This window comes from Corylus avellana, chromosome ca9 (genome assembly GCF_901000735.1).
Source record: "Corylus avellana chromosome ca9, CavTom2PMs-1.0".
In the NCBI taxonomy this organism is placed as follows: Eukaryota; Viridiplantae; Streptophyta; class Magnoliopsida; order Fagales; family Betulaceae; genus Corylus; species Corylus avellana.
The window spans coordinates 10,014,477-10,075,938 of record NC_081549.1 but is presented as its reverse complement, the minus strand read 5'-3'; the positions used below and the strand labels follow the sequence as shown (position 1 = coordinate 10,075,938).

Here is a 61,462-nt window from a genome sequence, read left to right as displayed (position 1 = left end):
AATAGAAAGATAGGACAAAAAACATCATCAGCAAGCTAGAGCGGTAGGTAGAGACTAGCGGAGACGGAGGATGACATGCCATCCGAGGAGTGAAAACCAAACGCTGGCGCATGAAGACCATGCGCTGCCGTAGGCTAACCAAAACTGGACTCTCGCAATGTCGGCAGGGAGTGACGAGATTGGTGGGGGTGATGGAGAGGAGCGACGGAGAGTAGCAGTGGTGGTGGAGGATGGTGTCCGACATGAGTGTGCAAATCATGCGTCGACGCGTGGTGGCTTGATGAGGATGTGGAGAGCGATGGCACTGGGACGAAATGCCGATGGAGACAATGGAGAGGCGTGTTTGTTGGCCGGAGTTGCTATGAGAAGCAGATATAGTTTTTTGAGAACTAGATCTGAAAAACCCATTAGGTCCGCGGTAGAGGGAGGCGGAGAATGGAGAGGAGATGAAAATGAGACTAAGAACAACGTGGAAAAGGTGGAGGGAAAGATTATCATAAATAAATGATAACCTCTATTTTCACAATTAATTTTGAATTTTTTCTTTCAAAAAAACAAAAAAAAAATAGACTTTGAAAATTGAATGTGGCATGATCCATGAACCAATAACTATGATGAAAAAAACTATGATGGGAATTGGAAAGAAATTGCACCGGGAAAGCTGCTATATAATAGTGGAGGTTTCTCCTTTTTTTAAATAAAAAATTAAATAAATAAATAAAAAGAAGGTAAAAGGTAAAAGGTAAACAAGACAGGAAAACAATGATGGAAAAAACCAAATTCAACCCCACAATTAGTGAGTCTTTCCCACGGTCAAGAGGAAGAATCTGGAATCCGGATTCCAACTCTTTTCACTCACGATAATCCTCAAACTCAAACCCAAACTACTTCAATCGAAAGCCAAACGTAGACTACATCCAATTGAAAGCTAAACCCAGACTATCGATGGGAATCTAACAACGCTAAATCGACCCACTCCACCCACGATAATTCTCAAACTCAAACTCAAACTAATCGAAAGCCAAACCCAGATTGCTTCCAATCGAAAGTGAAATCGAAATCGAAATCGAAATAGAAATCAATCCAACAACCTTAAATTGAAATCGCAAAAAACTTAGAGGAAAATCGGTTAGTCTAAACCGTAGGGGGAAAAATGTCAAATAATTGGTGATTTTTTCGTTTAATGGGATTATGACGTGGATTTACAGTGTAGTTTAGTTTGATTATTATTTTTTTTTTTTAAAAAAAAAAAAGTGGACACGTGTCGCGATATAAAGTGCTTATGTGGCGATGACGTGGACTACCGTTAATGGGGAGTTGACGGAAACTAATGGAGGTGGCTATTCGGTTTATTTGAAAATCTGATGTACTAGTTTAGTCATGTTTTAAAATTTAGGGGGAAAATTAAAAAACCTCAAAACCCAAATACTAAAAAAGTTATTAACCCTAATTTTAATTCCGCATTAATTTTTATTAAACACCTATTCACCCCTAGATGTATTTTTGAATCTTGTTTATATTTTCAGTATCAAAGCTAAGTTCATGTGTTTGAGTTGTGGGAGTATCATGTTGAGGGAAAGATTGTTGAGGTGCAACAATGCGGCTCTACTCACTTGGACAGCTCTTAGAACATGCATTGCGAGTGGGATTTTGAATGCTATAGAAAGGTTTTGGCTTCCCCAACTGAACACCAATTGATTTTCAGATAAGATGACCAAGCCCCAATATAATATGTTTGTGTGATAATGCTCTTTGAGTTTGGTTTTTTGTAACATCTCACCCCAATGACACACAATATTGTCCGCTTTTGGCTCCCCTCGAACCAGACTTCCACGGAGGTCATCTATCCTGGTACTACTCCAGCAGTAGCACGCTTAAATACGGAGTTCTGATGAGATCATGACCATCACGGCTTTAAAATGTGTTGTTATCATTAAGGGTGTAGTATACATTTAAGCACATTCTCATCTCTATACACAGGCGGTGTGGAACGTCACAATCACCCCCTCTTAAGACCTAGCGTCCTCTCTGGCGACCCTAATGGGATTAGCCCATTTTTGGCATCCGCCCCAGCGAGCGCTCGCTAGTGACCTTCATGGGCTTGTGCACGCTCCCCCCATCTCAAGCTGGGCAATGGCTCTGATACCAATTGTAACATCCCATCCTAATGACACACAATATTGTCCGCTTTTGGCTCCCCTCGAACCAGACTTTCCAGGAGGTCACCCATCCTGGTACTACTCCAGCAGAAGCACGCTTAACTGTGGAGTTCTGATGGGATTATGACCATCACGACTTTAAAACGCGTTGTTGTCATTAAGGGTGTAGTATACATTTAAGCACATCTTCATCCCCATACCCAGGCGATGTGGGACGTCACATTTTTTGCTTTTTACCTAAAGAAAAATAATAAAAATCATTTTTCATCTCATCTTTCACCAATCTCCATATAGTGAATGAGTGAATCTACAATTAAATTTTTGTAAAACCCACATGAGTCTACAAATCCAATGGTGGATTAATTAAATTTGTAAAAGGAAATGATTTAGAGAATAATATGTAACATGTCTCTTTGCTAAAAAATAAAAACATTAACAATACTTAAAATTACTTATACATTTATGTCACATTAGCACATTTTTTTCAACTAAAATGCAAAAAGTAGTACTCTAAAAACGTTATCAAACGAACCAAAACAAAACTCTTCTATTTTGTATGTATTTCTATTATGTTTTAATTCATTTTAAATTTATTGTTGGGGAACTAACCATTTCTTTGGTTTTAAGGCCGTCCACCCATAACTTTTTCCTTATTCAATATGGTTAAAATAAAAAAATAAAAATAAAAACTATGTTCATAACCTAAACAGTATTAAGACCTTGAAAGAAAATTATCATACATGAACATGATTGAAATAATAATAATAATAATAAATTGTTAGCTAATGAAAAGATCTTCCTGTAATAATAACATTTTGTACTGATTAATATTTGTTCTTCATCATCATGAACATGAAGAACACGAAATATTGAAGAGATTTTACTTATTCAAAGATAGCCCCGTGGCCGTTGTCATTTTTTTCAATGTCCTGTACGGAATGCGGTCGCTTTCCAATGGTTACGTTATGGCATCCGTCATCGGTTACTTGTTACTTGTTATGCAACTATTCTTTCTTTCTTTCTTATTTTCTATCCGACGACCAAAAGTACTGTCCATATTTCACGGAGGCCTGTTTCTGTAATTTGCGGCACAAAAATACCATCATTTTCAGGGATCGTCATCAGAGAGAGTCATTTCTTGACTCAAAATCCAGATTTTTTTTTTCTTTTTTTTTTTTTTTCAATCTTGTTTTGCAAAAAGCAATTTTCCATTTCAGGCCATTTTTCCCATCATTTATTTATATGTTCAACTCTATAGTATGAAAAAAATAATAATAATAATAATAAATAAATTTAAGAATTAGATAGTTAATTATTTCATTCCAAATTCTGTTTTAGGTACCAAATGTACTCTTTGCTTGTGAACATCTCAAACACATCCCATCTCACATTAAAACGGGCATTACTTCTTCCTTAAGAAAAAACAAGAAGAGATTAAGGTTTTTTCTTTGTGCATGAATAGTTACTCTTTAAAAAGTGATTTAACTCACATAATTTAAATCGGTAGTGCGGTAGTGGCTTCTAAAAGAAGACTATATTTGACACTTATCCACCGATAATTATAAGGGTTAAATACTTAATTTTCCTATAGAGTTTTAACACTTTATTTTTTGCATCGTAGGATTATATTTGAATCACAAGAAATACTTGTAGTTTTGATAAAGGCAAAGATGGTACCCCGTTAAAATTTTGTCCAAAACTTAACTGAAATCCACGTCAGCACCAATCAAATGTCGCAACGTGTCATGTAATTAATTTTTTTAAATTTTTTTTAACAAAATTAAAAAATATATATTTTTTCAAAAAAAAAGAACTGGGGGTAGTTTCAGCTACCTCATTGGCACCTTCTTTGGTAACATATGTATGTCTATACACAAAAGTTATCTAGATGATGCTATGATATCCTTTAAGTTGACATATGATTTTATATATCTCTTACCGATTTAAGGTCAATATATAAAAGAAAAATATTATTATTTTTTTTATCTTTTGCTCATCTCCATACAAAATATATAGACAAGAAATAGATGTGTAAGATCTTTCAAGATAAAATACCTCTTGCTCAAGAGAAAAAAAAATACACAGAAAAGTAAAAATTATAGATTGCGTACTCATTTATCTTTTCTTTTACAACTTAAACACAATCATACATTCTGGGGCATTGAACCTAGCCTTACCGTTCTTCTAGAACAAAAGGTACATTATGGTCCAAATACTATTAGTTAACTGCATACTTGTCATTAAATAATTTTTTTAAAAAAAGAATTTAATTCTTTAATTACACTTGCAATAATATTTGACCAATTAAGAAAGATTTTGTAATCTAACTAGTTGAAGTAAAAATTAAATGATTTAATATTTTAAAAAATAGAATTGACCCATTCAGGAACAACTTTAAGAATTGAGCAAACTATACTCTAGAATGGAGACCCAAGTCAGCCTATTCTTTCACCTAACCCATTACAAGACTATTGACTTGGGTATACCTTTAACTTAATATCAATTAGTTTAAGATAGATTTTTAAGGTTTTTAATTAAATATCAAACAATGTATGTCACCAGATCATCCTACAATTAATGTATATTAGTCATTAAAAGATAATATTAATTTACTTGGTGATTATGTTGCACTATGATCTAACTACTTTGCCCAAGAGAATTTTTTTTCATCTTTCATTATTTTTTATTTTAAAAATTTACCATTTGATATAGGTGTTGCAGATTCGACGAGAAATAATAGTATTTCTTTCTTTTTTTTTTCACATATTTGTACCGCTTTTATGCAAATCAACCATATAAATAGTCACTCTCTTTTCCCTTTTTTTACCCGCTCTCTTTTCCCTTCTTGAAATTTTTTTAATATTGTTTTTGATGTTAGATTAAGCGTGTCCTCCTTTCAAAGTTGGAATACTTTGAAAGTGTCTCGTAATGTAAATTTTCGTGCGCATACTCTTGCTAAGTAGGCCGCTTTCCATCTCGTTTTTTGAAGTATTCTCAATGGAAAATTTCCACAAACATTTTTTGAACGCATTAAAGATAATTTTTATTTTTATTTTTATTGTTTTACATTTTTTTGGACATATTTGTACCGCTTTTATGCAAATCAAAAATCAACCATACTTGATGATTGATTTGCATGCACCGTAGATGTGCAAAGATGTACATTAGCACATCTCTTATAGCTAAATGGTTTATTAATCTCTACAATGACTTGCACTTGCTGGTTGGTTTAGTGAACAAGTCAAGCCAGAAAGATCTAGTGGAGTTTGCCATTGCCATTGCCATTTGGAGTACCCAAATACTTCATTTTATCTTCTTAAATAAACCTCTTCCACAAAAACACAAATGGATTATTTTTTTTCTTCCCCAAGAAAAAACATGTTCATCTGGGATTCCAAGATTCAACCCACCTGCGTTAATGTCAGACATCATACATGAGACATGAGACAATAATTATTCCTATGGAATTTGAAATAAAAATTAAAAGATGGGCACATTATAGACTGCAGAAATAGGAGATGCATAAATATTATATAATGAACAATAATAAGAACACATACCATATCACCACTACTGCACTTCTACACCTCTAATGAGACGAAAAATAAACTATCCAACAAAATTATAAACAGATCCAACCCCCTCCAATACTAAGCTACCAGTACTGGGTCCCAAAATATTAAAAAAAAAAGAAAAAAAACAAAGATATATCCTCCTGCAAGTATCACATGACCTTCCACGACTCTAAAGTGGGAAAGCTGGAAAAAGTGTCAAAATCGAAGCCACCGCCATCGGCTAAGCCCATGCTGGGCCCAAACGAGAGAGGGCCCGGCCCAGAAACCCCAGTAACACCTCCAGCCGCCGAGTTGGGTCCCACCAACTGCTGCTGGTGATGATCCAGCAGAAAAGCCGACGTGTCCAGGGTCGGCAAGCATCCAGCCCCCTGCAACCGGGTTCCGGGTCTCTGCGGCTCCGGCTTCAGGATCGGCACCACCGGCACCGGCGAGTTCCCGAATCTCACGCCCGTCACCTGCTGCACCATCTGCCGGAAGTTGGACGGGTCCGCCGTGATGAAGGTCGTCTGGGACCGCTTCGAAGCGCGCGACTTCCTCTTCGAAACCTTCCCTCCGGCCGCCGGGATCCCGCTCCGCTGGCGCTTGGGCGCCGTGTCGGGGTCTGACCCGCACGAGAGACCCGAAGCGGTTGGGGTGGTGGGCGCCGTGTCGGAGTTGACGAAGTTGAACAAGGGAGAGATGGCGTCGGCTCCGAGAGCGTCAGGGTTGAGCGACTTCTGGAGAGCCTTCGTCAGCGTGTCGGTATCCCGGGCAAAAGCTTCGGAGATCCACGAGTCGGCAAAGGCTTGACGGAAAGTCCAGGGCTCGATACTGGCCAAGTTCTCCGGTGACGCCATATATTAAGGCAAATCTTTTTTTTCTCTTTAATATATAAAAAACAATTAATTTTCTCAGGCCTAGAGCTGCAGTTTTCTCTATAAAAGATGAAAAATCAAAGCATTTTCCAGATACTTCTCAGAGCGTGAAGAGTGAAGGGTATGTTAACAAGCAGAATTAGAAGGCAAAGAGAATGAGGAAGAAATGGGAGGGAAGAAGGGGTGAGGGGGTCTAGGGGAATAAATAGGGCGGTGGGGTTGGGGGGGGTGAAGAAACCGCGTTGTGTTTTTTTTGGGGGAGGAAGGGGACACGCGTCAGCATATCCGTACGGGTGGTAGGCTAAGCTGAAGTTGAGGGTGAGGTGTAAGTAGTAACCATGGTTAATTAGTTCTACGGTGTTTGACTGTTTGAGTCATCGTGACACGTGTGCGTGCGTACGTGTGGGTTTTGCTTTGCTTTGCTCGCTCTAGTGGCTTGAGAGTTTTGACGGTCAAGCCGTGTCCCTCGGCGTTCTCTTTTACGCGTTAGCTCGCTTCCCAATCTCCTTCCATACAATAATTATTATTATTATTTATTTATCTTTTTTTAAAATCCCCCGCTTTTTTCATTTTAAATTTGGTCCGTTACCCTCACCACCACCTACTATTCAAATGTACCTACCAGTGGATGGGTATATGAATTGACATATACAATAATACTAATACATGAGTCATCAGTTTTTTTTTTTTTTTTTTTTATTTTGAATATTCTAATTTAGGATTAAACGCTACGTGGTTTAATTTTTTATTTTATATTAGTTTTTAATTCTTATCATAGATGATACTTTGTTTATAACTAAAAAGGAGAAAAAAAAAAAAAAAGGTTTTAGACAGAAATATTATTTTGGCTTTTAGCCATAAATAAAATACCGTTTATGATACGAATTAAAACAAATAATCACAGATAATAAAAAAGTGTTTAACCTTCTAATTTAAGAGAGATTTAAAAGAAGAGAAATGCCGGGAAGAATTTTACAATACAAATTCAAACCAATAATCACATGTACGAAAAAAGTGTTTAGCCTTCTAATTTAAGAGGAATTTAAATGAAGAGAAATGTTACGGTTGTTTCTTGTGTTCTTTTTTTTAGAAAATAATATTCACATAAGATTATGAGAATATCAGGAGAATCTGTAGTATTCTTCTTAAAAGAATTTGAAGATTTTTTTTAATTTTTTTTTTTTTTTTGGGGGTAGAATCGATCTTAGGAGTTATTTGTACTTAATTTGGTACTTGTAATTAAACAACAAATGATAAACTCTTGCAAATATATAATGATATTACCAATCATTAAAAAGTGAGGGGCTTAATCCAACGGTTGGCAACTTTTGCACGTGTGACCCCTGAGCTCTTGTCTATTATATATATTACATATATGATTATGATTGCAATATTATTTTTTGAAATGGATTGCAATATTATTATTGTGGCCTAGTTGGGCATTATTTTATTATATAATCTCATCCCATGCAGTGTTTTTCATAAAAAAAAGAAAGAAAGAAAGAACTGCTGCCGATCACATGGTAAGTAAGCGCGTGGGCCCATTCCATTTTCTAGAAAAAATAAATAGAGAATATTATTATTATTATTATTTCCCTCTACTTGTGGTGTCTCCTGCAGCAATGATGAAAAGTTTCCACCGTAGTAATAAGTCGACCCTTGAAGATCATTTTATAGCATGCAAAGAGTTTTAAATTTAAAATTACGTTACAATTTGCTTAGGGTCACTTTACTTTATCCAATTATTATGTAGATATTATTAACAACAACAAAAAGCCAAAAACACACCCTTATCATTAAAAAAAGAAAAAGAAATTGGAGTCTCATTTTTACATCATCCAATAGTTTTTCCACCTAAATTACTCACATGTTTCTACCACACAACCACATAATAAAATAGACACATGCATCTATGTTTTGATTCCAATAAAATTACAATTATTGCCTTTAAAAAAATACAAAAAAAAAAAAGAAAAGAAATGTTTTTATTTATTTATTTTTTTTTTTTTTTATGTTTTGGACACAATTTATATTAACGAGAAATTATGGTGCAACTATAGGTGATTTGGCGATTTGTTGATGTGACAAAAATGTTATCAATAATTTGGACATAATTGTAATACCCCGACAAAACACTAGTTTTAAAAGACTAATAATTTACTACAAGCAACAAAGCATTTTTTAAATCAAGGCTTTATAAACCTAGACCTAAACCCCTTATGAGTGGCGTATGCTAGAGGGACTACCCAAGCGTTCACCCCAAACCTAAGTGTGAGTGTTTGCTTGAGGGACCATCACAAGCGTTCGTTGACTAGTCTTTGAGTCATTGGGTAATACCCAAATGTATGCCTGAACCCTTTGATCAATTGTGTAATAGTACACGAACGTTCGCTGACAACTCTGAAAATTAATTTTAACCCATTCTCCACATTTTTAGAGGAGGGCATGCCCTAAGCCCCTATATAAGCCCCTCCCTTCGACCTTCAACCTCTCCTCACACCAGAAAACCCTAACCCTAGAGTGATGAGTGATTTTGGAGGAGAGGGTGGAAGCCTTGGTAAAGTTTTGCCATCATCAAGGTAATTTCTTGTACATTCCCTTTGCCTTCATGTTGTTATTACTGCTTTCTTAGTATTACAAGTTTTCAAGGTGCCTTGACAAGTTCTTATACCCATTTTCTTAAAAAGACCAAGAATATTTTTTAGAGCTTTAAACCCGTCTTTTGATTTCTTTAAGTTTGCATGTTGGCATGTTTTGTACTTTGCTTATGACCATTAGGAGTCTAGGATGAGACTACCACACTCTAGAAGCACAAAACCATGTTTAGGGATTTTGGCTGAGAGTTTCCACTCTCTGGCTGAACGTACGCCCACGGGCTCGAGCGTTTGCCCAAAGAGCAGGACGTACACCCAGTAACCCAAATATGCAAGCTTAAGGCTTCGACTGCCCCCTTTTGTTAGGTGGAATTTATTATGTCACTCAAAGAATTCTCTAGTACTGCATATAACGATGTGTCGTATTTCGTTATAATAGGAATTTGTGATGTCGGAGGACTCGAGCGAGCGCATGAAATAAGTAAACACTTACGATTGCTTTCCTTAAAAATGTGCGATATGTCAACTGACTAAACACGCGTATGATATAAACATGCCAATATCAGTGTATAACTTGGTAACTGTCTTAAAAATCAGTTGATAAGATGCATCGTATAACATGGTACACCGGTATGTGCGGTATAATGGCCATGGGCTTACTATATAGACTTGATTCTATGGTCAAACATGTGTATGAATGTAATATAAGGGCATTGGATCCAATGGTTATTTCGTGACTAGCGCATCCTTAATTGGCAAGTCACTATAAAACGTACATCATTAATAGCGTGGGCCATCCGATGTCAGACTCAGTCGGGCTACTAGTGTTATGGACAGTAGTGTACAATGGCCGGGGCACTAGTATTGTATTACAGGTCCCTTGAGATAGCGCCAACCCTGCTGAGAATAGATAATATCTTGTGTAGACCATATATAATAGTTATAGCGTAATAAAGCATTAGCTTTTTGCATTAAAACTCTTAGCGATTGCCGCTGGAAATTTAGTCATTTTCTTCAACAAAACGATATTTTTATGGTGTATTAAAAGAGACAACACCTGTTTCAAACCTTTGTCAAATTGCACGTTTATTTCTACTTAATAAAAACTGGCTCATGTCGTACCCAACTGTAAGATTTACTTACTAAGTCTTTAGACTTATTCGGTTATTACATCTTATAGGAAACATTTTCTTAAGGAGAAAGGAGTGGCGAGGTTGCCACTACGGAATTGTTTTAAGATAGATATCTTCATATTGTTACCAGGTTGGATCAGCTTATTGTTTCTATTAGTTGCTCTGTATCTGAATTTCAAGGATAATATATGCTTCCTTTATGGTTATTAGAATACTCATATTTATTTCACCTTCCTATACATTAACTCTGATGATGCTTAAAGGGGCGGTTTCCTAGTTAGCTATATTGGGGTAATTACTAGTAATCCTACCAGACTGGTCAATGCCAGATTTGGGGGCGTTACAATAATAGACTACCTGAAGATACTGAAGATTAGAACACATTACTTGAAAACCAGAGTCAACAAACCAAGCAAGATCATGTCAACCAACCAAGAATCATTCAAATATAAAACATAATTCTAGATAGAATATACCTGTTATTGTAATATTTTAGCTGTACATTTGAATTCCTTATCTTGTAATTACTATACAACAATAAAACTTATAAATAGAACCAGTGCCATACTTTAAAGGTCGGCAGGAAATATACCAAAATATTTGTGTATTTGTTCATGGTAGCAAAGCTACAAATCGACTTACGTCATCCAGCTAAAATGTCTTCTTCATCAACCCAAAACACTTTCGTATCAACATCCATTCTTTTGCACTCCAACATGGCCTTCCATTTCAATGCTAAGCTTCAAAGAGAAAATTACCTTTATTGGACACTTCAAATTGTCTCATATCTTCAACCCCATGACCTATACGGTCACGTTGATGGATCCATCCCCCGCCCTCCAAAACTTATTGCTAATTCTGCTGGTGTCATGAATGCCAACTTGACACATTCAAATTGGTATCATAAAGACAAAATGTTACTTTCAGTTATCGTCTCCTCACTTAGTGAATAAGTCCTTGTGCGCGCTGTTGGTCTAGAAACCTCCCATAAAAGTTTCTTTTTGTCTCATGTAGAAGTTGAGCCCACTTGTTTTACCAATATTGTCAAGTATGGCGAATGGAGAAAGGCCGTGAATAAAGAATTTGATGCACTTCTTAAAAATGGTACTTGGACACTTGTTCCATTTACATCTTCAATGAATGTTGTTTGCTCAAAATGGGTATCTCGTATAAAGAGAAAGGCTGATGGATCCGTCAAAAGATATAAAGCTCAGTTGGTTGCTAAAGGTTTTCATCAGCAACCTGGAATTGACTATGTTAAAACTTACAGTCTTGTTGTAAAACCAGCAACTATACACATAGTGCTAGCTCTTTGTCGTGTCTACTGGTTGGAATATACATCAAATTTATGTAAGTAATGCTTTTCTACATGAAGTACTTCATGAAAAAGTATATATGACTTAGCCATCTGGATTTGAACATCCACAATTTTCTAAAGTACTATGCAAGCTAAGGAATGCTATATATAGTCTCAAGCAAGCCCCATGTGCTTGGTTTTCTCAGTTATCTACTAAGTTGATAGAAATGGGTTTTCATGGATCAAAGGTTTATTCTTCCTTGTTTATTTTTAAAGGAAATGGTATAGTCATCTTTGTGCTCATTTACGTTGATGACATAATAATCACAAACTCTAGTGTAGGTGCAATCTCACGACTGATTAAGGACTTAAATTCAGTTTTTCCTCTCAAAGATCTTGGCCCATTGCATTATTTCCTAGGTGTTGAAGTAACATGGGAAAACAGACATCTACGGCTCACTCGATAGAGATCTATAAGTGATTTGCTTCAAAAGACTAATATGTCTCAAGCCAAGCCAATCAGTTCCCCAATGTCCTCTTCCCCTCCTCTTAGCAAGCTCATGGGTACATGTCTCTCAAATGCTTCGATTTACCCTAGTACAGTTGGCTCTCTTCAGTACTTATCTTTAATTCAACCTGACATTGAATTTGCTGTCAACAAAGTTTCCCAATACATGCAAGATCTATGTGATACTCATTGGTCAGCCATAAAACGAATCTTGCGTTATTTAAAAAGCACTTATGATCAAGGTCTCTACTTTCACAAGTCCTACATACTACAACTCCTTGCATTTTCATATTCGGACTAGGTTGGCTGTCCCGATGATTGGCGCTCTACCTTGGTTTATTGTATTTATCTTTGTAAAAATCTAATAGTTTGGAGCTCCAAAACACAAGCTACTGTTTCTCGATCAATTACTGAGTCCGAATATAAAACCTTGGCAAATGCAACAGCTGAACTGATTTGATTACAATCCCTATTAGGTGAGCTTAGTGTTGCTATTCTAAGTCCGCCTATTCTCCATTGTGACAATATAGGTGCTACATATCTATCTGCAAATCCTATCTACCATGCACGTGCCAAACACATTGAGATAGATTATTATTTTATAAGAGATCGTGTTGCACGTAAACAATTAGAGGTTCGTTTCCTATCTAGCAATGACCAGATTGCTGATACCCTCACCAAATTCTTGTTTCACAACAATATACATTGCTTAAAAACAAACTCGACTTCATCAAACAACGTTGGGTTTGAGGGGGCCTGATAGACTACTTGAAGATATTGAAGATCAAAACACATTATTTGAAAATCAATGTCAACAAACAGAGCAAAGATCATGTTAACAACCAACCAAGAATCATTCAAATACAAAACAAAATTCTAGATAGAAGATATCTGTTATTGTAATATTTCAGTTGTACATTTGAATTTCTTATCTTCTAATTACTATACAACAATAAAGCTCATAAATAGAACCACTCCCATACATTAAATGTAGGGAGGAAATATGCCAAAATATTTGTATATTTGTTTAGGACAGAAAAGCTTATGGAAGTAGTAATTTTTAAATTGATGAAAATTTATGGAGAAATTTTTCTCTTTTGGATGCCTAGGGGCTAATTTTTTAATGCATCAAAACCCAAGAAAGACCTATTTTTAAGTATCCTAAAACCAACCCATTCTCCCTTCTTCTTTTGTCTTCTTAGTGAAATTAACAAAATATCATTTTTGAATACTAAAATATATCCTTGTACTTTTTTTTTTTAAAAAAAAAAAAATTGCATTTTCGTCTGTATTTTCATAGTACTTGAGTGTACAAAAATTATAAATCTAAGAGCCCTAGCCATCTTTTCTCAAATAAATAACAAAAATGAGGTGAAAAGACTATTATATACCTATCTCATTAAAAAAAATTAAAAAAAATCATAAGGGTGGCTCACGGCTACACCCCAACAGTTGCATCTACCCTAACTTCTTTTTTTTTACTTTTTTTCTTTTTAGTTATAAGGGTATAATAGTCTTTTTATCTAATTTTTGTTGTTTATTTGTGAGAAAAATGATTGGAGGTCTCATTTTTAAATCTTTGTAAACTTAATTATTAAATTGAACAGATTAAAAACTTAAGTCTAAAATGAAAAATTCGAAAAAATAAATAAATAAAACACAAGGAGATTCTAGAATATTTTCTTATCCATTAGTAAAATTTAGAAAGATACTAGTAAGAGTAAGATCTGTCAATTTTGGTCGAGAATTGGGATTTTCTAGGGTGGTTCTCAACGGTGATGCTCTCCAAGTAGTTCAGGTGTTGAACAAAATGGGAGAAAATTCGAGCTGGTATGAGCATATAATTGAAGAATCTAGAGGAGTTTTGAATTCTTTACCTAAATAGAAGGTTAAGCATGTCAAGTGAGCTCTAAATAGTGCTGCCCATGGACTTGCAAAGAAAGTGTTTGCCATTAATGAGGATTATGTTCTTCTAGAGGATTTTTCACAATTTATTTTCTAATATTATCTCAGCTGAGCGTTGTATTTGAGTGGTTTTCATATATATAATTCCACTCAACTTCTTTCAAAAAATAAAATAAAAGAGTCAAATCCTCAAAACATATAAAAAATTGAAGATGAAGATATTATTGTAAAGGATACACATAATCAACAAGAGGTTTTATCGCACTAAGGCAAGATTTATTACTGTATGATCCAATGAGTCCATTGCATGAACTATTCACTTCTATCAAGAGTTGTGATCACTTTTTATGAATAGTTTTTAATGCTTTAGTGAATTCTAAATTTGTGATTCTATGGTCTTATTGTCTCCAAATAAATGGATAAAAGAATGGAGTCCGTTTATGCAGAATTTGGCATAGTTTGATTGAACAAGCATGGTGTTGGTGGGGTAGTTTTTGATGGTTAAGTGAGACAATTTTTATGAAATAACCTCAATAGAATTTTGGAGGCTTTTTTTTGTATCATACCTTCCTTGAAATTTTTTTACCTTTCTTATACATAATTTTGGAGGTGTATTCTTAATGGTATTTCTTAACAGTTGTCTAATAGTCAAGAATCTTGAGATTTTATGGCCATTTAATAGAGTTGACCCATCACTTATTTTCTTATTAATTGCACTTGATTACCGAATCTGAGACGCCTTATGTTAGTCTAACCGTAGATCTTTCATGAAAAGTATGAGCCTTAATGACAGATTTCATTTTTATGTCAAAATAGTATCTAAGCATCCATATTTTAGTAATTTAAAACACTTTCTTATTAGCAATGAATTTTATTATGAGAATAAAAGCTAGTAGTGTCTTTAATATTTTTAAAATCAATGTATGCGGCTAGGATCCCCAAGAGGTAGTTCAATCGGCTGGGACCACGCTTTATGAAGTGGAGGTCACTAGTTCGAATCCCCCTCCCCCCTCTTGTGCAGACATGTCAAAAAAAAAAAAAAAAAAAAGGATTGATGGGATCGTTTGTGCTTGGTAGATTATGCATATCAGGGCTTTTGAGATTATAAGGGGTCTTGTTTCTACATAAGATTAGGATTTTATAGAGGATTTTTAGTATTAATACAAATGACAAAGCATTGACTAATCTATCATTGTAGATCGATCAAGCAATATAGACATGGGACATATGATTAGGGTTTTTGATGCATGATTAGTGTTTTAACGCATTATTAGGGTTTCACGTGTAAGATTAGGGTTTTTGATATGGAATATGCCTAATATTATAGTATGATTTGCGATGATGTGAAGTTAATATTTTAAGATGTTCAGAATTGAGAAAGAGCGATCGAGGTAAGTAACAGTTTTTATCATGCAATATGTTTATTAAACTGAGCATTCTTTAAATGCATGATTCTTATTAAATAATAGTCTCATGTTTCCAACAAACGTTTATAATTTCATTGAGATGGATATTTTATCTATTAAATAAATTATGATAACTAAACATATGCTGTGTGCATTGTCATGTATGGATGGCTAGTACATGGGTATAACAACTTAACTCTATGGTCCATAGTTTACTTTTATGTTGTTTGGCCTTGAATCAAATGATTTTATAGGTAACCATCATTTTATAGGTACGAGTGGTGGTCATATAGATGGCATTATTAGTGGTGTGGATCACATGGAGTTTAAATCCAGTCGGGATACTAGCGATGACAGTATGCGTGCTTCACTAGGACACCAGTGTCGTACTTTAGGTGCCATGGGACAACACTAACTCTATCGAGAAAGGGTTAAGGGCTCAAATCAACTATATAGAAAAAAAAATTATGGATGATGAGTAATTATGAATAAAGTTTTAAATATCTTATTAGCTTAATTTTTACATTAAAATATTATGAGAATTCTCCCTAAAATTATGCAAATCCCAATTCCAAAACAAAACCATTTTTTATTCCAGCATATTAATAGAGCAACACTTATAAAATTTGCGAAACCCATGACATTTTCAATTACCGAAGTCCAATAATTATATTTTGTAAACCAAAGCTCATTGCATAACAAGTTTCGTGATATTTTACTTACTAAGTCTTTGACTTACGTATTTACTTTTTCATCTGTGAAAGACCTCAGTATTTTGCAAATTAGCAGGTTTGTGGACAATCGAGTTAGAACATTTCATTGGGTTGAATATTTGGTTTGAGATACACAAACCACCATTTTATTTGATTTTTTTATAATATAAAATGGGTATTTTGAGAATTTTGTCAAGATTTAGCACATTAAAAAAAAAAAAAAATTGAAAGTTTGATACCCTAAATTGAGAGTTTTTTAACATTGGGGGTATTGTCAAAATGCATAGAAAGGTTTTGTGAAGTTTTCCCTATTTCAAATCTTGGGGTTCGGTTTAGGTAGAATTTGAGATTGCTTGAGGATTTAAGAAATCAAGGATTGAGATTATGGTTCTAAAACGATTCTAAAACCTTGTTTTGATATCTTTAAAACTCAATGCAGTAGTGTGTTCCTTAATAGTGTTTGTGTGCATGTTGGTATTTTTAAAAATAATATAAAACTTGGTTTTATTTGTCTTGAAAATCTTGAACATGCATGCATAAATAAGGCATGATTGAATGTGTTAACCTTGAGTATGATTTGATGAGATTTGTTGCATGATTTGATGAATGGTTTACAAAATATCTTAGCTTGGATATTTTTGAAACTCTTAAGAGTTAATGCATTGAAAAAGCATGTTATGTGATCTTTGCATGTAGTTTTCGAATATTCATAAACATGTTCTTTTACTATTTTGAGGTTCAATTGCATGTGTGTTTGCAATCCATTAACATGTTCATACATAGAGCATATTATCCATGGCATCTTTTTCATTCTCTTTTTGGGGAAAATTGAGTATTGGTGAGTAATTTCTCATGCTTAGGTAAATGTTTATCTAAGATTGATAGATTTACACACACAAACCCGTTTTGGTGGTGGATTGCCTATTTTAGGTGGTTCATTTGTGTGTTTGGTTTGTGATTTCTTTTAGCCGGTCATGTATACCTTGAAGAAAATAAGACCTCTTGAGGCTAGGACAACCTTGGGAGATGTTTCGATGCTCACTGAAAATGGCATAGTGAACCTTAGATTATGGTGTTCGGGTTTGGAACAAATATTTTTGTTAAGGTGTTATGACTCACTATCATTTACTCAGGTAGCTCATATAAATTTCTCAAAATTGAATTATTAACTGAGGAGCTTGATAAGTAGTAAAGAGCTTGCTAGTGAAAGGTCTCAAAGCTCTCCGAAATGGCACAGCCAAATTGGAGAGGAAAAAGGGGAGCAGAAGGATTTGATTGCATTCATTTATTTATGGATTTGATTGCATTATAGTTCAACTCCTTGTTTGATAGATGATCGCAACTATTATTAGATGTGCCTATTAGATAGTGCATTTATTCACAATCAATTCATCCAAGTATGTTTGAACATACTTGGATGAATTGATTTGTCTTTATTATTTGTCTTTAATGTTCAAATGTTTTGCCATGAGTTGTTCTAGGAGAAGCCGAAACCCTTGTTTGCTGAAATGTTTGAACATTGTAGCGGACATGTGCTCTCAGGTTGAGAGATGTTTGGAAATGCAAGATGGTTAGGGTTACGAAACACTAGTTATGTCTGAATAATTTAAAGACATGTCCGAACGTCTCCACGATAGAACAACCTATTGCTTCTTAAAGACTGCTTTGTCTAAGACTTTGGTACTTCTCTTTGACACACAAATTTTGGAGGCGTCAATGTTAGACTAATGATGATTAACATTGTTCCTAGATACAAAACCAAATATTGATGTAGATTTTGGTATTGTTAGATTGAAAAGGGGTACCTACAAAAAAAAAAAAAAAAAAAAAATGAAAGATCACTAGAGATGCCCAAGTGGTACTAGTGGGGAAGTTTTTCATGGTTAAGTGACAATTTTTCTAAAATGAATTCCATAGGATTTTGGAGTTTTATTGCCATACCTTCATTGGAGTGTTTTTTTTTTTACCCTTCCTATGCAAGATTTTGAAAGTGTATTGTTGGATGGCATTTCTTGATTTTTCAACCTCGTAATTTGTACATACATAGTTGTATAAGAGTTGTCTACTCAAGATTTTACGGTCATTTAATTGAATTGACCGTTGGTCATTTATTTCCATATAAGATTCATAATTTAATAAGCATTTATAAGATTCATAGAAAAAGAGCAACATAGTAGATAAGAATATATTCTCTCTAGATCTGTCTTTAGTAGTGATCTATAAGGTGAAGTGAAAAACTTTAAATAGATAAATATCATAATTTATGCGGAATTAATGGATATTGTGGGTAAATAGAATATATTCTCTCACCCTGCATTTCTGGACTCACACAAACGACTACAGCAGCGTACGTAGTGCCCTGCCCATGTGAAAGAGAGAAGTAAAGGAAACACTCCCTCTCTGCACGTCGTATAACAACCCCCTCGATCTTTGATTCCCTTTTACTTTTCATTAATTCCCCTTTTGCCCATATTCTTCTTCTTTGTGTATCAAATTCTTGGCCGTACATGTGTGTAATCGCCTCTCTCTCTGCATCACCCATCAGGCCCCATCCCCACAACTCATAAACCAAAGAGTGATCAAAGAGATGGGTAAATATCTTAGTTTATGTGGAATCACCAAAATATGAACAATCACACACAAGGATTTTGGTGACGAAGATGAAACCTTTTAGAAAACGATCTAAAAGTAAAACCTCTAAGGGGCAGCCTAACCTAGGAAATCACTATCAAAAAATGTTCAGAGATTACAGATACTAGGAACACTTACAACCCGATGCAAGACCTTGACTTTGTAGGATCAAAAAGTCTCCAACTCATTTGCTTGCTCACAATCTTCTTCAACGTGATTCTCCTTTACCGAACCCTTTTGATAGACTTCGATTAAGCATAATGAAACTAACACAAAATCCTTTACGAGGAATAATAATAATAAGGCTCACAACAATTGATCACTCAAGCACAGCCTCTCACGAACTCTAGGGTTCTAACATTTGTACCTCTCTCTTTCTATAGAGGTGTATTTATAATAACCCCACAATCCTAGACCTAGGACACAGTTTGAAATCATTTAAAATTGTTATAGGTACCGGGTGTCCGAACAGGGTTAGTGCCTGTCCGAACAAGGCCTTGCGAGCAAGCAAAAACATGCTTGCTGGAATTGGTGTCCAGACACGCTGCTAGGCTGTTCGGACACCTACTGCAGAGGAGGAAAATAGCATTCTGGAAATGTTAACCGGCCTTGATCAACAGCTCCGATCAATGAGCGTTTATGGTCCGATTGAGCTAAAACATTGTAGGGATGTTTATAACATGTGAATCCTCATTGTAACGTTGGAGATTGGATTCTGAGCATTCTATATTAGTATTTGAGCCTGTGGACAGTAGCCTCTACATTTTGGAACCAAATTAAACCAACAAAAATACTAACATAAAGTTTTATTCGTTTTCTTAGGCTTTGTTTTCACAAATCCTTATGAATAATGGAATTGGTTTTCGATCAGTCTTTTGTTTTCTTATGGTTCATTTTCTGAGAGCAAACCACATACTAATGACAAAAGAGTTATTAAGAATTGGCATTATGGTAAAGGTAGTGAAGGAGATTGCGATTAATAAAGCACTAGTATCGGAGATTAAAAAAAGCCAGGGAATCAAGGACCTACCTGGCAGCGGATAGAGACGTGATTCGTCGAAATTTCCTGTAGATCTGAAACTGATTGAGACGGTGACTTTTTACAGATAGTCTTATAATAGCCCGAGAGGCTATTGTGTATGTCATAGATAATGTTTGAGTTGTGAAGATTCCAAATTATATCTTTGACATTGTACGGAGGATTTTGCCCTATTTGATTATTATATCAATTAAGAGATAATTCGTTAAAAAAATAAATAAATAAGCATTTATATTTTAAAAATAAATTCAAAATATTTATGCATAAAATTTTGAAAGAAAATTTGCAGTTAAAATTATCATTCTTTCTGCTTTGAAAAAAGATATAGCTCTTTCTTTCTTCTTTATTTTTTATTTTTTTTGAGAAAATGATATATCATTGCTTATGAAGAGCCTTGCTCAGTGTTTACAAGGTCCCAACTACATAAAGGGAGATTGTCAGTCCGTAAGGTCTCCTGTTGAACATGAAGTGCCAATTTGGCCAGACAATGAGCCACACCATTTCCTTTGCGTTGAACATGATTGACTCTCCACTCCATACATTGACGTAGCATGTGTTTTGCCTCTTGTAGGATATGCCCATACAGCTCCAGCCATAAATCTTCATTCCTAAGGACATTAACAACCTCCGAAGCGTCCCCCTCAAGCACTATTTTTCGCAAACCCAATCGTTGAAGAAGCTCCACCGCCTGCCTTGCTGTTAACACCTCCGCAGTTGCCGAATCAGAGATGAAATCCTTGGTTGCACAAAAAGCAGCCAGCAACGTTCCTCCATGATCCCTTATTGCTATCCTTATACCCATCCGCTTTTGTGGCACGTCCAAAGAGGCATCCCAATTAATTTTAAGAAAGCCCTCTGGTGGTTTCTGCCACGTAGCAGAGATATAGTGAGTCCCCAAATTGCTCATCACAAAGCTTCTACCAACTTGTGCCCTTTCATATGCTTCAAGTTGATCATGTGCCTGGCATACAACTACTAAAGGTGCTGTCAAAAGTCCCCCAAAGACAGGCATTTCTCCTAAGCCATAGTTGATGTTCAATAACTGCAAACAGTTGGATCTCTTTGGGGTCCAGCTTTCCAGCCATTTCTCCAAAACTATCATTAAACTCCATGGCAGCATTGGTACTCTTATGCAACTTCTTCGTGCTCTCCAACCAAACATCCTTCGCTGAACCACAACTTCAGAGTATATGCCCCACATTTTCTGTTTCCAGTCCACAAATACAACAGCATGAGTCAAGAATGATCTTTCGATGGTGAAGATTTTCTCTTATGGCTAAAGCATTTTTATCGGCTTTCCAGAGAAACAATTTGACCACTGGGGGCCCTCGAACATTCCAAACAGTTTTCCAGAATCCTGTCATTTTGCCTTCATTTGAGCCCAAACCTCTGCCTCGCATCTCCAACGATCTCACCAAGTGATAGGCACTCCGAATTGTAAATAAGCCATTCTTGGTATCCTTCTAGACAATCTAGTATGGCTGTCTACCTGGGCTAGTAACCAAGCTACAAATTCTCAAGGCTTCATCTGCAGTAAACAAATCATTGATTCTGCCATAGCTCCACCACGAGGTTTGCGGATCAATTAGGGCACTACCTTAGCATCACGAGGGAGCCCCCTGAATGGAGACTGAATAGAATAAGTATGTGGGTAAGGGATCCAACGGTCCACCCAGATTTTAATCGATTCACCATCTCCCACCTGCCAAATTAGACCCTCCTTTAGCAACTTCATCGAATTCTAGATGTTGAGCCAAGCAAATGATGGCTTTAAGCCCAACACCGAATCCAGAAAGGATACCCCTGGAAAATATTTCTCCTGAAAAATCTGTGCTACCAGTGATTGAGGGTGCTGAAGAAATCTCCATCCCTGCTTTGCAAGAAGAGCTGTATTAAAGACCTCCAAATCCCTATACCCCAAACCTCCTTCTTTAGACAGGCTCATTTCCTCCCAACTTAGCTAAGCTATTTTAGATAGATTCTCCTTATGTCCCCACCAGAACCTTGCCATCATAGAATTTATTTTTTTGCACAAAACCTTTGGGAGCTGAAATATACTCATCGTGTAGGTAGGGATTGCCTGAATCACAGCATTCAACATCATCTCCTTCCCTGCCTAAGATAAAAATCTCTTCTTCCACCCATTTAGCCTATTTCAAATACGTTCTAGGAGACTTTAGAATGATCGGGTTTGAGACTGTCCCACAAGAGCAGGGAGACCCAAGTATTTTTCATAGCAAGAAGTAGAGCTGACACCCGAGACTACAAGGAGATGTTCACGTGTGCCTAACTTCGTGTTTGTACTCAAAAAAATTGAGGTCTTGTCCTGATTGATCTTTCACCCGAGGCTTTCTCCTACACCGCCAATATCTTTAGGACCTTAATCCATTCGAAAATATTAGCCATGCAAAACAACAAACTGTTAGCTACAAAAAAGAGATGACTAACTTTAGTGCCTCCCCGAGTAATTGGCAGCCCCAATAAAGGGTCCCTTTGTCTTATACCACGAGTTGGAACCATATGCCCACGAGGCTGTCCATTAATCAAAATAGAATATAAGACAGTGTTATAATCAAATTAATCCAACGCTCCGCAAACCCTAACCTCCTCAAAACATAATAGATATAGCTCTTTCTTTTAAGAAGTTGCCCCTATATAAAAATATGAAAGTTTTTAAAAATAAATGTTTTTATTCACTTGAATTTGATACTATCTTTAAATTTAAGTTCACATATATTTTTTTTCAAAATTTGCAACTACCTTAATTCATCTAAGATCATTTTAAAATATATTATAGGGTTAAATACACTTTACACCCCTTAAGTTTTAAGGGTATTTTAATTCGAATCTCAATATTTAAAAATTGGCAATGTACCTCCTTAATGTTTCGAAAAATTTCAATTCATACCTTTCGTTATTAATTTCCGTCAAATTAGATGAAAATCTATGAAATTACTTAATTACCCTCAATGCTTTTTTTTTTTTTTTTTAATTTCTGTCCAATTAGATGAAAATTAGTAATGGAGGGTCTAAATTGAAAATTTTTGAAACATTAGTGGGAAACCTTGCCAATTTTTAAACATTGTGGTTCAAATTGAAAAACTCTTGAAACTTAAGGGAAATAAAGTGAATTTAATCCTATATAATAATTATATTTAAAAATGAATCGTTTATGATTTCTTATTTGCTTTAATATAAAAGAGTATAAATGAAAATTTTAAAAAATACTTAAAATACTTCCATTTTTGGCACAAAATAAGAATCATAAATTAATAATGATATCCCCACAATTGCTTTAAGCAAACATAAATAAATAAGGAGCCGCCTTGTACAGTGGGTGGCGAATAAGGGGATGCCAAATGGGGGAGTTAGGTAACATTGGAGTTGACATGTCTCCTCCCTCCGTTCCTCGTAAATGCCCCAGCTGCCTCATTCCCAAATGGTCGGTTGGTGGCATTTTCTTTTCTTTTTTTTCACTCACTCTAATTATTTTCTTTACCTTCATAATAATAATATAATAGGTTAACGGAAGTTTTAGGTGATGTTGTATTCATATAGTTTCGGCTATAATTTGTATTTTTAGAACTTTGTACTCTTGTGATGTAATGCTCGTGATTAACTTTATGCTCGTGATTATTATCAATGAAATTGGAATGTATTTTTTTTCAAAAAAAAAATATATATATACATATTTGTTCTTAATGTGTAATTTAATCAGCTGTGAATTACATCTAATGAAATGAAGGTCATTAGTTCGAACTCTCTCTCTCCATTCCCTTATGTGGACATATCAAAATAAATAAATAAATAATATACATACTTCTAAATTATGATGAAAATTGCACTTCAATTCCAAAATATTATATCAGGTAAATTATATGGTATTAGTGATATGTAGTTCTTATTTATTTTTATATATCTCATCTCATGCGTTATATAATTCATTCAAATTGACAAGTTAAATTTTTAGATTATTTGTTCAGAATTTGTTATATTATTGTGGATATTTGAATTATTTAATTAATTTCTACACTGCAGATTCCAGAACCAGATTTTTTTCTTTTTTCTTTTTTTTTTTTTGTTGGGTCAAAATTACAACATAAAATGTTTATAGGTAAACAACATAATTCATATATTACAATTTTATTAGAAAACAACTATAGTGTTTTGTTTTGTTTTGAGATGGGTTCTTGTGATAATTTCTAGAATGAGATAACTTCCCAATGGCAAGTTGACCTTTCTATAGTCTCATTTGCCTTGAACTTAAATCTTATAAACCCATCGACATCTAATTGCCTTTTTATGTGGCTCAGTGAAAACAAATAAGCAATATCTTCTCAATTATATAACAATCATATATAACAACAGTTTGCTACAATCACAAAGCATCAATATAAGAGTATTTTTTTTTATTAAAAAAAAAAACTATAGATGATGAGAAAGTGCAGGATTATGCGAACTTCTTTTGTTTATGAAAAGTGCTTAACTTGATGACAACATTTGGTGAGTTGGATCGCATTGTGTTGACTCATGACTTGACCAAGTCATTCATCTCATATATATATATATATATATATATATATATATATATATATATAGTTCATTGATTCGAAGTTGGTCAAGCTGCATTGACTCATCCAATTCATGGACTACATGGTAAAGGGAAGTACAATAATCTGGAAGAAGAATATTTGAGTTATAAGAATTACCATGAAAATTCAAAAAAAAAAAAAAAAAGACTGAGTAAAGTAGTTCATAATTTTCAGAATAATTATTGATAAACGAACATTAATTTCTAAACAAAACAATAAAAGTATATATATATATATATATATAAAGATATTAAAATTGCTAATATATATTTATTTTCTTCAATTTTGCCCCGAGTGGAAGGGCAAGAGCTTACTATAAAGAGAAAAAGTAAATGTAGCCAATCAAAATGGTGGAACAAAACCGGAGGCGATGGCGGAGGATAGGATTAGATTGGCTTAGCGTGTAGAGGGGGTGAGATTCTAGAAGATAAAAACAACCGGAACATGAATAAAATAAATCGAAAAAGAGTAATATGACGCCAGCGATGACGCAATGGGATAACGTGGCAATGACGAAATGCTGACGCGGAGTGATACCTTTCTAAAATATTACAGATAGCCTGGACTTGACACCTGATGCTTACACCTAAGCTCTGTCGCTGATGGGTTGAGCTGCGCTGATTCCTTTCCTTCATCGGCTCCACTCGATCGGCTCAGCTTCATGTCTAGCCCTTCCTCAGCTTTTTTTAATATTTTTAATTTCATATATTATCAAGCAACAATGGCTGAAAAAAAATAAAATAAAAGAAAAAGTGTAAGGCAAATCTGTGGATACTTTATTCTTAATATTTTCAATTTCAAATCTTGAACTTCTCACACTTCAAATATAATAAATAAGAAAAAGGAAGCCAATGAGAATCATAATCTCAATTTACATAGCTTCTATTCTAATTTTATGTTTATTTTCTCCATTGAACTCTTTATTTTTGGCTTTTCTTTTAAATTTTAACAAAACTCACAAAAAAAATTTATTTAATTTGGGAAAAACTTCACTTCCTATCTATGACCTTTCATCAACTTTGCAATCATACCCTTAAACTTTATAAAGTTTTAAATTTATGGTTCATCATCTTTCATAAGTTTACAATGTTAATCATCTCGTCAAAATTTAGTGTTAAATCCAAACGGATAAAGTTACAACTATAATATAAAAAAACTTCACTATATAATCTAGCTCAAACCTTCCATGAGAATTTCGCTCCCACGTTTTGCCATGTCACCTCTTGGCAACATTAAAATTGTTTTGAACGAGGTCTCAGCTTGGTCGACCGAGCTCATGCAATCAGCTTGACCTTTCCGTCTTCTCGGTCTGTTTTTGAACCCTTATAGAACTCTGATCAATCTCATTTTTCTAGAGCATAAACAAACATTTTGGTAATTTACTTAATGCATTTTTGATGATATTTTTCTCTTTTTTTTTTTTTTTTTTTTTTTTTCATTTGAGCGAATTTATCCGACGTTCCATCCCTTCATCTTTATAATAATGCCGTCATCAAAAGCATATATGATAAGACTTAAAAGTCACATAAAACATGTAGACAGCTAAAGCATTTGAAGTAAATGAATCACTCCATACAATCACCGAAAATAGGAAATGGCAAGCATCAATCAAATAGGGGAAGAAGAGTCCAAGATTATAATTTATAAAATGACACAAATGATATCAAAAGGATCTTTTGTGGGTCAAGCATTGACTTGTTAGAAACAATTAAATAAATGAATTAAAAAAAGAAGAAGAAGTAAACCTATGAAAACAAACAGGGCATTAGAAAAGCTTATTAATTTTTATGTTGGGACTCCCCACATCCTACGGCGTCCTCATGATACACGCATTAGGGCCACGACTTCTTTGAGGGTTGTCTTCATCAAATATCAATTGCTTTGGACGCTTTGGATCATCATGTCAACTCATCGGATTTCATTTTCATTTTCATTTTAATTTAATCTACCAATCAATCAATTTCTCCACCATAATTACTCTACTTGCCATAAAAATTTGGTTTAACCCCCCAATTAATCAAATGTTGAAAAAGTTGTTCTAATCCTTTTTTTTTTTTTTTTTGTGGAAAACCCTAATAATCGTAGCATAAGTATTATATGGTTCGTTCGACAGAATTTCTAAGAAAGCATTAAAATCATAAAATTAGTTTTTTTTTCCTCAAACCCTAATAATCGTAGCATAAGTATTATATGGTTCGTCCGACAGAATTTTTTAGAAAGCGTTTTTATTTTTAAATCATAAAATTAGTTTTAAATTGTCGGTTAATGTTTAGTAAAAAAGAAAACAAAAAACAAAATAGGGAGTTACCAATCAAACGCAACCCACATAATATATTTATACATTTGTTTTGATTTCATTGTCAGTTGATTGCTGTGATTGTTTTGTTTTTGTGATAGAATGCCACGACATTGGCCAACATTTAAATTAGTGAGAATGACATGAGATGAAGTCAATTGGGTTTTGGTCTCCCCCTAACCCACCCCGCCCATTTCCTCATACTTACTGGGTGAGAAAGCTAAGGCTCTGATTGTTTGCTTGGAAAATTAAAATCCAGGAAGGAAGTCAAAGTCAGAAATTCCTAAAACATCATTATCTTCTATCCTTCCCTCATTATGTACCTCATACATTGTACTGTAAGCAGCTCCAATTACAGCAATGGACATCGGTGCCATGTCAGCCACAAAATATTTCTTTACAAAAGTTTAAAAAAATAAAAATCGAAAGATGTCTAATTTTTTGTTGTCTTGTTCAAAGCCAACAGCATACAGAATTGGATTCTTAAGGTAACGAATGATTTGAAAAAAAAAAAAAAAAAACTTTCAAAAATGGGTTTCTTTATTATCACAGGTCACTTCATATACCCATCTCTATTGGACAAATTTTGGATCTATCCAAACTGCTATTTCGCATAGATTGGATAAGACTCCAGTTTCGCTAGTTTTACACCCATGAGAATTTAAACCTTAAACCTGATGAAAATTCCGATGTTACCAATACTCTTACCATTTTGAGACCATCCTTTTGAGGTTTGAAAAATATGTCCTTGTTACACTAAGGGGAGAAAGGTTTGAATGGTATGATAGAGAAGAGATTCGGAATTTTAAAAAGATTGGGTATGAGAAAGGCAGGAAGGTTCTTTGCATGGATACAATTGGTTCCTGGATTTTCATTTTAATATCCAAAAAAAGGATAGGAAATAATGAAAAGAAATCAATTAAAGCATCATAAAGTACTCTGGATTAAAAGTTGGTGTACTGAAAGAAAGAAAGAGAGAGAGAGCATTGGATTTGGGCACCGATTGCATGCGTTTAGTAGAAGAAAAGTATATTACACTAGAAAATAAATAAATAAATAAAAAGAGGGCAAAAAGAAAAAGAAGAATTCTTTGGCACTCATCCCATGCCCTTTCTTTTTAGAATTATATCTGGAAATGGGGGGTCCCGGGTGTCTTCACTTTTAGGTGCAAAGTTTAATAATAATTCCTTCAGAATATGTTAAAGAAATTAATACGTGTTTTAAAGTGAATTTCTTGGGGAAAAAGAAAAGAAAATTCACTGTTTCAGTCATTAAAGCATATTCTCTACAAATTAATACGAGAGGTCCACTGGAATTTGCAAAATAATAATAAAAATAAAAATAAAAAGAGAGGTATTTTAGAATACCTCATGTTGTCATATCTCTCTCTCTTCTTTCTCTCCCACCAGGTCTCGAACTCATGACTTGATACTTGAAACAAGATATTCAAGCCACAAAGCTACAAGAGACCCGGTAGTAAACTTAGCTGTTACAATTTATTTAAACTATTAGCATTGAAATTGAACATTTCCTTTTACACCCGATAAATTGTATAATGTTTGCTCCCAAATCTTTATTCTTTTATTTGATAGTAAAAATCACCATTAATGTGAAATATAAATATTAACCCATCCAAAATTTAATATTAATTTTAACTGTCACATTAAGAAGTACACTTAAAATTATATATAGCATCTCTTTGTCATTTACTTTGCTAATTTGAGACCTATTGTTGAATCATAGAAGCTTATAATTTTTTTCTTCTTTTTAAAATTATATATAGCATTTCTCATATCATTTATTATGCTAATTTGGTACCTATTGTTGAATCATTGAGGCTTATAATTTTTCTTCTTCTTCTTTTTAGATTTACTATGCTGCATTTAAGGGTGTAAACAAGCCAAGCCTAAGCGAATTTTTTTTGTCTGGGCCCGACTCGTTTAAATTTTACATGAACTCGAGCTCAAGGCTGAGCAAAAAAATCGAGCCCGAACTCGAGCCCATAATAAGTTGAGCCGAACCGAACCAACTCGCGAACTGGCTCTTATATTTAATTTAATTTAATTATAAATTTAAACTTCAAGTAGTCTTAAACTGCTCAAGAAACCAACTTGTATATGAACATTTGCTTAGCCTAACTTACCGAGGGAGTTAATACAGCAAGGCACTTGATTTGGAAGATAGAAGATATGCATCCTTTTATTATAAAATGATGCTATTATGAAAAAAATAAAAATCATCAATTTTTAATATTAATATGATAAACTATGCAAACAACTACCAATTCGAGCCTTATACGAGCTATTCACGAGCCTAACTGAGTCAAGCCGAATTTACTTCATTTAATATTCGAGTAAGTATGTGTATTCGCGAAATGCCTCATTTAATAATCGAGTCGAGCACGAACTCGCTCACTTAACATCCCTATCTGTATTAATTAAATACGTTGAAGCCCCCAAGGGGCAGTTCAATCGGCAAAGTACCGCACTTCATGAAGCGAAAGCCACTAGTTCAAATCCTTCCTCAAACTCCGATGTCATAATTGATTTTACAATTCAAAAATCATTTAAGCAGCCTTTCAAATTTTAACACTGGGAGTTAATCTTCTACTCCATAAAGACTAACAAAACTCCCAAAGTCCTATCAAGAAGAGAAACTAGAAAACTCATACTAATTGCTCATAGGGTTTTACTTTTTCCTTTGTCCTTTATGTTTCAAAGTCACGCCAAAACAATCTTCATATAGTTAGGTAAATACTAGGACATGAGTTCAATTTCCACAATGGGAATCCTCATGCTTGATTAGAGTAAATCACATTGGGCTCCACTAATGTCCTGATGAAAGTAGATCAAGCTATGACTTAATCGGACTTAAGGGAGTGTACAGTTCTCACCGTCTAGGTTCCTTTGTCATTGGTTCCCAACAGGGTAGAGTAGTTACCCTGGTAACCCTCTCCTGCCGCCGCCTTAATTAGGAAAAAAAAAAAGAAAAAGAAAAGAAAAAGCAGAACTTCTACCAAGAAGAGAAATAGCTCTACGGGATTTACTTTTTCCTTTGTCCTTTCTTCTTCAAAGCCACGCCAAAAGACAAAAGGAAAAATACCTTCACAAAAAGAAATATTTATGGATCAGGATCAGCCCAACTCAGCAACATGAAGAAGACATGCCTAGTTAACCACCAAAGTCCACCCAATTGAGTGTTGGATGCTTAAGAGAGGCATCCATGAGATCCAACATCTTACAAAATACAACGAACCTCTTGGCCATACCTTTGGCAACCGAACAATCATCATCCATCTGGTGGACACTTGCAGCGAAGACTCTATAGACATTCTCCTATACAACGATAAATCTGGAGTCCCTGGAGTAAAACGAGACAAAAATGTATTACACACTTGCCCCACTCAGCTGAACACACCAGAACCAAAATGAAGTTTACTCCACTCACACTGCAATCTCAATCAGCATCACCGAGTCCATCACTCCCGTCCCCTCTCTTGGATATTGGTGCAAATTGAGAACCGGGTTTCTTTGTTTGTGAAGCAATTTCCGCATTTTTTCGCAAGACTGCTCCGGGTGATGGGTATGGACGCTGTTGAAAGAGAGGACCCTGAAACAACACAAATAAATAAATGAGTAAATATAACCTTTTTACTTAAAGCAGTGGATACCCTCAAGGAAGTTCTGATAGCAAACCTCAAGCCCTAAGACAAACTTCTTACAGGCGTTTGTTTATATGTATTTTCAGAATGTGTTGCCCCCTCATGGCCCCTTGGGGGGAGGGGTTCTGGATTGGCAGATGCAAGACAGAGTGTCATTTCCCCAAGTCCCTCTCAATTATAAGTGTGAATATATTTTAACACATGTAATGATTGAATAAGTACATTTGATTTTGTCATTGTTGCGTGACATTGACATTTTGGTAGAAGAGAGCCAACATCTATGTTATATGCCAAACACTCATGCAATTGCAGAGCAGCAAAGTTTAATCAACCAAAAAATAACACCCATCCAACCTAGTCAGGGTCAGGTAAGAATTAAGAAAGAAAAGCCTGTGAAGCAGCACCGAGTCTGAGGCCATATACGCAGTGGTCACTCTCAGTTTCGAAACCATTAGATATTGAAGCGAACCACACAAAAGCAAGTTCTAGGGAAAACTGATGGGCTAAATTCCATCAGGACTAATTCATGAATAAGCTGGGCTAGCCAAGCCAGTGAGAAAAAAAGTTCTAAAAGGTTCCAGTCTATGACTGATTTCTTGTCACTATTACCACATCTCTCATGTCAAGAAAGCTAAGATGTCCGACCTTTTTCGCAAACATTTTTCTCATATACATGAAGATGGGGAATATATCTCTACAAGATATGACCAGACCCACTCAACTCAAAAATATCTTAATGCTATTTGCCAACTACTGAGAAAACTACATTATCCATTTTTCCATTTAGCTCCACTTAACTACATGATTCATGAAAGCAAAAGCTTACCGTGGCAGTGGTATCAGCTGCTCGTGGCTGCACTCCTTTTAGGCCCACAACCCTGCATAATAAAACATTAGATGTCATTAACCATTCAGGCACTTCTCCAGGGACATGCCAGATCTGCTATTCAACATATCCCGGGGGGGTGGAGGGTGGGGTAGAATACTTGAATCAAATATGTAAATGTACCAGCCACCACGAGGAGCATCAGAATAAGAACTTGGGTCCATAGGATCCAACTCATCATCCTCAGTATAAGCACGTTTCCTGCTTCCTCCTCTACCTCCTCCTTTCTTCATTGGAGGTCTCCAATTGGACCTGAGAACCACAGCGAGATGACTCAGTTCTTATCCTTCACTCGTTTGCACGCGAGAATATTAAGTCACTACTTATTCTAAAAGCTCAATCTAATAGAAACTGGAAAATTTGATTATTTAATTAAAATACTTTAAGCTCAAATTCTCCCTCAACAAGTAAAGTCCAATACATGGAATATTTAACTAAAGTAAGAGGAAACTGTGGAATCAAGGTTCGAACTTAAGACCTCTACTCTAATACCATATTAAATTACTACTTATCCCAAAAACTTAACTAATAAAGATCGATGAATTTAATCATTTAGTTAATCCTATAATAACGGAAAAAAAGAGGGAGGTGGGAGTTTGCTAACCTAGTTGTCAATATTGTGCCCCCTTTTCTAGGAACAATATTCCCCACATAAAAAATAGAACGAACTTTAGTAATTTTGTCACAAGAAAAGAAAAAGGCTCTATCATCTCCATTGTCCTTGATCAAACATAATGGTGACAATGACACTACATATAGAACATATGAAGCCTACATTCTTCATGCTAAAGGGCGGTAATTCTGGTCGAGGACAAGTGCTGAGAATGCTACCATCCACAAAGGATGTTGGATGACAGCTTTACTTGTATAAATATATTACATATCCTCGTATAGATTTACTGTTGAGCTAATTTACAATGTTGAGTTTCTTCTCAATACATGACAAAAGATAAAATTGTAATTCCACATCCAGTTCCATGAACAGCTATATAAAGTAGCAATACTGTGGCTCAAATAACGCTTCTTCCACCTCATTCTTATGGGATGGAGTGTGAGCTCATAAGTTCAAGATCCACTCGGTGCATATGTAACTTGCCAACCAAAGTATATGCATGCATGATGAGTTGCAAACCACCACAAATAACTAAACTCCACATAAGATAGAGTACCTCTGTATAGAAGCCTTTTTGTCAGAATCCTCTTTGGTGCTTGCAGAATTGCTGGCCTGATGTTGGTTACCCAAACTGGCAGACAAGTACTGGCATTGTGGAAGATTGAGAACGCTGCATTTGATAAATTAATTTAGAAAAAAAAAAAAAGTATCAATGAGCTTTGCTGAAAACAATACAACTTAGAGACAATAGGCAAGAACAAATAAAGATGAAGTTAATATATTGCTCATCTATGTAAGAAAGAAAAAAAATAAATAAAGAAAATTATAACATTACTAAAAATTGACGGCTCATCTATGTAAGGGCACTTGCACTGTCTATCCATGTCAAACACTTTCTTTTTTTTGATAAATAAGTTATTCATTGAAAAGCGCAGAAGGGTGCAACCCTAGTATACAGGATGTATACAAAGAAATGCCCCACTAAAGGCAAAAAGAGGAATATAAAGATAAAAATTGAGACATGGTGAAAAACTAAGGCACACTAAAAACGTAGGCCCAATGGAATTGAGTTTGAATAAGCAGCTTTTTGAGCTCTTCCATCGACTTTTCTTGATCTTCAAAATATCTTGCATTCCGCTCTCGCCAAATAATCCACATTAGACACAGTGGTGCGATTCGCCACACCTCCTTAGCTGAAATATTACCTTGCTGACCGCGCCAACAAGTTAACAAATCTACTACCCCTCCAGGCATGACCCATGTGACATCAAAAAGAGAAAAAACCACACTCCATAAAGCTCGTGCCACTTCACAGTGAAGGAGAAGATGGTTGACAGACTCGCTACTGTGCTTACACATACAACACTATCCCACCATAATGATATCTCTTTTACGCAAATTATCCAAATTCAGAATCTTTCCAAGAGTCGCCGTCCACACAAAGAAACCGACTCTCAATGGAACTTTTACTTTCCATATACTCCTCCACGGGAAAGAGGAAGCTAGCACATCTATCCCCGAAAAAGAAAGCATGCCAAAAAAAGACCTGACCTCAAAGATATGTCGTTTAGGAGGAGTCCACCGCATGCAATCCGTCCCCCCCATACGACTGAAAAGCATATAACTTTCCAAAAAAAGCCATCACCACCTCTGCCTCACAATCCTAGACAGCTTGTAAAAAAGGAACATTCCAATATATAACACCATTGGACAGCTGCATATGATCCCTAACCACACCTCCTTATTACTCGCAATTCAAAATAATTCAAGAAAAGCTTCTTTTAAGGACTGATCCCCGCACCAAATATCGTACCAAAATCTAATGTGGGAGCCATCTCCTATTCCAAAGCTAATAAATCTTGAGAAAACTTCCCACTCTCTGAATATGTTTCCACACCCCAACTCCATAAGGGCCCTCCACCACCTTGGTACACCAACCACCATTCATGCACCCATGCTTGACTTTAACAACCAACCTCCAATACGCTTCCCTTTCCGTAGCATATCGCCATAACTATTTACTCAATAAAGCAAGATTGAAATTGCGCAAGTTTCAAATTCCCAAACCACCATCTTGCATGGAAGAACAAATTTGAGCCCATTTCACTAAATGGAACTTAGGCTCCTCATTTAGACCACCCCATAGGAAATCTCTTTGTAGCTTCTCTAATCTGTTCGCCACACTCACAGGAATAGGAAATAGAGACAGACAAGAAATACGTAGGGAATCTTTGGAAGTTAATATATTGCACATTATCCAACTATGACAAACCGAACATGTCTATATTCTTGCAGCAAATCAAATTTGCAATGTTTATCCAAGGAAAAACTTCTAATGGCATGTAGACCTATTATGCAATTCACTGGGGAGATCATGAAATCCTTCCTAGCAGATGTGGTTTTAACGATGGAAATAACAAAAAAAGTCAGCCTTATACATTACAATCCCAGGATATTATATAAATACAAACACACACATATCCGTGATACAGAGCAATAACCTAATGCAGATATTTCATTTCGCTAACGTAAATCATCTCACTTGCAAACAATAAAAATCAGAAACTGTATGCTGGATATTACAACACTATAATTCCATACTTCAAGGGTAAGCATTTCCTAGAGTGACATGCCATGACAGCATTGCAAGATTTGTATACTGCAATACCAAAGACATAGCCCTCATGAGGCTAAAAGAGATTAAGCCCACCGGTAAATAAATGCGATTCCAATCTAAAATAACTTGTAATCCCAGTCTAAAAGAAATTCATCGTACAGAAGGAACTGCAATTAAATACTACAGCTTTGACTGATAACAAGCAGCAGAGCAATTATTTACTTGTACAGGTAAGTCAATATCCCTCTTGAACTTAAGCTAACTGGGAGATGACATATATACTCAAAATCTATTCCCAGATAATTTAGTCAGTTCAGTTTATGTCACCCCAACCAGAGGCGGAACTAGAAGTTTTAGTTTGGGGGCAAAATTTGTTAAAAAAAATATTTGGGGGGCAAAAATAATTTTTAAGGTCTATTTTATTATTTTATTATTATTTTTTAAAAAAAAAAAAAAAAAAAAAAATTTGGGGACCACCTTAGGCCTTGGGGGGGCTAGGGACCCCCCAAGGGCTAAGGTGGTTCCGCCCCTGCCCCTGACCCCAACAATCAAACTGATATTTTGGTGATTCCATTAAAAAAAATTTTGAAATACCCAAAAAAAGGACTAAAATCAACCGTTTCAGTGCAGTTCAATCAGTTCCTTTATGTAATAGGTTTTCTGCTTCCTAACATAAAATGAACTGATTCTTTTACACTTTTATTTCAAGTCATAGCTATAATCAACCACTCTCCCAAAGTTTATGGTGCTTCTGATAATTCCCGCAACTTTGAATATCTCCTTTATTCTTGCATACCAGATTTGTCCACTAATCAGGCATTTTATTAGTACTTTAGAGCTTGTTGAAAGGATTGATCAACCATCTTATACACACATCACCCAAGCACTTCCAAGCTTCAATAGGGATTCCATTAGATCCCACAACTTTTTCCACTTTTATCTTCCTCAGGCCGGGTGGCAGACACTTCAATGACAAAGCTCCTTTGGAGTCTTCCTCGTTCTAAGAGAATGCAATAGCATCCTTCCCTGCCCTACTTTGCGTCAGGAGCCTTCATCTCAGAAGTATGAACTGATGAAACGAAGTCAAATAGATCAACACCCCCTTTGTGCAACAAGGGTGGACACGTGGATTTATTTTCCATGTCTGCTTGTTGTTTGCTTGCTTACCTTCATGCATATGGTTTGATAGCTAAATGTAAAAATACGCATTCATTATGAAGATTCTCTACCTTAGTAAGGATAGGTGGTGGATCCTTGTCAAACTTAGTCATATAAGATCGCGTCACTCTGAGTGGGTTCTTGCTATGTACACCCTCAGAGGTCACAATGACTATCCATTAGAATTGTGGCTTGGCAGACTGTGCTTTCCCTTCTACTAACTCGCCGCTTGCCACTTAAACTTGGGTTGGGTCCCCTGTCTTTCTTTCACTTGGGCAAGACATTGCTAATTCAGAAATTAGGGCAGCCTGTTTTAGACAGTTCAAAGAAATGTCCGGCCTATCTTCTTTCTATAAGCAAGCTCCCTCTGGCCGTCCAGACCCTGGGCAGCTCTCAGTTCTTGAGCATGTTAGGAGATAGGTGACAGTTGAAAGAGCTTCTCGGCTTCCAAGATCAAATACAAGATGCTTTGTATATATATATATATATATATATATATATATAGGTACAAACGACTTGTAGCCAAAGGCTTTTATCATTAGTAAGAAAGTTTGTCTGGTTGTTCAAGGCTATGAAAAAGAGTATGGTCCATGTTATGCTGAGACGTTACACTCAATCCACTTGCTCAATTCGCATAGGTTTTTTTCCTGAGAAGCATTCCTCAGTGAAATTTGTGAGTGAAAATGTTAAAAGGGAATATTCTACTCAATCGAAGCCTTATTAAACATAGGTTTCAACCCTTAGAAGATAGTTTAGCATCACCCTACCGATAAGTCTTTAGCAAAGACTGGTGAATCAGGCAACCCCTCTACCTAGAATTCATAACTTGCATAATGAGTTGCATTGACATTTTTGCCTGTGATCGAATGCCCCTTTCTCACACCACCAATCAAAAAATGTTGTGGGAGGAGTGAATCAACTTATGCAACCGACCACAACACAATACACCACTCGAGCAGCTCCCCAACACCCAAAAAAGCAGAATAACGCCAGGAAGTGACCAAGCAACTCCAAGTTAATAACCCAACCACGACTATCTTACCAACCTCCGATGAACTAATCAATAACTGAACAAGACTGAATCCAAGCAAATGAATGAATGAGTCAAGGGTTTGTGAAGAGCAAAAGACTAGAAAAAAAACACTACCCAGAATAGGAGTCTTTGCATATGAGTTTGAGTTTGAGCTGGAAGACGAGTTAAAGAAGTCAAAAGAGCAGGAAGAGGCACAATAGCCATCAACCAGAAGCAGTGTAGAAATAGGAGAGCTTGTCTCAGCAAGTGATTGGGATTGCCAATGAGGAAAGAGTTGCCTGACCGCGAGGAAGGCCCTAGACAAGTGATTGACTGGCCATCAAGCTCCTTAAACCTTGACCCACCTTCCTAACCCGCTAACATAGGCATAAGTTGCTTCCAGAGCAGAGCTTGCAAAGCTAACAAGCCTACAAGCTGGAAGGAAGCAAGCCTCAGTCATATTAATTCTTCGTACAAATCTACAATTTCTATCTTCAATATTGCTACTAACTTCTACCCAATTCCTAGCATGATTTCCATTAAAACGTTAATCAAAGTAGGTCCATCTTTCATCAACACAATTCAAGTCTTTGATTCCCCATCATCTTCGTTGCCATTAACACAATTCAAGTCTCTATTTTTCCTTTCCCTACTTGGGAAGTTTGTAAATATCCTCTCCATCTTTCATCCCCAACTTGCTATACATGTGATCATAGGCCTTAAATATAACCTCTTGAGCTACCTTTTGGGCTTCCTTCTTCACACTTTGTATTCTTCATAAGCCTCCTTGTTTCTAACTTGTGCGTAAACTTCTATAACAAACCTCTCTTCAACCATAACTTCTGCTCTATGCTTGAAAGTCTCCTTTGACAGTGGAAAAGAATCCATGATACTAATGCAAGTTCTAAAAAATCCAATGCAATAGTTTATCTCTGAAGTTGACATGCAGTGGGGGTTATTACAAAAAAGTACAGATGTTACTCTGTTAATCTACTAGTACAAAATGTCATTCAAACATTTGAGATCAGATCAGGTTATAAATAAATACGTTCTTATCACCAATCAAAACATTTTGAAATCAAATTAGCTTATACATTCTTAACACTAATCAGTGCAAGAAAACAAAGACATAAAACATAATAATTCGACTTATTTGTTTATACCATAAAAACCAGCACTTATGCAGAAACTTAAATAAATGTCCAAATTTTTATAACAAGTGAATGCCTTAAGAATACATATCAGGACAACATCTTAGAGAGAATTTCTTAGGCAACAATTTCTTTTACCTAAACCACAGTGTCTTTTTCATTTATTTCATTTTTATTACTACAACCGTTTTGGGTATCTCCTTTTTTCCTTTCCCCCCCTTTTTTCTTAAAGGTGAGTTCCATCATTGGCTTCTCCTTCCTAGCTGTGATGCACACGCGATACTAATGCATGAGTAAAATGAAGAATGTTTTTCAAATAAATAAATGTGCAAGTAATGATTCTAATTTAAGTATTGAAAAAAGACATTGAAAGTTTTCTAGGAAGGAGGTTAGGAAGCGAAAGTTGTAGAGCAGAGAGAGGGGCTGCTGCAAGTATGGAGGTAGTAAGGGAGATGACACCAAAGTTCAATTCCTTTATATACAAATTACTAAATTAATATAATAACCTTAGAAGTTAATTGCTTAATTAGAAAGTTACTTGTGGAAGAAGATGCTTTTTGGAATTTCATTTTGACCAAATCCATGATTAAAAACTAATTGCAGATTCTCTCCTATAGTAGTAAAGATGTATAGTCATTATGTGCTCTTCAAAACTAGGAGCAATATCCGAAGGAAAAAGTGGTAAACCACTTCAAGCCTACCTTTCTCCATCCCATGCGTGGGTTGATCCTTTTTGTACTTATACGTAAAAGTGTAGACACTAGAAGTTGTAATAAGTATTTAAATAAGAAACAATTAGAAGGGCTTTATTTAAACAAACTTTTTTAACTACTGCAAATCCATGCATTGCATTCACAACTTATAACTTGTACTAACAAAATACGAGGCAAAGTAAGAAAATCTAATTAATAGATCTCTAATGAAAAATAGGCATCACCTACCGTGTGCAATGTTTGCAATAACCCCACATCTGCACAAGGCCTACACCCCAACCACCACACCCCATGCACTTCTCTAGCTCAGATGATTGGTCATTCTGATCCAAATTAGCTGCATTTCTGGTAACATTTTGGGAGGCAACATTAATTTATGCAAGAATCAAAACCAATAAAAAATGAAAACAAATGTAGCCCTGTATCTAACCCAACTTCCAACCAACCATTGCACCCGAAGGACTGAATTAATAATGTAAACTTTTAGCCTGCACATACAAACTGCTAAAAACAAGTAAATTCAGTCTATAGATTGCCATGAACAGGAGATATTAATTATCTACCTTGTGCAATGCATGCAGCAACCTGACATCTGGACAGGGCCTACTCCTGAGCCACCACATCTCATGCATTTCTTTTGTTCAGGTGGTTGATCATCCCAATTTGCATCAGCTGAACTTGTGGGAACCATGCTGTCACAATGTTGTGAAGCGACCTGCAGTGGAGAACCAGGATGCTCCCATTGTGATACATGGGTCTTTGTATTGTAATAATATTTATGACCTGCATAGATAGCATAAAGTTCAAGCATGAAGGGAAACATAAAAGATTGCAAATGATATGACTTATCATTCTTGGTGTCTACAACTAGTAACCAGCTTAGGTTTGACAAGTTCATCAGGATTTTAACCAAGCAAATTAAAGAAATAAGGTAAAGCCTCATAACTGTGCCTTCTGGGAAAATGGTATCATGAGCAGTATAATATGAAAACCTTGAACAATGGACCACAGTTGTCAATTGCACTGAAAAATATGAAGGCATGGGCATTATATTGTAGAAGAAAAAGAAGAGAAAGTTGGAGAAGGGAAACTGTTTATTCCATTATCTCGTTCCATACATTTACATGAGTTTAAATAGGAAAGGAATACAAACTATTACGGAAAGGAATTATTAGAAGATTACAATCAGAATAATTGAAATAAATAAGAGAATTAAAAAAAAAAAAAAAAAAAAATCATGAAATATCAATAGTTTCCATCTTCAACATTCCCCCTCAAGCTGAGGCATAGATGTCTCACATGCCCATCTTGCATAAGGCTTAATGAAGAACACTACTAGACACTCCCTTTGTCATGATATCTGCAAGTTGTTCTCCTGTCTTCATATATAGTGTGCAGATGATACCTACTCAGAGTTTCTCTTTAATAAATGTGTCGGTCAATTTCAACATGCTTGGTTAGCTTTGGGATGAGATTGTTAAGAGAATTATGTATTTAACTAATTGTGGAAGGTCAAGTCTTATAGAGCTCTTTAATATAATCTAATCAAAATTGACGGTGAGAGTCGACGCGTGAGGATTCGTAGTGTTCTTGATTTAGTCAGAGTTTAGGTAGTTTTTTCTGATAGGTTATTTGGTTTACTTTTATGCTGGAACAAAGTCATATGAGATTCAGCCTGGAATTGTTAATGGCCGTGTTCGACTAGCAGAGAGGAGTAGAGGTATTTTTCAAGTGGTGGTTATGGGCATACAAAGCGTAATCTGGTTGCTTAAACCAATGGAGGATTTTACCAAAGGGGATAATTTGAGGGAGTTCTGTAGGACCTATAGAGTTGGCCATACAGTGTTTGTATTGCAGAAGTGACAAACAACCATGAGACATTTTTGGAACTTTCAAAATATGACAATGGAGTGCGGCAAAATTTCATAATTATACTGGAGGGCCGAGAAGGAAATGGATGGGCACAATGCATCTCGCAGTTGAGACAACTGGTGAAGCATGTTGAACGGAAAGGTATTGTTGGCGAGGCAAACACTTCTATGCAGGGGCAGCGGACATTAATGGAAGTGGTGGAAGGGAAAGGGCTATTTCAGGAAAGAGAGGATTCAAACAAGGGTATTATGGGAAAGGCTGCTAAACAATCAGTTAAGGCAATGGACGGTTTCGGAAAGGAGGCAAAATCTGTGCACAGAGATCACGCTACTCCAGCTGGGTCTAATATTTCGAAGAAGGTTGTGGAAGGTGTCTTCAACATGCCACTGTTAAAGGAGATATTGCTTTCTCTTAAAAGGAAATTGATAGATGTTTAGATCACGCTACTCCAGCTGGGTCTAATATTTCAAAGAAGGTTGTGGAAGGTGTCTTAAACATGCAACCGTTAAAGGAGATATCGCTTTCTCTTAAAAAGGATATTGCTAGATGTTTAGATCAGTTAGAGGTGGGCCTAGAGTTAAGTGGGGGCAAGTTTGTGGAAGGCCCAGTAGAATGAAATTTTAAGGACCCAAATTTTAAGACTCAGGTTGAAAATGAAACTGACCTGGTCCTTGCCTTAAGAACATTGGGCCTTTTGAGTTGTAGATAAGGGCCCGAGTGGTGAAAGGGTGAAGCTGATCGTTATGCATGGAATGGAAGCTCAGAAATCACACACCACGACATGTCCGAGTAACGGTGTACCATTGTCGAACATTACCCAACCATAAGGTGCAGTGGAAATTAAAGTAAAGAAGGAGGCAACCGGCACCATGATAGGGACAAGTCGGAGCAGGGATAAAGTCGTGGAACACTTAGTTTTTGTCAAAGATGACGCCAAAAGGTGCATGGGGGAATCAATTTTCCCATTGAGGGAGGGACTTCACAAGGTTCTTTTCTAGTAAGTAGTTCGAAGGTGGTTAAGGTCGAAAGAGATTATGGGTCTTCCTCAGAGAATGCTGAAGAGCATAATAAGGGTCTGGGCTCGAAGGTCCTATCAAACCCAGAGGGTGTCGATGGAGCCTCTAGGTGCATAGGTAGTTTCATCGACAGCATGGCATCGAGTGTCCCTCCTTTGGCCCTAAGTTCGAAGCTTGATATGGTGGAAGAAAATAATGATGGAGCAATGGCAAATAATGCCTAAGAGCATAAAACAGGTGAAGATGAGAGTAGTATAGTTGGCGAGTCATCTTTGGCTTTGATTTCTTGGTTTCAAGTGAGTGAGGAAGTTGATGCGGAAAGGGTTGAGGGTGGCTGGGTGTTAAAGGGGTGTAGTTATGGTGGGGGGTTGCGGCAGTGTATTGCAGAGAATGAGGTGGGTGTGAATGGGTCGGTGGAAATGGGAATGTGTTTGAATCTGAGCAGAGGGTGGGGTCTGAGTTGGGTAAACCTGATAGTGTATCAAGGGGTACAAGGATGCCAATTTTCTGGGACTTCACTAGCACTTGTGGAGAATGAGGAAGTATGGGGCTTCGTGGGTAGTACTTATCAAAAACAAATGGGGCTTTGTGGGTAGTAAGGATAGTTTATGTTGTGGGGTTGTGGTTGATCCTGTAATGGCCATGGTGACATGTACAGAAGAGGAAAATAGGGGGAGTGCGATGTTGGATATTCATCCACTAGTTGTACTTGGGGAAAAAGGAGGTTCTTATTTGGTGTCCCTAGACTGGGTGGTGTTGAGGGTAAAATTTTTTGCCATGTAGTTGGATTGTCTTGTGATGGTTTTGAGGATCAACTTATGGCTTTGTTCACTGCGATTGAAGCTAGTTGACCTCAAAGTGGGGTGGTAGTGTCACAGACTTGAGTGGAAAATCTGGGAATAGAGGAAAACATGAATTAAAGAGATTAGCATGTTTGGTGAAATATGAAGTTAAGGGAGGTCAATCTCATAGTGTGACAGGCAAGGGGAAGGGTGGCAAAGGTTCTTTATGAAACCAAAGATAATATCATGGAATGTGAGGCCTGAATGATAACGAGAAAAGGATGGGGATTAGAGGGCTTCTAAGAGAGTAGAAAGCTGATATTGCGTGTTTGCAAAAGACAAAAATGGAGGCTATTACTAGGAAGGTGGTTCGTAATTTATGGGTTGTAATTATGTGGATTGATTGTATGTGGGGTCAAGAGGGGCATTAGGAGGTATTCTGTTAATGTGGAATAGGCAAGTGGTAAAGAAGATTGAGGAATGTGTGGGTAGGTTTGTGGTATCAGATGCATTATAAAGAATTTCGAATGAGCATTAGGTTTGTGGTATCAGATGCATTATAGAGAATTTTGAATGAGCATTAGCGTGTGTTTATAGGCCAAATGATGACGTGGAAAGATGTCTTTGGGATGAGTTGGTTGGTTTAATGAGTTTGTGGGAGATGTTGTGGTCTATTGAGGGGGGGGGGGGTTGGGGGGGGGTTGGTATCCTTGTGAAATATCAAGAGACTCAAGGCAGACACAAGCGAGATAACAAAATTTTTAAAATTCATTTTTTGAGCAGGAATTTTTTTTTTTTTTTTGATAAGTAAGTAGCTGATTTTTGAGCAGGAATTTTTAGAACTCATTGGTAGGGGAGAGTTTCATGTGGTCTAGAATCGATAGATTCTTGCTATCTACAGAGTGGGAGGAAAATTTTCCAGATTTTTCTCAGAGACGCCTTCCTAGGTTATTGTCAGATCACTTCCCGTTGATGTTGGATTGTGGCGTGGGGAGTAGGTATTTTAAGTTAGAAAAATATGAGAGAGAGAGAGAGAGAGAGAGAGAGAGAGAGAATATTCAAAAAAAGTCAAAAAAGTTGTAGAATATTCCCATAACTAAGAAGTGCAATTCTATACATTCATTTCATCATTTCTTTTTCATAGTATCCATCTGGAAGACATTGTAGGATGATATGCAAATGCACTATTGCATACCTGTTGTTTCATCAAAAGCCTCTATCCAGCCCTCTGGAAAAGATGAAGGCAATGGATGCTGTGAGATAGGAGATGTTTCAACAGGCCTTACCCACTGACTCTTCCCAGTATTTTTATTGTAATAATATGAAGCACCACTAGCGGGGTCTTTTGCCTCTACCTACAAAGAATTCATAGAGGTTAATTGCAGCATTGAAGAAAGCCATAATATGAAATCTAGACAAGATTACAACTTCACTACTTGGAAAAATATAAACTATGGCCCCCATCTAGTAAAAAAAGTTTTCAACCCTATACCAAAAGAGCCATTCCCTTGACATGACATTGTTCCACCACAAAACTGGAAACTGAAACAACTAGTATTTCCATATTTGCATCTTTAGTTCTTCACTCTTGTTCTCAGAGTATGCACAAGTACTTCTAATTCCAAAGTATCTTCCATTTCTATATTAAATCTTCTAAAAGAAATGCAATATACCCAATTTGCTTTTATTTGTCAACAAGTCATGAGAAACTGCCAAATAAGAGCACTAGCAATAGACTCCCTAAACCTCATTCTTTTCCCTAAATGTAAGAAAAACTCCTAAAACCCCCACTACAACAGACTTGGTGTTACCTAAACCAAGAAGAACCCAAGGGAACCAAAAGTGCTACCCTAGATCTAGGGTAGCACTTTTGCTTCCCTTACATTAATAAAAATAAAATCTCTCTTTCCCCTATCAATTATTTGAAAAAAATATTTCAATGGTTTCTCTTTTCTCTCTCTTTCCCCTGGCATTTATTTGAAAGAATATTTAAATAATATATGGAAAGAATAAAAAAAGCTATTGTAGAGTTTATTTGAATAGAGAAACAAAAAGTAGCTTGGTTATCAAAATTTAAGGAAACTACTACTAGTGCTCTAACAAGGATGAGATTATCTTTCTTTTTACATGTTTGCCTATTGTATTTTCAAATAATCATTTTCCTAAAATGCTCTAACTTTCCCAGGATTTGTCAAATTTCATGATCGTATCCTTTCCACATTCCAATGGACTTCAGTCTGTTCCAAAACAGAAAAATAGCGTAGATTGATCAAAACATCCCACTCACAGACAACTAACAGCTAAACATGCAAGCATATGGAAGAGGATTTGAAATATCCTGGCAGCAACCATGGGGCTGCCAGAAGTTCATAGCAGCCACCATGAGGCCGCCGAAAGTTCATGGCTACCACCATGGGGCCGCTGGACGTTCCTAGCTGCTACCACAGGGCCACCATACATTCTTGTGACCACCACGGGGCAGCCGGACGTTCCTGGCGGCCATTGTGGGGCCACTGGACGTTCATGGTAATTATTTTTAGACAAGTATTTCGTGTTTTACTATTTTAGAAGAATTTTGTGAAAAGTGTCTAGCTTTTTTAAAAGAGTTGTGCTTTGTTTTGAAAAGTGTGTTAGTGGTAGGGGCCACATTTGAAAATCCATTTGGTTAACTAATATTTGAGAAGAGTTATAAGCATGAGAGAAGCAAAAAGAGTTTTTAAGAATTTTGCCAAACAAACCCAGAGATTCCCAGAATGTGAGAGAAATCCTACCAAGATTCCATGAAACAAACTACCTCTATTAGTAGCACAGAGATAAGCCCATCTAACACATACTAATTTAATCAAAGCATGCTTGATAGGGCTGCAATCGAGCCGAACCGAGTATTGAATGTTCAAGTTCCATTTGTTTAATTTTTTTCAAACACAGCTCTAGCTTATCACCGAGCTAGATAATATGTTCAAGCTATGTTCATTTATTTTTTGAACGAGCGCGATCTTATTCATAAGCTACTCAATTAACTTATTCGTTCTATATATAAAGTAAATGTCATGATTGTTTAATTTTTTTGTAAATTCCTACTAATTATTGTTTAGATTTATTATTTTAGTAATTAGCTAAATTCACTTAATCTTAAATAATCCAATCTCAAATATAAATATTTATCTTTTAATATGTATATACATTCATTACACACACACATATATACATACCCATAAACCCACTTATATACACAAATACACATCTATATCAAGACTCACAACTACAATAATTCAACCTATATCCATTACATTATGAAGAGAATTCCTTTTTATATGTAGCCTGCAAATTTTTAGAATTAGATGATATTTGTCTTTGCAGAGTACATTAAATAAGACAACATGCTACCTCCATTTTCCAATTAGCCTTTGATGTAACTTTTTGTAACCCTTTTTAGAGGTTTTCTTGCTCAAATATATTTTTCAATTATTTGAAATATTATTAAAAGCGTAAGGCGCCGCCATGTACACAAGAAGCATACAAGAGAAGCCACCTAGTAGGAGCATAAAAAACAAGAAAATCATGATAACTAATCAAATCCCCATGTCCTAGAATGCTAAACCACACTTATATAAGTTTATATTTTGTGTATATCCCTAATATATATTTGCTTGGAATAAAGATTAAATAGTAAATCTAAGGATAAAAAGTTCAGTTGATGATTACTTTAAAATTGGATGCAAATTACAGGACAATATTATCGGCTCAATGAATTCTCTAGATTCTATAGTTATGTTTATAGTATATTCTGTCAATCCCATTTTGTTAGTCCTTTTCCCTTCTAGGATATCACATACACACAATTATGAATTTCCTACACCATCATTACTTTTTAAACTAGAATTAAAGAAAACATCTAAAGGAATGGTTGTTTCTGGAAAGTCATAATGTTTTGTTTAACAGTCAATTGGTGTCCCTTTAAAAAGTTGAAATTACAGAGAAAAACTAACAAAATGGGACGAATGGAGACACAAACTTATCAAGCATGCCAATCCACACACAAACTCATCAAGCGTGCCAATTCACACATGTAGGGAATTGGCTGCTCTTGAAATATATCTTCCTCCAAAATGCATTTTCCCCATAAGTTCCTCACTAATTAATTTCTATACACAAACACAAATCTTTTTTTTATAAGTAATGTCCATATATCAAAAGCGCAGAGGGACACAACCCTAGTACACAGAAAGTATACAAGAGAACGCAGTCTTAATAGGATAAGAAAAGAGAGAGAAGAGAAGATAAAAGAAAGGCAGAAAAACTAAAGAAAAAAGAAAACCCTCCTACCCGAGACCCAACAGAGAAAGAAAGCCCAACAAAAATCCCTCACGACACCATAAACCCTAAGACAATAGCCCTCCAACCTAATACCCAAAAGGAGGCTCAGCGTTGCCGCCCTTGCGCCTTGCCTTTCCCTCGCCGATTAGAAGTAAAATCATCGCCATAGTTAACTGAGCTCTTCAAGTTGAGCAGCTCCCTAGTGCCTTTATACTTTGCCCATGCGATTTTTACTTCCTTATGAAAATCCTCTTCAATGGCATCCAACAGCGCCAAGGCCGGATCCTCCTCTTCATCATAATCCCAATTGAGAGGGTCAGGAAAATAATCCCACTCATCCATCTCCTTAGATGGAAGGTATACATCCAGAGGGACAGGAAGATCACCTTCTCCACCACCCCATAGCTCGCCACCCTTATCCCACACAACAATCTCCCCAAACTCACCGTATCCTACCAGGCAGTTTTGGGGTTTCGGCAAATAAAGCGGCACCTTAGACGAGCTAGGCTTCGAACTTGGATTAAGAAAACCCCGCCGTAAAAGACTAGGCTTCGAAGCAGGAACAGCCCCAAGAGAAGACACCAATTCAACCTTCGAATACCCTATGCTCTTAGCAGCCTCCAAAGGTAACTGATTAACAAACCCAACAAAGGATTGAAACTGCACCGGAGGGTCACTGAGAGCCTCCACTGCCTCCAGAATTAAGGAATCTATCACCAGTTTGCCTCTTACTTCCCTAGCTCTCCGGTAGTATTTCAGAATCTGCTTTGGCATCAGAGACCAGAGCCTCCCTCCGTTTACAGCAGATTTATCCGGTTTCACAAAAACCGGCCACGAGGAAGGCATAGAAGGAGGAAGAACCGAGGCAAAAGAAGAAGAAAGCACCTGGTCAGTCCCCTTGGCCTTTGGAGACTCCATATTCAACACAAGAGGCGGATCGGGGTCCAAAACTTGACCAGAGACATGATCTGAGCCCATAACTAATCCGGGTTCCGAAACAGGTTCCAGATCCAAAGGACAATCAATGAGTTAGAGACTCAATTCTGCTTTTTCTAAATATGTAGCCTTATTCCCAATGGGCCCATGAAAAAATTTTATGTAGTGCTCTCCATTTTAACATAGAACCCCCCCCCCGGGAAACCAAAAAAACAGAGAGAGAAAGAGAGAGAAGAAGAAGAAGAAGGCAAAATAGAGAGGACCTATATTTGCCATTTGATACATACCCATCCAGGAGGTAACTTTCCATTATCCACAAGTTGAGTTGTGGTAGTCTCCAACATCTGAAAATGCAAATTACAGGTACAGGTAAACTGTTACGAACTAAAGTAGATAGGTTTGAAAGGGAAAAATTGTGAAGAAATCAAGTTTTAACTTGAACTTTCATCAAGATGTCAATTTACCCCATAACTTATAATTGGGTTTGTTCACTACCACTTATCCTAAAAGCTTAAGCTTATAGGCCAAAATTGATGTTATTGATTTCTGTCAATACATTATTAACGGAATTGAAGTGCCAATGATGAATTGATATGAGAAACCCAAAACCAAAATTAATGGTACAGTTTTTATCAATGGTTGAGTATGGCATCAATCAAAGCCGTGAATTGAAGTCAGATTACCATGAAATAGACCACAAAGTTATCCAAAAACAAATGTCAATCAATAGAATTCTTACCCTATTATTTAATATTTTTAAGTTTGACGAGAGAAATTGGTACAGTTGGACATCTTCCAAAAGAGAATGTTTAGACAAAGAAAGAAACAAAGTCTAGAGAGATTAATTCTGATTGTAAGAAGGATCCATTTGGTTACTGAGGAAAATTTTGGGTTTTTGAGGACCTCCAATTCCTCCCCATTCTCTTCCCCTTTACAATTGCTTGTGCCTCCACTGTCATAATGGTTATTATCATTGCTACTGTTAAATAAAATCTCAGACAAGGCCTTGAATGCCAATGACATATGAGAAGTCGGATCACATGCTTATGTTGCAGTTATGAAATATCATGATTAACTTTAACACCTGATTTTGACAGAATGGATAATTTGGAGAAATTGACTCCAAAAGTGATAGGGACACATTGACACTTGGGTGAAAGTTCAAGGAGGTAAAGCACAAAACCCCTCAAATTTTAAAAGTTGAAAAGTGCAAATCATAATACGAACTGAAAGTGCAAAATCGGTCCACATCATTACAAAGATAAGGAATTCTCACTCTCCCCCCACTAGATAGATAACTACCATGATAGGTACTTACAGGAAAGCCTTTTTCTGTATCATCTTTAAGAATACCCCTTGCTTTCAACTTCTGCTTAAGGTACTCAGGCAATTCTTTCGACTCAGAGGGGGCATCAATATTAGGGTTCGGAGCACCATAATAAGCACCTCCACCTGGTACACCATAACCATTTCCAATTTCCATGTTACCTGACATCAAAGAACCAATGAGAAACTCCTAAAAATATTTACGGATTCAAAATCAGATAAGCGCCAAAAAAAAAAAAAAAAAAAAAAAAAAAAACCTATGATGTCTATTATTGCAAATATGTCAAATCTGGCATTTCACTTTGTAGAGTGATGCATAGAAAATTGAAACCAACTTATGATTTTGAGGTGATTCCAAAAAGAGTCCATTTGAGCTGACAGTGGATTTTTTGTGTATGCAACATGGTTTTTAACAAAAACAGATATTCATTAGGATCCCAAGAGCTTCACTAGTGGCCAACAATAACCTGGAGAGTATGCACATCTATAAAATATTATGCCAGCATATTAATTCATGAGATTTATTTCAATTACTAATCCAGAAAAAAAAAAAAAAAAAAAAGATATTTATTTCAATATGTCAATTTGTACACACACACACACGTATATGTATACACATACATACATATATCTCTTCATATCCAACTCCTGTAAACTATTTTATCGTAAAACAAAAAAATCCACAAGTCATGTTAGATTAATATCTTGGTACTTAATACTAAGCCGTGTTTGTTCTGGTAAAAGGATAGCAAGACCAAAAAATTTTATTCCAACTTCAAGTGTTTCATATATGCTGATTGCTCCAACACTACAATTAGTTTTACCTGTAACAAGCAGAATGTGTTGTAGAATAACTAACGAGAATATCACAAAAGGGGTTTCCTAAGAAAATTTCAGGGGCGTTTTTACAAAATAAGTTGCATATATGGATTTTTTTCTGGTCAAATTCTTGATCAGAGCTTTAATCTATCTTCTTTATGACAAGCAAACCAACACCAAGTTAAAACTTCTGCATTTTATCCTCTGTGATTGTGCAAGTGTCAATAGCTAGTTCTTCTACACGAATCTTATTTCAGCAACATATATACAAAGCGGCAAGTAGAATATCTCAGGTTCCAACAACTTTTGTTGCTTCTATTTGTTTTTTTCACGTTCAATCTGATGAAGAATATTACAAGAGCAGATGCAGCAAGAGAAAATCAACAAGTCCAGCTAAAACTTTCAACACCAGCACTTGTGGCAATTTATCACTAACTTTTATTCTTAAATTAATCTTTTTGCAGATATAGCTACTTTGACTTTTCTGGAATCATCATCTCCTTTGATATTAGAAACAATTTTTTATAAGTAATTAAGATATCATTAAAAGCGTAAAGCGTCCCTAGGTACACAAGAAGAATACATGAGAAAACACCTAACTAGAAAGAAAAAAAAAAGATCAAGTAAATCATGGTAAGTAATCACCAAGGGATAAACAAAAGCTATTGTCCAAAAATACAAAGTATAATATTTCTATAACGACTTAAGCTCCTCCAAGGTCCTCTCACGGTCCTCAAAAATTCTATCATTCATTTTCCTCCATAAACACCACAAAAGGTATGAAGGCATCATCTTCCATACAACAATACTCGGACGCTCCCGGGACTAGAACAACCTTCGACAAAATCTGGGTTGCAAGCATAACAGTCTTTGGCCTAGGAGGAAACACAACTAAGCTAGTCGACAAATCTTGCCGAACCTCTTCAAATACGTTCACGGGAAGCAAGGCCACCTCCGGCAAAGCTGCTGGGACCAAAACTGCCTTCAGCGAGGCAGCCCCAATCTCAGGAGACTTGGGCTGGGACATAGGTTGGATCTTGGGTTTGCACTTGGAGGCCCAACGCCACCCACCCTTATGACGCCCAACAAGCTTGGGCTTTTGAGAAAGCCCAAACCAAAAGCCCTTCAAACCTTCCAGAAGATCCCCTGAAGCTCGGTCAATCTCTGCCTTCCGCCTCACAAGCTGACTTTTCCATGCCCCACGGAGAGATAGCATCATCTCCTTTCCATGCTGAAAATTCGCCCCAAAGTCTACATCTCCATCAGTTTCTTCGCCTAGCAGATTACCAACAAAGTTCATTGTCGTCTCACCCTCTGCAACTCATTGGTACTTACCCAACGGATCAAGAGTTTACTTTTCCAAATCGTAGCAGTTCACTGCCAATTGCACCTCCATCGAGACTAAATCAGGATCTAGCATAGGAAGAGTAAAGTCTGCCCTCTGACGCAAAATCTCGTTTGCGAGAGGAAGCTTCTTGTCCGAAGAAGGTACCGCCGAGCTAACCACCTCCACATACGACGAAGCAACACCAACCCCGAAGGACCGTTCCCCACCAAGGTGAGATGCGTCCACACCCAGCCTCGACCCATCTTTCTTCCCCATCAAAGAGGAGACACCAATCGGTGGACCCAACATCTTGACATAAGAGCCCACCGTGGAACCGTAAAAAGCCTTTACCTTGATCAATTCAGCGCCAAAGCGACTCCAACCCCACCCTTCACGCCCCTTAGGGACCAAAATAAGACTTCTCCAACCACTCCCCATGTACACCATGCCCTCGCCAAAAACCGGCCAAAGCTATTTGAATCTCTCTCAGCGATAGTCACTCACAAACCCTCCCTAAAGATCTTGATGAAGTCCTTAGACCCCAAAAGTCACACCAGCTCCTACACCAAAGAAAGCAAATACCCAGGACACAGCGAACCCAAAAACGCAACATGAGATAGGCCCTTCCTCCAACCGAAGGACCAAAGCCCCTTCCCTCACCGAAAGATCAAACTTTTTAGCCTCCACACCAAAGCGACTTAAAAGGCATCTCCGGCCATCCACCTTACTCTCTTGGAAGAAAGAGCTGACTGAAAGCTACATCCCAGAGCTCACTCGACGTGCCAAAGCTATAACCTAGTGTGACACGCCTCAACGCACCACCTCTACAGGGACAAAGACAAAGGAAATAGGAAGGGAAGTCTATGAGATAGGAGGAAAAGAACCAAATTAACCTTCAAGCCGGATACAGCTTCAAAACATAAAAGCAAGCACCACAAATGCCGTCGATGATCTGGCACCCTACTGAAAATAAATGTAATCCGCAAACAAAAGATGGAGATATCAATCCATGTTCCCACCAAAAAGCAAGATAACAGTCCCCCATTTAATGTAGCAGAAATCATCCTATCGAACAACACCATCACAATGACGAACAACAAAGGGAACAGAGGGTCCTCTTGTCTCAAGCTGCAGGAGCTACTAAAAAAGCCGATGGGACTGTCGTTCACCAAAACCGAAAACCACACTGTAGAAATACAATGAGCTATCCAAGAGCACCACTTACCCCCAAAACCACACCTCCTCAATATGTACATCAATAAATCCCGAATAACATGATCATAAGCTTTCTCTAAGTCTAGCTTGCAAAGTACCCCCGACTCCCCATATCTTATTCTACTATCAAGGCATTCATTCGCAATAAGAACAGGATACTTGAAGCCTATTAACTTTGTCCATGCCAATATGCCATTGTTTTAGATACTACCATTGCAGATTTCTTTTCATATCACATTTTGATAGTAGCAATTTTCTTAAAATTCAACCCAACTTCAAATTAGAGGCATCTTTAGAGACACCATTCTTTGCATATTTCCCACCTACTTTAGTTTCGCCTGAATGGGGATCAGTGACAGAAGTGAGAATTTGGCACTTGTGCCAACGAAGCCAGATTGATCCCAAAAGAAAATATTGAAAGGAGATCATTTAAATTAGATAATGGAACCAAAATAGTATTCAATCATATCATATAGCAGCAATTATTTCTGAATGTTCTTTCCTTGCCAAGAGGAAAGCTACATCTAGAGTGACTTATTTTATAACCTCAGGACCCCGTCCCTGCCAAATCTTCTTCTTGTAGGACCTTTGACCTGTCTATTCCCATAAAAATTTTGTTGTTTTGCCTTCTTTGCCTATCCTGTTATTAAGGAGGATACCTCAAACAAGAATGCAGCAAACATCAACAAGTATCTATTCTTAGCAAAGAAAATGGCAGGGCCCTCTGTATACACTCCTCTAGTGTTATTATAGAGAATCATCTTATAAAAGTTACCAAGGACATACTATCATTAAGATAATTAGCCTCTAAAGTGAAAGATTTAAAAGATATAACAGTATACATATATGAGAAAGAAGGAACCAACCTTCTTCAAGAAGGCTAGGCTTCCCCCGCTTTAAAGCCATTTCAGCACGATGTTGCGACGTCATCTTCAGTAGATGTTCCTGCAATCATATATATAAATATAGCATACAAGCTGATAAGCTTTTGAGAATAACAAGCGATCTATGCATGTATTTGTTACTTAAAACAACAGAAAATTAGAGTACCCCCACAAACATGTAAATTCACACCTTTAGAGCATTGGGGTCACGACGTTCTGAGAAAATGTCTTTACCATCCTTAGAAGGTCCACCAGCGCCTCTTGCCTCTCTGAAATTACAAATCACCCATTATCTAATGTTTATATGTTTTCTGAATCTAGTATTTATGTATTCAAGAATAGAGAACATTTTGTCTGGCCAAATTAGCACAAACCTTTGATTTTGAATGATAGTTTGTGTGGCAATTTCCTGTTAATCCAAATAAAGACAAACTTATCATATATAAGGAAATGAATTATGTAAGCAGACCCTATATATCAGAAGTCATAATACCTGTTCACGCAACACTGCATCCTGAGCAGCAGTTTCAAAGTCGCTGGAATTTTCAACATGTGATCTGGAGTAGCTGGTAGATGCATTATCATTTCCATTGACATGGCCCGTTTCTTGAGTTACTATATTATCCTTATACTGGGTAATTTTCTCACCTACTTTGTTTTGGTCTTGTGGTTGCTGCTCAATGAAATCGGCACCTTGTTGGACTAAACCTGATTGAGAAGCATAGCCACTCTGAGAGTTTTTGGGGATTTGGCCTGATGAATGAGGAGCATTTGGAGAAAAATTATACTGAGTTGATGGACTACTAAGCGAATGTGAGACTTGAGTAGGAGTGAAGGTTGAATTAGAAGAAGGAAGGGGAAAGAAGCAATTTCCTGAGTAGCTAGATTGATACTGAGGTGTCACAGTGTTAGCACAATGTTGGGGAGGGCACGGGAATGATGGCACTGAAGAAGCCGGGCTACATGAATAGTTTGGCAAAGAATGGACGCCAGGAGGAAGTGGCAGATCGTGGGAATTATCCATATTTTTTTACTTATTTGGAAAGAATGTTTCTTATAAAACCAACCATAACCATAAGAAAGGTTAAATGGGAGAAAAATTCCAGAGAGAATAAGTTACGCTTAAAAGTCCCCACTCTTCTTCTCCTGCATCACAATTTTACCAACATGAGAATGCATATCCTTATGTAAAAGTATTTTGTGACTGAAACCATAACTAGTTAATAGATTTGAAAATAAGTTCCAGAATCTCAATCATGAAATTACAATAAAAACTTCAGCATTTGAACATTTAAACTTTTCCATCTTTTGGAATTTTGAAGCATCCTAACATTCAGGCATTCTGCAGAATCTAAAGGAAGAAAACACATAAGCAAAAATACTATATTCAACCAGTCTCAATGATCAAGTCAAATAGGAAATAAGCAAAAATAACTGGCAGATCTTCATAATTTTACAAAAAATAAATATTTTTAATTTTTGGCTTTTGGCTCTCCTATTCTCTCTATTCTCACTACCCTTCTCATATAGTTTCAGCATTTTGTCAAATAAAATAGGGCAAATGGTTTTTGAACAGGCAGAGTTACAACCATTCAGCATAATCGAGTAATTTTAGAAGTCTCTCCTGTGTCACTCTTATGTTCCTCTAAAAATGAGGTCGCTCTTAAAATCACCATTGATCAAAATCCAGTAGTGATCAATCATAAGTTTAATGGTGATTCTAAGAGCCACATCATTCTTGGAGGGACACAAAACTTACACAAGAGTGACTTCTACCATTACTCAGCACAATCTGGTTATAAATCACTGCCTAAATCCTATTAACCTAAAATTCGGCAATATATGCAGAAACTAGCACAAAATAACATTTTAAGTCAGCCACTCAAAGATACTTTTCATTGCTCAGAAATTCAGCCCAATAATTCAAAATTCAGGCAGTGAAATCCTAACGCTTTCATCAAAATCACACCAAAAAAAAAAAACCATATCTTCAATCGATCAAATTACAACCCATAGCAAACTTATTCCAATAGGTCCCGACTTCCAGATACTTGAAAACCGTTAGCTTTTATCAGTGTTTATTCCAATAATATTCACATATGGGATAAATATTCAGGCATCTAAAAAAGATTTCAAAGCAAGAAAAAGAAAATTAACAAACCTGAAGCCACTGTTAAATGAATTCCAATGAATTTTCTCAGCCGGTTGGGGAACTCTTGGCGTTGCTTTTAAAAAAGAAAAGGTCTTATGAAATCGGTGTTTGGGAGGAGAGGTTCGAGTTTACGATTAGTGAATGAAGTGCTTTCCAAAAAAAAAAAGATTAGTGAATGAAGTGGGTTAATCGTTCAGAAGGAAAAAATAAAAAGGAAAAATATAAAAAAAAAAACCTCGCTGTTTTAAAAAAAGCTCCATTAAAAATTATGAAAGTGCGCCAAAAATACTACTCTTTTTATTATATTTTTATAATACTCTTATTTTCTTAAAAACTAAAATAAAAAATTAATAATATAAAAAACTAAACTAAACTATTTTTTTTTTAAATGGTTAAATACTTTTTTGCCCACATAGTTTAACAATTTTATTTTTTGGAGTTCGGTTTTTTTTTTTTTTTTCTGACATGTCCGCATAGTGACATTCCCTTTATTATGTGTGGTCCCAGCCAATTGAACTACCTATTGGAGACCTTCTGTTTTATTTTATATTACAGATGATACTTTCGTCTAAATTCAGTCTAAAATTTGACAGAAATTCACATAGCACTTTTAAAAATTTGACATGTGTCCATATACTAATTAAAAATAAAAAATAAAAAATTTTGAAGTTAAAATTAAAATTATTAAAAATTTTAAAAAAAAATGTAAAGGGTTATTTCAGAGCCACCATTTTGGACAACATGTCCTAATCACCCTATTTTATCCTAGGGGGGGGCCACCCCTTGTAGTTTGGGGGGTGGCCGAATCACCTTGGGGGTGGTTCGGCCACCCTAGGCCAAACGGGGGTGATTAACAACTTTATTTTTTTGTCTATTTGGTTTCATTTTTTATCACAGGTGGTACCTCGATAATGACAAAAAAGGAGATAGTACATCCGTCTAAATTTCATCCAAAATTCAACGAAAAGCCACATCAACACCCTTAAAAAAATCGACATGTGTCTATATACTAATTTTTTTTAAAAAAAAAAAATTAAAATTATTATAAAATTATAAAAAAAGGGGAAAGAGGTGGCTCGAGCTACCTTCATTTTGCAAATTGGGGGTGGCGGAAACCACCCCCAAGGCTATTGGGGTGGCTCCACCACCCCCGTTTGGCCTCAGGTTGTTTCGACCACCCCAAAAGGCCAATTGAGAACGACAAATTTAGAATTAACTTTTGGAGGTGGTTTCGGCCACCCCCCAATTTGCAAAATGGGGGTAGCTCGAGCCACCCCTTTCCCCTTTTTTATCATTTTTTAATAATTTTAATTTTAATTTTTTTAAAATATTAGTATATTGACACATGTCGATTTTTAAGGGTATTGATGTGGCTTTTCGTCGAATTTTGGATGTTATTTTGACGAAGGTACCATCTCTATTTTTTATCATTATCATAATACCACCTGTGATAAAAATGAAACCAAGGAGACAAAAAAATAAAGTTGTTAATTATAGTGAACAAAAGATTATTTAACCTTTAAAAAAAAAAAAAAATCCAAGTGTTGAATGAATACCAAAAAAAAAAAAAAAAGGGTATTTTTTGGGATAAATAAAAAAAATTAATCATTGTAATTGGCCTAAATTAGCTTGTTTGGTATATAAAAAAAAAAAAATTAAAAAAAATGCAAAATCAGACCTTGTAGTTGGTTTAAATTACAAATCGTTAAATGTCGTATAAAAGTGAACTCAAAGGTCCTTAGGATATGCCAAAAAAATAATATAGTCTCTTGAGTCAAATTCTATTAAAACATTTGACAAATTATGTTAGATGTCACGTCAACGCCAATAAAACGACGACACGTGACACTATTAATAAAAAATATTAAATATATTAAACTAAAAATTAATTTTTTGACTTCAAAAAAAATAATAAAAAGAGAGAGAGAGAGAGAGAGAGAGAGAGAGAGAAAAAAGGAAAGGGGTGCTAGTGAGCCACCCCAAATGGGTGGCCGTCAATGGGTAGCCACCTCTTTCATTTTTTCTTTTTCTTAAAAAAATAATAATAATTAATTTTTTAGTTTTTTATTTTATTAATTTTTATTTCATTTTTTAAGAAAATAAAGGTATCATAGGAATATAATTTAAAAAAAAATGGCATTTTTGACACATTTTAGTAGTTTGATGCGCTACTTTAGCACACTTTAAACTTCATGGGGCTATTTCAAAAACATTTGTTAGTTTAAATGGCTTTTTTATATTTTTCCAAAAAAAAAAAAAAAAAAAAAGGGAAAACTTCACAAAAGGCCCACTAAACTTTCACTTTTTTGATAAGACCTCTCAAAGTTCAAAAACACTAAATTTCACTCCCCTCGAACTTTTTATTTGATGTAATCTACCCCATCTGTTAGGATTTGGCATTAAACCTACGTTAAAATTGATGAAATGATCTTTCATAGCCCTGAAACTTTAATAAAATTTCAAATTTACCCTTAATTTCACATTAAAAATTTACAAAATGAAAACGAAAAGTTGAGGGCATTTTGGCTTTTATCATAGTCTCCGTTAGGATTTAACATCAAAACCTAACGGAACAGGTAGATTGTATCAAATTAGAAGTTCGATTGATGAAATTGAGAGTTTTTAAACTTTGTGGGGTCTTCTCAAAACGCATGGAAGTTCATGGAGCATTTATGAAGTTAACTAAAAAAAAAATTGAAGATGGATTAATTGGAGGGTGGCTGCAATTCGGAAATGCATCATCTCCATTTAGTGCATTTAGGAGGGTAATATTGTCCTTTTTTGAGGGGGCAAATTTTTTGAACAAGTTTATCTTCTAATTGATATTCTTCATTTCATTTGGATCATTTTCTTGCAATTCACCCCCAATGAGTGTTTCAAATTAAGAGTGGCTTGCGGCACCTTTTAAAAATACTAGTACAATAATATTTTTACATTTTTTTATTATTTATTTTTAAAAATGGTAAATATATTATAAGTCCCAGAGTCAACCCTCCAAAATTAAAAAATCATTTAATTTTTTTTTTTTTTTTTTTTTTTTTTTTTTTTTCAGAATATTTACTCCCTAAGTCAATCGAAATGCCAATAAAATCCATACCATCAAAAATTTTTAATTGCCATTAGATTGGTTGAAATGTACCATTTTAAGGAATGCCACATCAGTCGAATTTGTTGATCCTATGTGTCCACAGTGGTCACGTAGGATCAAAACTCATCATTTTGGCCCTATCCAAAACAGTGCATTTCAACCAACTTGGAGGATTTTTTTGCTTAAACCCCCAAATCGTAAAGCCTTCCCCGATTTCTCATTCCCTAACGAAACTCAACACCCACGACTCAACCGATTCTCCCTATCCCCCCCCCCCCGGGACTCACGGTTCTCCGCCTGCCCCAGTCTACCGTCACCAACATCCTAAACGGCCACCAATCAGACCGGCGTCCAAAGACTTCCATAACCTGCGTGTATTTGCAGTTCACCGACACAGATGAACTAGGGTTCCGGCTAATCTGAAGGTAATTTTCTGTAATTTTTTGTGGGTTGTGTTGGATTTAAAATCTCTTTCATTACCATTTGAGTATGTTAAATAAACTTCGCAAAGGGAGACACAATACAGTTAGTAGGTATAGATCCTAATTGACATTGACAACAAAAAATATTGAAAAAAGCATACTTTTATTTTATGTATTATTTTGGGTTCTCTTATTGCAATATATGGTGGTTCTACATATCCTATTATGTTTGTTGAAGGAATGATGGTCAATTACTACTTGAGATATATGAATTGATGGATTTTTTCAATTTGAGAATTGAAATTCTCTAGCTAGAGTTGATGTGTTTATGATGATGTTAAGATTAATTATTGAGGCAATTTGAAAGAGGTTTTTGACTTGTTATATATATATATATTAAATAAATTTTAAAAAAAAAAGTGTGAAAGAGGCTTCTAAAGCTTTGGAGAAGCTAACCAAGTTGTATCACTGTGGCTTTATTTATGAAAAAATTAGAAGTGAAACATCATAACATGTAAAAGAAAATAAGAAGGGTGATAATTTTGAAGGAACTTTAATAAGGCATGTGATAAAATGATAGTCTATTTCAATGTTTAATAAAGCATGAATTCCGGCTAATATGGTCGAAGCTTATTTGTATTGTTTTTTTGGATGAATAAGAGATCATTTTATACAAACAAACTAAACACTTTACAAATCTACAAAAACAACAGAGAACAGACTTTGAAACAAGCTTCAAAATCCCACCAAAAAACAATTAAACACCAATTAAAACAACCATATGTCATATGTCAAGGCTTTACAAAATCTAATAAGTGTTTCTTTCTCACTGTAACTCAGTCCGACATTGCCCTTAGTTTTATTATATTCTATTGAAAACACTTGAAGTTTATGGATTGATATGAGAATAATTTTTTTGGCAAGCTTGATTATATTTTTCTTTTATGAGCTTGAATATTCTCTCCCATGTCAAGTATATATTGTTAGGTTTAGATAATAAAATGAATAGGAGGAAGAAAATTTTTGGGGAAGGAGACAATGAAGACGAATTCTACACTAAGAGGCTGAAAAAGGTTTGTAAATTTTATTTTGTAAAACCCATAAGAGTTTTGGAGGATTACTGCTAATGATTTTGGGTTTCATTGTAGAATGAACAGTCAATGTCGTTGGCATTTGTAATATCGTCGATCAAAGAGGATATGGAATCTGTGCAGTTTAGTTGTAGCTTTACAACCCCAATTATAACATCCACGAGTATAAAAAATTCTGGGAGGGGATTCTATTGGTATACTATGTATGACCATAAAAAGGTATTTGAATTTGGCTAATCTGGTGTTGAGAAATGGTTGTTACGTACTTGTTTGCAATTTTTTGAATTTGTCAAATTTTTTTTGTAATGACAGAAAGTTGGACAATGTCGTTTTTTTCAATGGTATGACGAAAAAACATGTACTCATAAAAGGGAGGTCCTACCTAGGTTGTATAAACAAGTTAATTCTTTGAAGGGTGAAGTGTCATCACTTAGAGCCAGACTGAGGATCCAAATATATATGTTGGTTTTTTCATTGATGATTTGTGTATTGCTGATTTGTGTAGGGTTGATAGGGCTTTGAGGCATGGAAAAGTTGTGTTTGGGGCATTAAAATGTAACTTTCAATTGCATGTTTTGTATCACTTGGCCTGAATTAAGGGATTAGGTAGGCACAAATGACCTTGTATGACTTTTTAAATTTCTATAATTAAATGTATGCTAGTGTTTGCACCGATTTGAATGTGAACACGTTATATTTGGTGATGAATTTGTTACATAACTTGTATGGCAAACTTAATGCAAAATATTTATAATAGAGACATGAATGAATTCATTAGCATAATATATTGTGCCTAAATTACAGATTGCATACATACTCGACACATTACACAAAATCAACAAAAAAAGGTTGTAACAAAAGTGTCACCATTGTCATACATTGTGGCATATTACATTCATCCACTACAAGCAAAAAGTAACGTCTTAAACAAAAGTATTGGGGAATGTGATCAGTGTTTAACACAAGGAACTCTAAGCTAGTTAACACGATATCACTAACAAACATAATCAGGTTGGTTAACACAACATCATTGCGTAGCACTACATCATCGGCTCCTTAGTACACGTGTGGCCCTACGTGTACTACCATGTTGTGACGACTCCGCTTCTGCTTCAGCATGTGGTTCATGTTGGGATCCATAGGATGTGTTAACAAAAAAAAAAAAAAAAGTGAAATATTACTTAGTTAATGTTACACAACATATTGCACAGGTATATGAAATGTATATTCTAAAAAGTTTTTTTTTTTACCTGTGATTGAGTTGCCTTACGTGTACGAACACTTGGCTGTGATGACCTGTGGGCTTCTGCTTCTGTGTGGGGTTGAGCTTGTGATCCCTATAATGCATTAAAAAATTGTATTCATTAACCAAATCTCATTTTAAAATAATAAACTAAACATCAATAAAATTAAAATAATAGAATCATGTGTAACTCCTCAACTGATGGTCGGTTGTTTGCTTACTTGCTCGCTTGGAGATGCAAAGTTAGTGGAGGTCCTTTTCTTGGATGGTGTAATAGTACGGGCAATCCTAGTTTTGACCCGTAGGCATTTACACTTTCTTGATTGAAAATTTTCACATTCTCCATCTTGTCCTTCTCCATCTCCATCTTCACGAGCAGCCATAGGTATTTCATTCACCCCACCACCCCCTTCTCTATCTTGTCCTCTATGAGCTTCGAGAAAGAAATGCTCATCTACC

General features: G+C 35.9%; 2 protein-coding genes across 5 annotated transcripts; both read right to left on the bottom strand.

The window, feature by feature from the left end:
* Positions 1-5,663: 5,663 nt before the first annotated feature.
* On the bottom strand, positions 5,664-6,778 carry LOC132161617 (calmodulin-binding protein 25-like). Its single transcript, XM_059571776.1, has one exon. The coding sequence runs from the start codon at positions 6,568-6,570 to the stop codon at positions 5,884-5,886; it is 687 nt and encodes a 228-aa protein (XP_059427759.1). The 5' UTR covers positions 6,571-6,778; the 3' UTR covers positions 5,664-5,883.
* Positions 6,779-29,426: 22,648 nt separating this feature from the next.
* Positions 29,427-55,324, bottom strand: LOC132161967 (uncharacterized). 4 transcript variants are annotated; one of them, XR_009438191.1, is made up of 16 exons: positions 55,169-55,323; positions 53,501-54,153; positions 53,382-53,416; positions 53,198-53,276; positions 52,990-53,068; positions 48,755-48,924; positions 47,724-47,780; positions 43,379-43,538; positions 39,077-39,296; positions 38,742-38,858; positions 32,419-32,532; positions 31,373-31,501; positions 31,190-31,241; positions 30,150-30,311; positions 29,958-30,062; positions 29,427-29,804 (listed from the first exon to the last, which is right to left on the bottom strand). XR_009438191.1 is itself a non-coding variant. In XM_059572195.1 (15 exons), exons 2-14 carry the CDS (start codon positions 54,029-54,031, stop codon positions 30,159-30,161), a joined length of 1,896 nt encoding a protein of 631 aa, XP_059428178.1. In that variant the 5' UTR covers positions 54,032-54,153; positions 55,169-55,323; the 3' UTR covers positions 29,427-30,062; positions 30,150-30,158. The 4 variants fall into 4 exon arrangements, 2 of the variants coding, with proteins under 2 accessions (XP_059428178.1, XP_059428179.1); XR_009438190.1 differs by having other exon boundaries at positions 29,971-30,062; XM_059572195.1 differs by having other exon boundaries at positions 29,427-30,062.
* Positions 55,325-61,462: the final 6,138 nt, after the last annotated feature.

Bases quoted from the DNA above. Each gene is read 5' to 3' on its own strand.
- LOC132161617 (XM_059571776.1), bottom strand. From the start codon at position 6,570: ATGGCGTCACCGGAGAACTTGGCCAGTATCGAGCCCTGGACTTTCCGT.
- LOC132161967 (XM_059572195.1), bottom strand. From the start codon at position 54,031: ATGGATAATTCCCACGATCTGCCACTTCCTCCTGGCGTCCATTCTTTG. The intron at 43,539-47,723 runs GTATGTATCAAA...AATTCTTTGTAG, and splicing joins GAAAGTTACCTCCTGGATGG to GTAGAGGCAAAAGACCCCGC. The intron at 39,297-43,378 runs GTATGCAATAGT...CTATCTATGCAG, and splicing joins GGCTTTTGATGAAACAACAG to GTCATAAATATTATTACAAT.